Here is a 71,597-nt window from a genome sequence, read left to right as displayed (position 1 = left end):
GGATCTTTTTTTTTTTTTTTTGGCATCATTTTAGCTTTATTGGTTGGCAAGAAATAATAAAATATAATAGCATGAACTATGTCAGTGGCTTTTAAATTTTTTTTTTCTTTTTTTTTTTTATTCTTTTTTACTTAAAATTTCCAACTGCTCCCCGTTTCCCATTTCCCTCCCCCTCCTCTCACATATTGCCCCCTCCCCCCGCTCCCCTCCCCCTATCCCCACCCCCTAGTCCACTCCCCCTCCCTCTCGATACTGAAGAGCAGTCCAAATTCCCTGCTCTACATGAAGACCAAGGTCCTCCCACTTCTATCTAGGTTGCCCTGGATCTTAAAATCCTCTACAGCAGCACCACATTCCTCTCACTTCTGCCCTACACTGCCATCTAGTGGACAATGGCCTGCCAGTTCCTTGGCGAATCTGCTTCAGAGGATGTGATGGTCTGGGCTTAGGAGCTGAGTTCTGTCATTTGAGACACACAGTCTGTGTTGTGAGAGGTCCACTTGTTGGTTCCCAGCTACTTAGCCCTGAAAACCACACAAACTATATTATTAAAATCACTGCTTGGCCCATTAGCTCTAGCCTCTTATTGGCTAACTCTCACATCTTGATTTAACCCATTTGTATTAATCTATGTATCACCACGTGGCAGTTGCTTACCAGGAAAGATTGAGTATGTCTGACTCTGGAGGCTCCATAGCGGCTCTCTCCTCCTCTGCCCTTCCTCTGCCCAGCATTCAGTTCTGTCTTCTACACCTACCTAAGTTCTTTCCTATCAGGCCAAAGCAGTTTCTTTACTCATTAACCAATGAAAGTAACACACAAACAGAATTTCTTAAAGATGCGTTCTTTCTTCCATTGTATGCTTTTAGCTCCCTTGTCGAAAATCAGGTGTTCATAGGTTTATGGATTAATATCCGGGTCTTCAAATCGATTCCATTGGTCAACATCTCTGTTTTTATGCCAATACCAAGCTGTTTTCATTACTGTAGCTCTGTAATAGAGTTTGAAGTCAGGGATGGAAATGCCTCCGGAAGCACTTTTATTGTATAGGATTGTTTGGGATATCCTGGGTTTTTTGTTTTTCCATATAAAGTTGATTATTGTTCTCTCAAGGTCTGTGAAGAATTTTATTGGGATTTTGATGGAGATTGCATTGAATCTATAGATTTCCTTTGGTGGAATTGCCATTTTTACTAAATTGATCCTACCAATCCAAGATCGTGGGAGATCCTTCCATTTTCTGATATCCTCTTCAATTTCTTTCTTCAAAGACTTAAAGTTCTTGTCAAATAGGTCTTTCACTTCCTTGGTTAGTGTTACCCCAAGAAACTTTATGCTATTTGTGGCTATCGTGAAAAGTGATGTTTCTCTCATTTCCTTCTCTGCTTCTTTATTCTTTGTGTACAGGAGGGCTACTGATTTTTTGAGTTGATCTGGTATCCTGCCACATTATCAGCTTTGGAGTTCTTCAATAGAGTTTTTGTGGTTACTTATGTACACTATCATATCATCTGCAAATAACGAAAGTTTGACTTCTTCTTTTCCAATTTGAATCCCCTTGATCTCCTTATGTTGTCTTATTGCTATTTCTAGAACTTCAAGCACTATATTGAAGGGGTATGGAGAGTGGACAGCCTTGTCTTGTTTCTGATTTTAGTGAAATGGCTTTAAGTTTCTCTACATTTAATTTGATGTTAGCAGTCGGCTTGATGTATCTTGCTTTTATTATATTTGGTATTATATTTAGGAACCTTGTATTTCCAATATCTCCAAGACCTTTATTGTAAAGGGGTTTTGAATTTAGTCAAATGCTTTTTCAGCATCTAATGAAATGATCATATGGTCTTTTTTTCAGTTTATTTATAAGATGGATTACATTGATAGATTTTCATATGTTGAACCAGCCCTGCATCTCTGGGATGAAGCCTACTTGATCATAATGGATAATTTTTTGAATGTGTTCTTGGATTCGGTTTGCCAGTATTTTAGTGAGAATTTTTGCATCGATGTTCATGAGCGAGATTGGTCTGTAATTCTCTTTCTTGGTTGAGTCTTTGTGTGGTTTTGATATCAGGGTAACTATAGCTTCATAAAAGGAGTTTGGCAATGACTCTTCTGTTTCTATTATGTGAAACACATTAAGGAGTATAGGTATTAGGTCTTCTTGGAAGTTCTGGTAGAAATCAGCATTAAAATCATCGTGTCCTGGGCTTTTTTTGGTTGAGAGGATTTTGATGACAGCTTTTATTTCCTCACGATTTATAGGTCTATTTAAATTGTTCACCTGGTCTAGATTTAATTTTGGTATATGGAACTTATCTAATCAAATGCCCTTTTCTTTTACATTTTTCAATTTTGTGGCAGACAGAGTTTTATAGTAAGATCTAATGATTTTCTGAATTTGCTGTGTGTCTGTGGTTATGTCCTGCTTTTCATTTCTGATCTTGTTAATTTACATGTTCTCTCTTTGCCATTTGATTAGTTTGGATGGTGGTTTGTCAATCTCATTGATTTTCCCCAAGAACCAGCTCTTTGTTTAATTGATTCTTTGGATTGTTTTCTGTGTTTCTATTTTGTTGATTTCAGCCCTCAGTGTGATTATTTCCAGTCTTTTATTCCTCCTGGGTGAGTCTGTTTCTTTTTTTCTAGAGCTTTCAACTGTGCTGTTAAGTCTCCAATGTGTGCTTTTTCCATTCTCTTTATGTGGGCACTTAGTGCTATGAACTTTCCTCTTAGCACTGCTTTCATATTATCCCATAGGTTTGAGTATGTTGTGTCTTTATTTTCATTGAATTCAAGGAAAACTTTAATTTCTTTCTTTATTTCTTCATTGACCCAGGGGTGTTTCACTAGTTGACTGTTCAGTTTCCATGAGCTTGTAATCTTTCTGGGGCTAGAATTGTTGTTGAATTCTAACTTTAGACCATGGTTATCCAATAGTACACAGGTGGTTACTCCATTTTTTTTGTATCTCTGGATGTTTGCTTTGTTGCCTATTATGTGATCAATTTACAGTACATACAGTTTACATATAGTGTCTTCTAGGTTTTGCAGGAGGGCGCCCCTCCCTGTGTCCAGTGCCAGGCTGAGGGGAAGAAGGAGGGATCAGGCCAGGGTCTCTTTGTAGCAGTGGAAACCCTAAGGCATACCTTTCACAGGCATTTCTAGCTCTAGTGTAAAAGTGAGTCAATTTTTCCAAAGGGCAATTTGAAAACTTCTAGCAAGGTGTGTTAAAAAGGCACCCACCACCGACTCAGCCCTGTTTTTAAACAATGTATCTGTTTGGGAATAATTACAAATGCTCCCAAGATTGGTAGACATTAATGCTGGTTACAGTGAAAAACTGGGAGAAGCCTAACAGAAAGTAAAATAAAGATTATAAACAACATGTAGTACAGATGCAATGTTAGGAACAATTTCCAGTTTACATGTAATAGGGACTGTGACTGGTTTTCTCTTTCCTTCTTTTTCTATTTTTCATGTATATGTCTGTGAATACTTGATTGAGTTATATGCACCGTGTATGTGCAGATCCCATCAAGACCAGAGAACACTGGATTCCCAGAACTGGAGTTATAGTTGGTTGTGAACCACCTGATATGGGTACTAGGAACCAAACCTTCCTTTGCAAGAGCAGCCAGCTCTCTCAACCTGAGTCATCTGTCCAATCCTTTTTTGTTTTAAGTCATATCTCCAATACTTTGTTGTTGTTTTTAAGACAGGTTCTCGTGTAACGCAAACTTGACTCAAACTTACTATGTTTCTAAATATGACTTTTGTTGGGTCCCTTGAGGACAGACCTTTGCACCACCACTTGATTATTTTGCACTCTTGTGGTTGATTGTTCCAAAAACAGGAACAAAAACAGGAACAATCTGTTGTTTTCAGCAATATTTTTAAGGATGTTTACCCCTAAGCCATGTGAGTTATGGTGATGTGCTTCCTGCTTTTGCTGGCTCAGCTTCCCCTGCTGAGGACTGTATATACTGTGTGAGAAAGTGGAATAAAGGCTTGTCTGCAGAACCTGAAGTTATATTGTGTGTTAATCCTGACATCCCTTGCTCAGAGAACTACAGTTGCCATGCTGGCATGGCAAAGTGGAAGTTCCACTGAGATATGATAAAGAAAGAGTAGTAGATGGGGTCATCCAAGGCCAGTAAGGATGGATTGGGGTAAAATGGGATCCACAAGCAGAAAGAGAGACCTGATATATCAGATATCTAAATTGTCAGAGCAGCAAGGAACCGTGGTCAAACAGAGATCTGTAGAGGTTTTTCTTAAGACTATAGTTGCAGCAAGCCCATGGTTTTTGACAGGTGGAGGTTTGAACATTTCCAATTGGAAACAGGTAAAAAGAGACTTGAAGAAATGACTACAAAAGGAGGGTGCTGATAGCTTCCCTATATCTACCTTTTCGCTATGGCAACTGGTACACAACACCCTGCTTACTGATAAAGTGTGAATAACAAAGGAGGTTGCCACAGCCAAAGAAATACTTGAAGAAATACAAAAAGGAGGAGACTCGCTGGTTCATAGGATTGGTGGAGGAGTTGCATAGGGACTGAAAGGAAGAGTCATGGGTACCAGGGGGAACTTTGGAATCTGTCTCAAGACTAAGGCTAGTGCCAAAATCTGTATACTTTCAGGCGCAAAAGCAGATAGCAATAACTTCTGAGTCAGAAAATGGGGAAGACAGCCTCCTAGTGCAGAGGATACTTTATCTGATGAGGAAGAACAGCTAACACAGGAAATTAAGGTACTTCAGAAAAGCCTGAAGTGCTGTAAGGTGAAGGATTCCTTATGTCTGCTATTAACCCCACCTGCTTATAATGAGGATTGGGGAAGGAGGGTGGCACAATGGGGACTGAGAGATGTGTGGGAGACCGAAGAGGGCTCAGGAAAAAGAGAAGGTGTCTGTTTTCAGCCCCAGCACACAACTTCTCCAGTCATAGAGGTACCTGATCTGAACAATCCAGGACAGATGCTGAGACAACATGTGGCCTTGAGCTTTAAGGAGATAAAGTAATTGACAGAGGCCATGGTGGCATACAGCACTCAGGCGTGCTTTACTCTTGCCATAGTAGAATCTTTTGCGGCATTGAATCTTACACCTAGTGATTCACAGCTGCTATGTCATGCAGTACTATCTGGAGGAGATTACTTATTGTGGAGGGGAGAATACCAAAAATATTGTTTACAAACATCTAGGTTAAATGCTCAAGTGGGATATGCACAATGCAACCTAGACATGCAAACTGGAGCAGGAGCTTATGCTGACTTGGCCAATCAAATTGCGCTCGATCCTGCCTTATATCTTCAAATGGCTGCTGCTGCTGCCAAAGCTTGGAAAGCCCTGCCAAACAAAGCAATGGGGGGATCAGCTGTCAAAAGTTTTACAAGGGCTTCAGAACCATTTCAGGACTATGTGGATAGGCTATTGCAGTTGGCAGGGAAATTTTTTGGTGATGTGACCACAGCTATGCCCATACTTAAGCAGCTGGCATTTGAGAAGGAAAATAAATACTGTAAGGAAGCCTTGTGGCCACATAAGGCAAAAAGCTTAGATGAATACATCCAGATCTGCCTGGATATTGATAGGCACTTCATTCAGGGCCAGGTGATTGCTGCTGCCATCAGGCCTGGGCAACTGAGGATAAAACCTGCTTTACCTGTGGTTCCCCTGGACATTTTAAAAAGGAATGTCTTTTTTTATTTTAGTCATTCTGACAGGTGTAAGATGGTATCTTAAAGTTGTCTTGATTTGCATTTCCCTGATCACTAAGGAAGTTGAGCATGACCTTAAATGTCTTTTGGCCATTCGAACTTCTTCTGTTGAGAATTCTCTGTTCAGCTCAGTGCCCCATTTTTTAATTGAGTTGATCAGCCCTTTACGGTCTAGCTTCTTGAGTTCTTTATATATTTTGGAGATCAGACCTTTGTCAGTTGTGGGGTTGGTGAAGATCTTCTCCCAGTCAGTGGGTTGCCTTTTTGTCTTAGTGACAGTGTCCTTTGCTTTACAGAAGCTTCTCAGTCTCAGGAGGTCCCATTTATTCAATGATGCCTTTAATGTCTGTGCTGCTGGGGTTATACGTAGGAAGTGTTCTCCTGTGCCCATGTGTTGTAGAGTACTTCCCACTTTCTCTTCTATCTGGTTCAGTGTGTTCAGACTGATATTGGGGTCTTTAATCCATTTGGACTTGAGTTTTGAGCATGGTGATAGATATGGATCTACTTTCATTCTTCTACAGATTGACATCCAGTTTTGCCAGCACCATTTATTGAAGATGCTCTCTTTTTTCCATTGTATACTTTTAGCTCCTTTATCAAAAATCAGGTGTCATAGGTTTGTGGGTTAAAGCCAGGGTCTTCTATTCGAATCCATTGGTCGACTTCTCTGTTTCTATGCCAATACCAAGCTGTTTTCAATACTGTAGCTCTGTAATAGAGTTTGAAGTCAGGGATGGTAATGCCTCCAGACAATTCTTTTTTGTATAAGATTGTTTTGGCTATCCTGGGTTTTTTGTTTTTCCATATAAAGTTGATTATTGTCTTTTCCAGATCTGTGAAGAATTTTGATGGGATTTTGATGGGGATTGCGTTGAATCTATAGATTGCTTTTGGTAGAATTGCCATTTTTACTATGTTGATCCTCCCAATCCAAGAGCAAGGGAGATCCTTCCATTTTCTGGTGTCCTTGAATATTAACCTACATCAGGCGATGAAAGGAGACAGAGACAGAGACCCACATTGGAGCACGGGACTGAAATCTCAAGGTCCAAATCAGAAGCAGAAGGAGAGAGAGCATGAGCAAGGAACTCAGGACCACGAGGGGTGCACCCACACACTGAGACAGTAGGGATGTTCTATTGGGAACCCACCAAGGCCAGCTGGACTGGTTCTGAAAAAGCATGGGATAAAACCGGACTCGCTGAATATAACGGACAATGAGGACTACTGAGAACTCAAGAACAATGGCAATGGGTTTTTGATCCTACTGCACGTACTGGCTTTGTGGGAGCCTAGGCAGTTTGGATGCTCACCTTACTAGACCTGGATGGAGGTGGGTGGTCCTTGGACTTCCCACAGGGCAGGGAACCCTGATTGCTCTTAGTGATGACGAGGGAGGGGAACTTGATTGGGGGAGGGAAATGGGAGGCGGTGGTGGGGAGAAGGCAGAAATCTTTAATAAATAAATAAAGACCAAGTTAAGTTATTCCAGAATTTACATTTTAATAAATGTCCTAAAATTAAAAAAAAGAGAGAGAGAGAAAAAGGAATGTCCACAGCTCCCTTGGGGAGCTACTGCCAGACCAGGAAAGTGCCCACTATGTAAAAGGGGAGGCCCATTGGGCAAATGAATTCAGATCTAAGACAGATATAGATGGAAGGCCTCTGCCCATCCAAGGCCAACAGCAGGGAAACTGTTAGAGGGCCCTGCTCCAGGGCCCCAGAACCTTAGTTCATGGAGCAATGACACCAGGAATCAGGGGCTCTTACTCCAGCAGTGGCTGTACCAGTTTGTTCCACACGGCAAACCTTTTGCATTGCAGACCTCACCCATGCCACCCCAGGAAGTGCAGGACTGGACCTCAGTACCTCCACCTGAGCAGTCTTAACAGTCCAAATGGGGGTTCAAGCTTTACCCACTGTTTTTGGGCCACTTCCTAGAGGAACCTTGGGGGCTTATCTTAGGAAGAAGCAGTACCATCTTGATGGGAATTCAAATATATCCTGGCGCTGTTGACACAGATTATCAAGAAGAAATAAAAATTATGACATTTGTTACTCAAGGAATTAAAGTAATTCCTCAGGGGGATCATATTGCTCAATTGGTCTTGGTACCCCTAGTTAACACCTCCAACCCCACAGCCAGGTCCAGTCAGGGTAGTAAGGGTTTTGGGTCATAGGCACTGCAGCCTTTTGGGTAGTTCATATGAAATAAAGGCCACAATGTGAATTGATTATTGATGGGAAGTCATTTAATGGGATTTTAGACTCTGGAGCTTGATATGCAGCCCACAGCTTCTACAACAGAGTGGCACCCAATGTGCTAACTAAATGCACTCAAAAATTTGAAAAGGCTTAAAAATAAGGAAGAGAGAGTTTAACACAACTTTTTGCTGTTTGTTAGGGCATGCTGTAGAGAGATTTCCTGATTCAGCAATACCGGCAAAAAAAAAAAAGCCGCGTCAGTCATTTTAAAACGTGGCTTCCTGGGCCCTGCCTTTGGTGCAAACTCCAGCTATGGAGTATTTCTGGGCCCACTCAGGGTCAGGAATAAAGTAGCTGAGACCATGCCTGTGGCTCAGCTCTTCCTGTCTGGGTAGGTCCTAGGATCAGGTCTACTAAAATGTGGCGGTTTTGAAATACCAGTTTCTGGGCTGTGCTGCCATTGTGATCTCTGTCTGGCTCCTGCAGGAGACAGAGTCCTTGAATGGAGCATTTGGAGTAAAGTGATATGATTTGTTTGATGATAGCTAGACTCACTATTTGCCTAAAAGGGGGACATAGCGTGCTGCGGCTCAGAGGCACAAGCAGCTCTGCCATGCTGCTGGTGCAATGAGTGGCTCCGCCATGTCTGACTGGGCCGGAATGTCACAGCTTAGATTCTTAAGTGCTTAATGATTTAAAACTGCAAGACGAAAATGCTCCTGGATAGTAAAAAAATTACAGATTCACAACAGGACAGATTCAGACATAAAAGACCTTTAAATGGATCATAGTGTTGGATGAGTGTACATAGGCTTGGGACAGAGAAGTAAGAAAAATATAGAGAATAAAGTTAATGCCTTAAAAAAAAGGGTAAAGTCTAAATAGACAAAATAAAGTAAAGTGATAGAGTAAAAATAAGCCACATAAAAAATGAAAAATTCACAGAGAATCTGGATTCTTTGTATTATTGTGTTTTCTTTGAATCTTTTGACTGTAAAGGAGATAAGTACAGAGAGACATTTCATTATATGGGCTGCCAAGCTAAGCCAGAATAGATATAAGGGTATTATGACTTCAGAATTTGGGTCTAAGGATTCGATGCTTTGGAGAGGGTATTCTTTTGTTTTCACAGAGGATGAGACCCTGTGGATTGCTTCTAACCCAATACGGTATGATAGACCACGCCCTGCTGAAAGGTTGCTGTGAAAACCCTCAAAAAATTCCTTCACTCAACTGCTGACTGAGATGAATCTAGCACACAGGTTATACCATGAAAGACCTAAATAACAGCACCCCCATACAGCACGAAGCAATTTGGAGAGAAATATCTACGTCCATATTCCCAAATATTGTTTATAAATGTCCTTTTATATTTAAAGGGGGATAATATATAGATATGAATAATTTGCATTGGTATGTATTTTAAGGTCAATTTTATTATATGTATATGTATTTCTGATCTTGATTAAGGTATTGTGATTATGTAGTTCATTTAAAAATGTAATGTATAATTACAAAATATAGGTTGTTAATGAATAATCATCAATAATAGTCAAGCTTGTAGTCACATTAGTTAGATTTTTTTAGATGTGTATAGATATATTTCAGATAGGCATTCTTCATATCTTTCAAAGACTACAGAATATGGCATTTTAAATGTTTTAATAATTTAGGGTTTTTCATGACAATGAGACACATCTGCTCTTGGCAACACCAGCTACTTCAAGAGGAAGATGGGGGTAGAAGAGGCTCCTTATGGAGTTTGCTAGCCATTTGGGCAAGAAACTGCTCTTGCCTGGACTCATGCATGAACTGGACACAAAGAACCCACAGAGAGAGGACTGCTGAACTTGCCTAAAGGTGAGATGATTATTTGGGGTTCCTGACTCATGAAAGAGTCTGTGAGACATTCTGCAGAACACAGAGATAGTGACTGAACTGTCTTTGAAATTTCCTGCTTCATGGAAATGTCCGCTGGGCCTGTAGGCTGAAGATGGATGCCCCAACAGTACAGAGGAACTTTGGGTGGCTGTCGAGGCAATGAAATATCTCTGTCATTTCTAGAGTTTGGAAGTTGCTTATTTCTTGTTTGCTTAGGTAATAGTATATCCTTCTGGAGTCTTTGATGGAGTTGAAGAATGGATAGATAGTTATAGTTTTCCTTAGTTATGATAAAGATAAAATAGATATAAATATTGTAACTGTAATTCTTACTTGATAACTGTTTTGTTATATGTAATTTTGCTATGTTAAAGTTAAAGCTTTCTTTTTTGTTTAAACAGAAAAAGGGGAAATGATATGGGAGATTCTTCTGTTTTGTGTTGATTTCATTGGTTAAATAAAGAAACTGCCTTGGACCTTTAATAGGACAGAAAATTAGGTAGGTGGAGTAAACAGAACAGGATGCTGGGAAGAAGGCAGTGAGGTCAGTCATCATGATTCTCCTCTCTGAGACAGACGCAGGTTAAGATATTTCCTGGTAAGCTACCACCTCATGGTGCTACACAGATTATTAGAAATGGGTTAATCAAGATGTGAGAGTTAGCCTGTAAGAGGCTAGAGCTAATGGGGCAAGCAGTATTTAAAAGAATACAGTTTCCAGGTAATTATTTCGGGTAAAGCTAGCCAGGTGGTGGGAAGTGGCCCGCCACTCCTATTTCTACAGGAGCTGTTGTCTCTGTCCTGTCCTTACAATCCTAGCCTAAGAAGTGGCCATTGGAAAGTATTACTGCCACCCTACAAGGAATAGGTCAAGCAAGTCCCAACAAGAGTGCAAAAAAATTAAAATGGCAGGATAATGAAAGCCATGAGGGTTACTTTCAGCCATATGTCCTCCCAGGACTCCCTGATAATCTCTGGGAAAAAGATGTCTTGAGTCATATGGGAGCTGTCTTGACCACTCAGCCCACACCACCAACACCAGCAGCCTAAATTATGCAGCAACTGGGGTGAGACCAGGGCAGGGGCTGGGAAAAAAATCTGCAGGGCCAGATAAACAAATTACCAGACTTCTGGGAGACTGAAGTGGTCTTTTTTAGTTAGGATCACTGTTCCCAAGCCTGCCCCAGTTCCTATAACTTGGAAATCTGATGATCCATTTTGGGTAGAGCAGTGGACCTTGACTCAAGAGAAATTGCAGGCTGCTCATGCCTTGGTCCAAGATCAACTGCAGGCTGGGTATATTGTCCCCTCCACTTCCTCTTGGAATACATCCATTTTTATCATCAAATGAAATCTAAAAGATGGAGACTAATACAGGACCTCCAGGTGGTCAATGAGGCAATGTAGCCTATGGGTCCTCTTTAGCAGGGATTGCCCTTCCCTTTAGCCATACTCTGGGGCTGGCATATAATTATAGTGGATTAAAAGATTGCTTTTTTATTATTCCACTACCCAAACAGAACTGCCCTCATTTTTGCTTTTAGTCTCCCTTCAGTTAATTTTAAGGAGCCAGCTTTGCGATTCTATTGGATAATACTCCCATAGGGCATGGCAAATAGTCCTACCATATGTCAAGCTTATGTTGCTGCTGCCTTGGAGCCTTGCTGTCAGTTCCTACAGTTACCTATTGTTCACTATATGGATGATTTATTAATAGCAGGGCCTGATCAAGACCAACTGCTCAAGGCTTATACTCAAATGCAACAGGATTTAGAGAAGGCGGGGCTGATCATAGCTCCTGAGAAGGTCCAAATGCAAGCCCCATATTCCTACCTTGAGTACCAATTGGCCATGTATGTAATTAAACCAAAAATATTAACTATTGACACCTCTAATCTTAAAACCTTACATGACTGGCAGCAGTTACTGGGAGACGTACAGTGGATGCGCCCCTCCCTAGCAATCAAAACAGGTAACTTAAGACCATTATATGTTATGCTCTTGGGAGATCCCAACCCAACCTCTCCCCAAATATTGGCACCTGCGGCCAGAGAGGCCTTAAGGCTTCCTCTGAACAATATTGAAATGGTCCATCTCCAGCAGATTGATTATGATCAATCATTAAATTTTGTAGTTCTTCCAAATTTGCCCCTATGGGAGTCTTTTGGCAGGATGGACCTATTTTATGGGTACATATGCCTGCCTCTCCAGCGAGTGTAGTCACCCCATACTATGAAGCTATATTACAATTGCTTTGGAAAGCTAAGAAGGTTGCTGCACAGATGTTTGGGAAGTATGCTGACAAGATTATAACACCTTGGTGTCTGCCTGCTGGGCAGGCCTGAGTGTCCCATAAGGGAGTGCAGGCTCTTTCAGCTTGTGCTGCAGGGTCTGCTGTATTCTACTGGACCCCGTCCTGCCCCCTCGTTCGCCCTTTTGTCCTTAGCGTCCTTGGGATAACAGACATCCCTGTGTCAGTGCTTAGGAGTTCTATCCAGATGGGTGAGTGTGTGCTATCCCAGGGCGGCCCGTCCCTGAAGAGAGCACAGCCCCCCTCCCCCAGCTCCTGTTGCAGGGGTGTCTTTGTTGCACACAACCCTGCCTCCCCCAAGCCTGCCCTATTGCCCTTGGTTCAGGAACAGTTTCCTGCTCCTACACTAAGGCCATCTACCCAGAGGGGTGAGTGTCTGCCTGCCGGGCAGGCCTGAAGGTCCCTGCAAGGGAGTGAAGGCACCGTCAGCTTGTGCTGCATGTTCTGCTTTATTCTACTTGACCCTTCCCTGCCCCACATTCACCCTTTTGTCAGCAGTGCCTTTGGGATACCAGGTATCCTTGTTTCAGTGCTGAGGAGTTCCATCCGGACAGTGCTGAGGAGTTCCATCCAGACAGGCAGGAAGAGATGAGCAGGTGCCAATGCAAGAATTCCTCTAACAGGGGTGGAGAGATGGCTCAGTGGTTAAGAGCATTGTCTGCTCTTCCAAAGGTCCTGAGTTCAATTCCCAGCAACCACATGGTGGCTCATAACCATCTGTAAAGAGGTCTGGCGCCCTCTTCTGGACTTCAGGCATATACACAGGCAGAATATTGTATACATAATAAATAAATAAATATTTGAAAAAAAAAAGAATTCCTCTAACAACCTGAAAGGCAACATGGCATCAGCCAGAATCCAGGGATCCTGAAACAAGAAGAATTGAATACCCTACTCCAGAAGAAATAGAAGAAATCGGCTTTAAATGGAACTATATGAAAATAATTGAGGACCTTAAACAGGAGGTGAAAAATTGCCATAAAGAAAGGGAGATGACAAACAAAAAGGTACAGGGAATGAATAAATCTCTCAAAGATACCCAAGAAAAACAAGAAAAAGCAATCAAACAGGTAAGGGAAACAGTTCAAGACTTGAAAAATGAAATGGAGCTAATTAAGAAAACACAATACAAGGGAAGGGTGGATATGGAAACTATGGGTAAATGAACAGGAACTACAGAGACAAGTATTACCAACAGAATACAAGAGATAGAAGAAAGAATCTCAGACACTGAAGATCCTATAGAGGAAATAAAATCACTGATTAAAGAACAACAACAAAAAAAACCCCAACAAATTATTAACACAAAACATCCAGGAAATCTGGGACACCGTGAAAAGACCAAACCTAAAAAATAAGGGTAGAAGAAAGAGAAGAATTACAGCTCAAAGGCCCGGAAAATATATTCAACAAAATTATAGAAGAAAACTTTCCCAACATAAAGGATATTCCTATGAAGGTACAAGAAACATACAGAACACCAAATAGACTGGATCAAAAGAAAGCATCCCTGTGCCATATAATAATCAAAACACAAAACATACTGAATAAAGAACAGATATCAAGAGCTGAAAAGGAAAAAGGTCAAGTAACATATAAAGGGAAACCAATCAGAATTACACCCGACTGCTCAATGGAAACCATGAAAGCCAGAAGGTCTTGGATGAATGTGCTGCAGACACTAAGAGAACATGGATGCAAGCCCAGACTACTATACCCAGCAAAGCTTGAATTCACCACTGATGGAGAAAAGAAGATATTCTGGGACAAAAACAGATTTAAACAATACATAGCCACAAACCCAGCCTTACAGAAAATACTAGAAGGAAAATCACAAACCAAGGAAGCCAACAACACCCATAATAACACAAGCATCTGACAACCCTCCACCAGCACAACTCAAAGAAGGGAAACACACAAACTCGACCACCAAAAAAAAAAAAAAAAAAAAACTGGAGCTAACAACAACTGCTCACTAATATCACTTATTATCAATGGACTCAATTCACCTATAAAAAGGCACAGGTTAAGAGAATGTATACGAAATCAGGATCCAACATTCTGCTGTGTACAAGAAACACACCTCAAACTCAAAGACAGACACTAACTCAGAGTAAAGGGATGGGAAAGGTTTTCTAATGAAGTGGACCAAAGAAACAAGTGGGTGTGGCTATACTAATATCTAACAAGATTGATTTCAAACTAAAATCAATCATAAAAGATGGAGATAAAAACTTTATAATCATGACAGGCACAATTCATCAGGAGGAAGTCTCTATCCTGAATATCTCTGCCCCTAATATAAAAGCACCTACTTATGTAAAAGAAACATTACTAGAACTCAAAACATACATCAAACCCCACACTATAATAATAGGAGATTTCAACACTCTGCTCTCACCAATGGACAGGTCATCTAGACAGACACTTAACAGAGAAATAAAAGAACTATCAGATGTAATGAACCAAATGGACTTAACAGACATCTATAGAACATTCCACCCAAACAGAAAAGAACATACCTTCTTCTCAGCACCACATGGAACCTTCTCAAAAATTGATCACATATTTGGTAACAAAGCAAACATCCATAGATACAAAGAAATTATAGTAACCACCTGTGTACTATCGGATCACCATGGAATAAAGTTAGAATTTAACAACAATTCTAACCCCAAAAGCCTGCAAACTCATGGAAACTGAACAGTCAACTACTGAACCACCCCTGGGTCAAGGAAGAAAGAAAGAAAGAAATTAAAGTCTTTCTTGAATTCAATGAAAACACAACATACCCAAACCTATGGGACGCTATGAAGGCAGTGCTAAGAGGAAAATTCATAGCAATAAGTGCCCACACAAAGAAAATGGACGAAGCACACATTACAGACTTAACAGCACAGCTGAAAGCTCTAGAAAAAAAAGAAGCAGACTCACCCAGGAAGAGTAGAAGACTGGAAATAATCAAGTTGATGGCTGAAATCAACAAAATAGAAACACAGAAAACAATCCAAAGAATCAATGAAACAAAAAGCTGGTTCTTGGACAAAACCAACAAGATTGACAAACCCCTACCTAAACTAATCAAATGGCAGAGAGAGAACATGCAAATTAACAGGATCAGAAATGAAAATGGGGACATAACCACAGATGCAGAAGAAATTTAGAGAATCATTAGATCTTACTACAAAAGCCTGTATGCCCCAAGCTGGAAAATGTGAAAAAATGGACACATACCAAAATTAAATCAAGACCAGGTGAACAGTTTCAATAAACCTGTAAGTCACAAGGAATTGGAAGCTGTCATCAGAAACTTCCCTACCAAAAAAAGCCCTGGACCAGATGGTTTCAAGAATTCTACCAGAACTTCCAAGAAGAGCTAATACCTATCTATACTCCTTAATGTGTTTCACAAAATAGGAACAGAAGAGTCATTGCCAAACTCCTTTTATGAAGCTACAGTCACCCTGATACCAAAACCACACAAAGACTTAATGAAGAAAAAGAATTACAGACCAAACTCACTCACGAATAGTGATGCAAAAATTCTCAATAAAATACTGGCAAACCGAGTCCAAGAACATATCCAAAAAATTATACATTATGATCAAGTAGGCTTCATCCCAGAGAGGCAGGGCTGGTTCAACATAGGCAAATCTATCATATAAATAAACTGAAAGAAAAAAACACATGAGCAGTTCGTTAGATGCTGAAAAAGCATTTGACAAAATTCAACACCCCTTTATATTAAAGGTATTGGAGAGACTAAAGATACAAGGTTCATTCCTAAATATAATAAAGCCAATATACAGCCAGTCGACAGCTAACATTAAATTAAATGGAGAGAAACGCAAAGCCATCCCATTAAAATCAGGAACAAGACAAGGCTGTCCACTCTCTCCATACCTCTTCAATATAGTGCTTGAAGTTTTAGAAATAGCAATAAGACAGCATAAGGAGATCAAGGGAATTCGAATTGGAAAGGGAGAAGTCAAACTTTCGTTATTTGCAGATGATATGATAGTGTACATAAGCGACCCAAAAAACTCCACCAAATAACTCCTACAGCTGATAAACACCTTTAATAACGTGGCAGGATACAAGATCAACTCCAAAAACATCAGTTGCCCTCATATACACAAAGGATAAAGAAGCAGAGAGGGAAATCAGAGAAGCATCACCTTTCACCATAGCCACAAATAGCATAAAATATCTTGGGGTAACTCTAACCAAGAAAGTGAAAGATTTATTTGACCAGAACTTTAAATCTTTGAAGAATGAAATTGAAGAGGAAATTAGAAAATGGAAGGATCTCCCTTGCTCTTAGATTGGGAAGGTCAACCTAGCAAAAATGGCAATTTTACCAAAAGCAATCTATAGATTCAATGAAATCTCCATCAAAATCTCAACAAATTCTTCACAGACCTTGAGAGAACAATAATCAACTTTATATGGAAAAACAAAAACCCAGTGTTGTAATATGAGCGGCAGGCTATGTTCCTGGTACCTGGCCACCCGCACGGCTAGCTTTATACCTAAAATAATTACACAGTAACTGTATTCTTTTAAATACTGCCTGGCCCATTAGTTCCAGCCTCTTATTGGCTAGCCCCATTTCTAATAATCTGTGTACCACCACAAGGTGGCTTACCAGGAAAGATCTTAACCTGCATCTGTCTGGAGTGAGAAAATCATGGCAACTGCCTGACTCGGCTTTCTTTCTCCCAGAATTCTGTTCTGTCTACTCTGCCTATCTAATTTTCTGTCCTATCAAAGGCCAAGCAGTTTCTTTATTAATTAACCAGTGAAATTAACACAAAACAGAAGACTCTCCCCCATCAACCCAGGATAGCAAAAACAATCATATACAATAAAGGTACTTCCGGAGGCATTACCATCCCTGACTTCAAACACTATTACAAAGTTACAGTAATGAAAACAGCTTGGTATTGACATAAAAACTGAGATGTTGACCAATGGAAACAAGTAGAAGACCTGGATTTCAACCCACAAACCTATGAACACCTAATTTCGACAAAGGAGCTGAAAGTATACAATGCAAAAAAGAGAGCATCTTCAACAAATTGTGCTGGCATAACTGGATGTCAATCTGTAGAAGAATGAAAATAGATCCATATCTTTCACCACGCACAAAACTCAAGTCCAAATGGATTAAAGACCTCAATATCAATCTGAACACACTGAACCTGACAGAAGAGAAAGTGGGAAGTACTCTACAACACATGAGCTCAGGAGACCACTTCCTACATATAATCCCAGTAGCACAGACAATAAGTAAAACATTGAATAAATGGGACCTCCTAAAACTGAGAAGCTTTTGTGAAGCAACGGACACTGTCATTAAGACAAAAGGCATCCTACTGACTGATGGAAGAAGGTCATTGGTTAATTAATAAAGAAACTGCTTGGCCTGATAGGTTAAAACATAGGTGAGTGGAGTAAACAGAACAGAATGCTGGGAAAAAAGGAAGCCAGGGCAGACGCCATGCCTCCCCTCTCCAGGGCAGACGCGATGGAACAAGCCACCAGGTCAGACATGCTGAATCTTTCCCAGTAAGACTGGTGCTACACAGATTACTAAATATGGGTTAGGCAAGATAAGTCACCACCTCGTGGTGCTACACACATTAATAGAAATGGGCAAAGCAGTGTTTATATGAATACAGTGTGTGTGTTGTTATTTCTGGTGTAAAGTTAGCCCTGTGGGAGCCAGGTGGGATGAAAAACAGGCCTGCCCACAGCTCATACTACAACTGACTTGGAGAAGGTCTTCACCAACCCCACAACAGACAAAGGTCTGATCTCCAAAATATATAAAGAACTCAAGAAATTAGATGTTAAAATGCTAATTAACCCAATTTAAAAAAATGGAGCACTGAACTGAACAGAGAATTCTCAACAGAAGAAGTTCAAATGGCCAAAAGACACTTAAGGTCATACTCAACCTCCTTAGTGATCAGGGAAACGCAAATCAAAACAACTTTGAGATACCATCTTACACCTGTCAGAATGGTTAAAATCAAAAACACTAATGATAGCCTTTGCCAGAGAGGATTTGGCATAAGGGGAACACTCATCCATTGCTGGTGGGAATGCAAACTTTGCAACCACTTTGGAAATCAGTGTGGTGATTTCTCAGGAAATTCAGGATCAACCTACCCCCCCCCAGGATCCAGCAATACCACTCTTGGGAATATACCCAAGAGATTCTCTATCATACTACAAGAGTATTTGTTCAACTATGTTCATAGCATCATTATTTATAATAGACAGAACCTGGAAACAACCTTGGTGTTCCTCAATAGAAGAATGGATAAAGAAGGTGTGCCACATATACACTTTAGAGTTCTCCTCAGTGGTAAAAAAACAATGACATCTTGAATTTTGTATACAAATGGATGGAAATAGAAAACAGTATCCTGAGTGAGATAACCCATACCCAAAAAGAGGAGTATGGTATGTACTCACTCATAAGTGGATTCTAGCCATAAACAAAGGATATTGAGCCTATAGTTTATAGTCCTAGAGAAGTTAATAAGAAGATGAACTGAAAGAAAAATATATAGTTATCCTCCTGGATATTGGAAATAGACAGGATCTCCAGGTAAAAGTTGGCAGCAAGGGGGTAGGGGTGGGTTGGGGGGATGGGGAGATGGGGAGAAAGAAGAGAGAAGGGGAGGATTGGAAAGAGCTTTTGGGAATGGGACAATTATGATGGAGGAAGTGTGGATATGGGAGCAGGGAAGTAGATATCTTAACTAAGGGAGCCATTTTAGGGTTGGCAAGAGTCTTGGCTCTAGAGGGATTTCCAGGTGTCCAAGGGGATTTCCCCAGCTAGGTCCTTGGGCAGCAGAGGAGAGGGTGCCTGAACTGGCCTTCTCCCATAGACACACTGATGAATATCTTACATATCACCATAGAACCTTCATCTGGCGATGGATGGAGATAGAGACAGAGACCCACATTGGAGCACTGGACTGAGCTACCAAAGCCCAGATGAAGAGCAGAAGGAGGGAGAACATGACCAAGGAAGTTAGGACCGCGAGGGGTGCATCCACCCACGGAGACAGTGGGACTGATCTAATGGGAGCTCACCAAGGCCAGCTGGACTGGGACTGAATGAGCATGTGATCAAACCAGATACACTAAATGTGGCTGACAATGAGGGGGGGATTAAGAAGCCAATGATAATGATACCGGATTTTGATTCTACTGCATTAACTGGCTTTTTGGGAGCCTAGTCTATTAGGATGCACACCTTCCTAGACCTGGATGGAGGAGGGGCCTTGGACTTCCCACAAGGCAGGGTACCCTGACTTTTCTTAGGACTTGAGAGCGAGGGGGAGTAGGAGTGGGGGGAGTAGGAAGGAGTTGGGAGAAGGTGGAAATTTTAAATAAATAAATAAATAAATAAATAATATAAAATAAATAAATAAAGTATATATACTTGACCACAACCCACATGCCCCACACATGATATTTTTTTACATGCATGGGATTGTATATCTATATCTATATCTATATCTATATCTATATCTATATCTATATCTATATCTATATCTATATCTATATATCTGGGGACATGGTCTTGGTTCTCAGCTCACAGATATAAGTGGTAGCAAAGACAAAAACTGGAAGATTTATATTATTGGGTTTCTTATTATTTTAGATAATAAGTGTATAAGAGCCTTTTCAGAAAGCTTTTTTATTCCACCAGTAAAATGACTTCTGTGTTTACAAAAGCAGTTATTTTCTTACCATCACAAAACTTTTGATTACTTCTAATTTCTTGACAGCTATTTACTGAAGGGACATTACTTACATACAGGGCATGAAAATCTGAAAACCTTTTGAGGCAGTGGATCGCAAGGTTGCAGATCTGTAAGAATTGCCCCATTGATCCTTGCAAAGAAATCAACTTTGTGTTCATCTATCTCATTAAAGCTGGGAAATTTAGAAACAATCTGGAACTGTCCAAAGTATACAATTAAAGAATGGCCCATCTTTCAATGGTAAAAAAAGAAAAAGAAAATCCAAGATTAATTAGGGTATTATGTAATCTATTTCTGGGGGCATTTTCTACCCCTTTTCTGTTTGTTTAACATATCCTTTATAGTTCTATTTGATCTTTGTATAACTGCTTGACCTGTAGGATTGTGTGGTATACCTGTAACATGCTTAATAATAAGCAAAAAACCATTTCATTTTCCTCGAGACATAAGCTGGACCATTATCTGTCTCTATTTGTGCAGGTATACCCATGATGACCATAACTGCAGGTATACCCATGATGACCATAACTTCTAATAAATGTGTGATTACTGAATCGGATTTTTCTGAGCTTAAAGCAGTTGCCCATTGAAAGCCTGAATAAGAGTCAATGGTGTGATGTACATATGTTAATCTTGCAAATTCTGCAAAGTGAAATACATCCATCTGCCAGATTTCATTCTTTTGAGTAGCCTTCAGGTTAGTCCCTACAGGTAGCAGTGTTTGGTTATATAAAGAGCAAGTAGGGCATCTATTTATAATCTCCTTAGCTTGTTGCCATGTAATGATGGAGGAAGGTCATTGGTTAAAAAATAAAGAAACTGCTTGGTCCTCATAGGTTAGAACATAGATGGGTGGAGTAAACAGAACAGATTGCTGGGAGGAAGAGGAAGTGAGCTCAGACGTCATGCTCCCCTCTCCCGGGCAGATGCAGGGCAGCTCCTCTCAGAGGCAGACACGATGAAGCAAGCCGCCAGGTCAGACATGCTGAATCTTTCCCGGTAAGACTGGTGCTACACAGATTATTAGAGATGGGTTGATCGGGATATGAGAATTAGCCAGTAAGGACTAGAGCTAATGGGCCAAGCAGTGTTTAAAAGAATACAGTTTGTGTGTTGTTATTTTGGGACATAAGCTAGCCAGGTGGCCTGGGAGCTGGGGCGGCAGGAATGCAGCCCACAGCTCCCACTACAATGTAATAGAAAACTCTTTCTTTAAACCTTTGCTATTTACATGATGTTTTTTATGAAATTCTGAGGCTTGCAACACGCTTCCAATCAATATTTGATCAATTTCTGCATTACCTTGTGATAGAGGACCTGGCAGACTCATATGGGATCAGATGTGTGTTATGTACACAGGAAAACCCTATTCCTGATTATATCTTGTACCTGGATAAACAATGAAGTCAATTCTGTATCATCTTGTATAAATTCAATGGTTTCAATTTGCAATATAACTCTTTCTGCATATTGTGAATCAGCAAATATATTAAGAGGTTCTTTAAAATCCCTTAGCACCATAAGAATGGAATATAATTCTACCTTCTGGACAGAATTATAAGGGCTTTGTTTCACCTTAATTTGTCTGATTTGTAACCTGTCTTCCCTGATTTATTAGCATCAGTATAAAATGTATGGTGTCCAGTTATTGGAGCATCACATACAATTCGAGGAAGAATCCAAAAAGTTCTCTTAATAAGGTTAAGTCTATCGCTTTTGGGATAGTTGCTATTAATTTCTCCCCCCAAAATTGCACAAGCCCTCTGCCATGGTTCATTGTCTTCCCATAACTCTTTTGTTTCATCAGTAGTGAAAGGAAATTTAATCTCTGCTGTGTTTATAGCTGATAGGTGATGAAGTCACAGTTTACCTTTTATAATTAATTCTAAGACCTTTTCCACATAAGTTTTTAATTTTTTTACTTGGTTTGCATGGTAAAAAGATCCATTCTAAAATAATATTTCCCTTTACATCAAAATTCCCATAGGAGAAATTCTGGGAGGCAATATGACTAGAACACAACTAAGATTTGGATTAACCCTATCCACATGTGCCTGTAGAGAGGACTGCAGGCAGGCCTGCTTTTCATCCCGCCCAGCTCCCGGCCGCCTGTCTAGCTTATGCCCCGAAATAACAACACACAAATTGTATTCTTTTAAACACTGCCTGGCCCATTAGTTTCAGCCTCTTCTTGGCTAATTCTCACATCTTGTTTTAACCCATATTTAGTAATCTTACCGGGAAAGTTTCTAGCCTACGTCCATCTTGGGCCGGAGCTTCATCACATCTGACCTCACTTCCCTTCTTCCCAGCATTCAGTTCTGTTTACTCTGCCTACCTAACTTTCTGTCCTATCAAAGGCCAAGGCAGTCTCTTTATTAACCAATGAAAGTAGAAGGCCCACCTACATCATGTGTCTCCTGTAATTTTTCCTCAACCATTATCATTTCCTTTCCTGCTTCAGCTGTTAATTTTCTGGGACTATTGAAATCTTCATCACCATCTAAGGTTTTGTTTAAATGAATTATTAGATCAGGTGTTAACCCAATGGCTGGTTGGAGACTGAAAATGTCTCCTAACAATCTTTGAAAGTCATTAAGAGTCCATAATCAGTCTTTCCTAATTTGGGCCTTTTGTGTTCTAATTTTCTGCAAACCTATTCTGTAACATAGGTAATTAACAGAATCCCCTCTTTGAATCTTTTCAGTAGCAATTTATAATCCCCATTTAGGGAAAACTATCTTTACTTTCTCATACATTCTAAAGTATCTATGTTTGAATCAAAGAGCAAAATGTCATCCATGTAAGGGAATTGCCTACATATTATTTTTATTGCCTACATATTATTTCCAATGGTTAACTCGCAAAGTATTGACACAGGATTGGGCTATTGAGCATCCCCTGTCGGAACATAGTCTACTGGTATTTACTAAGAGGCTGAGAATTATTATAAGTAGATACTGTGAAGGCAAATTTTTCTCTATTCTTTTCTTGTAAAGGTATAGTGAAGAAGAAATCCTTCAAATCAATAACTATAAGAGGCCATCCTTCTGGTAACAGAGAAGACAAAGGAATTCCAGACTGTAGAGGGCCTATAGATTGAGCTACCTTGTTGACAGCCCTTAGATCTGTCACCATTCTCCATTTCTTTTTTTAATTTTTTTCCATTCAAAAATTTACACATTCTTCCCTACTCCCATTCTCCCCCTGCTCCCCCACTCACCTTCCACCCTCTCCATTCCTCCTTAAGAGAGGACAGGGAACCCTGCCTTGTGGGAAGTGCAAGGCCCTCCCCCCTACATCTAGGATTCTGAAGCTTTGCATCCAAATATACTAGGGTCCCAAAAAGCCAGTTCATGCAGTAGAAACAAGTCTCAGTGCCTTTATCAATGGCTTCTCAGTCCACCCCCATTGAAAGCCACATTCAGAGAGTCCAGTTTGATCACACACTCATTCAGTCCCAGTCCAGCTGGATTCAGTGAGCTCCCATTAGAACAGGCACACTGTCTCATTGGTGGATGAACCCCTCGTGGTCCAGACTTCCTTGCTCATCTTCTCCCTCCTTCTGCTCTTCAACTGGACCTTAGGAGCTCAGTCTATTTTCTGATGAGGGTGTCTGTCTCTATCTCAATCCTTCATCAGATGAAGATTCTTTGGTAATATTCGAGATAATCATCAGTGTGATAGTGGGGCAAGGACAGTTCAGGCACCCTCTGCTCTTCTACTCAAGGACCTACCTGGGGACATCCCCATGGACACCTGGGATCCCCTTTAGAGCCAAGTCTCTTGCCAACCCTAAAATGGATCCCTTAATGTAGATATATTCTTCCCTGTTTCTATATCTGCCCTTCCTCCATCTCCACCCTCCAACTTCCCCAAGCTGTCTTCAGACTTTTCTTTCTCCCTTCTGTCTGCCCCTCGCCCATTCCCCCATCCCCACCCCTACCCCTACCCCCATGCTCCCAACTTTTGTCCAGCAATCTTGTTTGCTTCCAATTTCCAGGAGGAACTATATATGTTTCTGTTTGAATTTGGCTTGCCTAGGCTTGTGAACTATAGGCTTAATATCTTTTTGTTTATGGCTAGAATCCACTGATGAGTGAGTACATACCATATTCATCTTTTTGGGTCTGGGTTATCTCACTCAGGATAGTGTTCTCTATTTCCATCCCTTTGCATGCAAAATTCAAAATGTCATTACTTTTTACCACTGAATAGTATTCTAATGTGTATATATTTCACACTTTCTTTATCCATTTTTCCATTGAGGGGCATCTAGGTTGTTTCCAGGTACTGGCAATTCCAAATAATGCTTCTATGAACATAGTTGAACAAATGTTTTTGTAGTATGATTGGGCATCTCTTGGATATATTCCCAAGAGTGGTATTGCTAGATACTGAGGTAGATTGATTCCCAATTTCCTTAGGAACCAGCACACTAATTTTCAAAGTGGTTGCACAAGTTTGCATTCCCACCAGCAATGGTTAAGAGTTCTGGTTACTCTACATCCTCTCCAGTATAGGCTATCATTGGTGTTTTTGATTTTAGCTGTAACATGAACAGGTCCTGTTTGTTTGTTTGTTTGGGTTTTTGTCACGCCTGGCCCCCCAGCTGTTTAGTCCAGAGAAAAATCACACATAGATCTCTATAAGTTATAAAGTTTTTTTTCTTTTTCTTTTTTTTATTCTTTTTTAATTAAAATTTCCAACTGCTCCCCGTTTCCCATTTCCCTCCCCTCCTCCCACACATTGCCCCCTCCCCCCACTCCCCTCCCCCATCCCCACTCCTATTCTCCTCCCTCCAGTCCATTCCCCCTCCCTCTTGATACTGAAGAGCAGTCCAAATTCCCTGCCCTACAGGAAGACCAAGGTCCTCCCACTTCCATCCAGGCCCAGGAAGGTGAGCATCCAAACAGGCTAAGCTCCCACAAAGCCAGTTCATGTATTAGGATCGAAACCTAGTGCCATTGTCCTTGGCTTCTCATCAGCCTTCATTGTCCGCCATGTTCAGAGAGTCCAGTTTCAACCCATGCTTATTCAGTCCCAGTCCAGCTGGCCTTGAAGAGCTCCCAAGAGATCATTTCCACTGTCACAGTGGGTGGGTGCACGCCTCGTGGTCCTGATTTCCTTGCTCATGTTCTCCCTCCTTCTGCTCCTCATTTGGACCTTAAGAGCTCAGACCGTTGCTCCAATTTGGGTCTCTCTCTCTCTCTCTCTCGATATATCGCCAGTTGAAAGTTCCTGTGCCATTCTCCTTGGCCTCTCGTCAGCTCTCATTGTCCGCCACATTCCGAGAGTCCGGTTTTATCCCATGTTTTTTCAGTAGCAGTCCAGCTGACCTTGGTGAGCTCCCAATAGATCGGCCCCACTGTCTCAGTGGTTGGGTGCACCCCTCATGGTCCTGACTTCCTTGTTCATGTTCTCTCTCCTTCTGCTCCTCATTATAACCTTGGGAGCTCAGTCCGGTGCTCCAGTATGGGTCTCTGTCTCTATCTCCATCCATCGCTAGATGAAGGTTCTATGGCGATATGCAAGATATTCATCAGTATGATTATAGGATAGATTCATTTCAGGTTCCCTATCCTCAGGTGCCCCAATGAACTAACTGGGGACATTGCCCTGGGCATCTGGTAGCCATTCCAAGTTCAAGTCTCTTGCCACCCCTTAGGTGGCTCCCTTACCTAAGGTATGAGTTTCCCTGCTCCCCTATCCAAACTTCCTTTATCCCCAATCACCCCGATTCCCCCAGTTCCCCTCATCCTCTCCTTCACACTTTTCTCTCCCCATCACCCCTCATCCCCATCCCACCCCACCCCCAAGATTCCAATTTTTTGCTCATCAGTCATGTCTATTTCCCATAGCTGGGAGGATATCTATATGTTTTTCCTTGGGTTGACCCTCTTGTTTAGCTTCTTTAGGATCACAAATTATAGACTCAGTGGCCCCTATCCATGGCTAGAAACCAATTATGAGTGAGTACATCCCATGTTCTTCTTTTTGGGTCTGGGTTACCTCGCTAAGGATCGTATTTTCTATTTCCATCCATTTGCATGCAAAATTCGAGAAGTCATTGTTTTTTACAGCAGAGTAGTACTCTAATGTGTATATATTCCACACTTTCTTCATCCATTCTTCCATTGAAGGGCATCTAGGTTGCTTCCAGGTTCTGGCTATTACAAATAATGCTGCTATGAACATAGTTGGACAAATGCTTTTGTCATATGATAGGGCATCTCTTGGGTATATTCCCAAGAGTGGTATTGCTGGGTCCAGGGGTAGGTTGATCCCAATTTTTCTGAGAAACCGCCACACTGATTTCCAAAGTGGTTGCACAAGTTTGCAGTCCCACCAGCAATGGATGAGGGTACCCCTTTCTCCACAACCTCTCCAGCAAAGGCTATCCTTGGTGTTTTTGATTTTAGCCATTCTGACAGGTGTAAGATGATATCTCAAAGTTGTTTTGATTTGCATTTCTCTGATCGCTAAGGAGGTTGAGCATGACCTTAAGTATCTTTTGGCCATTTTAACTTCTTCTGTTGAGAATTCTCTGTTCAGTTCAGTGCCCCATTTTTTAATTGGGTTAATTATCCTTTTAAAGTCTAGTTTCTTGAGTTCTTTATATATTTTGGAGATCAGACCTTTGTCTGTTGCGGGGTTGGTGAAGATCTTCTCCCAGTCAGTAGGCTGCCTTTTTGTCTTAATGACAGTGTCCTTTGCTTTACAGAAGCTTCTCAGTTTCAGGAGGTCCCATTTATTCAATGTTGCCCTTAATGTCTGTGCTGCTGGGGTTATACATAGGAAGCGATCTCCTGTGCCCATATCTTGTAGGGTACTTCCCATTTTCTCTTCTATCAGGTTCAGTGTGTTCAGATTGATATTGAGGTCTTTGATCCATTTGGACTTGAGTTTTGTGCATGGTGATAGATATGGGTCTATTTTCATTCTTCTACAGGTTGACATCCAATTGTGCCAGCACCATTTGTTGAAGATGCTTTCTTTCTTCCATTGTATACTTTTAGCTCCTTCATCGAAAATCAGTTGTTCATAGGTTTGTGGGTTAAAATCTGGGTCTTCTATACGATTCCATTGGTCGACTTCTCTGTTTTTATGCCAGTACCACGCTGTTTTCATTACTGTAGCTCTGTAATAGAGTTTGAAGTCAGGGATGGTCATGCCTCCAGAAGTTCCTTTATTGTATAAGATTGTTTTGGCTATCCTGGGTTTTTTGTTTCTCCATATAAAGTTGATTATTGTCCTTTCAAGATCTGTGAAGAATTTTGATGGGATTTTAATGGGGATTGCATTGAATCTATAAATTGCCCTTGGTAGAATTGCCATTTTTACTATGTTGATTCTCCCAATCCAAGAGCAAGGGAGATCCTTCCATTTTCTGATATCCTCTTCAATTTCTTTCTTCAATGCCTTAAAGTTTTTGTCAAATAGATCTTTCACTTCCTTGGTTAGAGTTACCCCAAGATATTTTATGCTGTTTGTGGCTATCGTGAAAGGTGATGATTCTCTAATTTCTCTCTCTGCTTCCAGATCCTTTGTGTATAAGAGGGCGACTGATTTTTTGGAGTTGATCTTGTATCCTGCCACATTACTAAAGGCGTTTATCAGCTGTAGGAGTTCTTTGGAGGAGTTTTTGGGGTCGCTCATGTACACTATCATATCATCTGCAAATAATGCAAGTTTAACTTCTTCCTTTCCAATTTGAATCCCCTTTATCCCCTTATGTTGTCTTATTGCTATTGGTAAAACTTCGAGAACTATATTGAAGAGGTATGGAGAGAGTGGACAGCCTTGGCGTGTTCCTGATTTTAGTGGGATGGCTTTAAGTTTCTCTCCATTTAATTTGATATTAGCTGTCGGCTTGCTGTATATAGCTTTAATTATATTTAGGTATGACCCTTGTATCCCTAATCTCTCCAAGACTTTTATCATAAAGGGATGTTGAATTTTGTCAAATGCTTTTTCAGCATCTAATGAAACGATCATATGGTTTTTTTCTTTCAGTTTATTTATATGATGGATTACATTGATAGATTTGCGTATGTTAAACCAGCCCTGCATCTCTGGTATGAAGCCTACTTGATCATAATGGATAATTTTTCTAATGTGTTCTTGGATTCGGTTTGCCAGAATTTTGTTGAGGATTTTTGCGTCGATGTTCATGAGTGAGATTGGCCTGTAATTCTCTTTCTTGGTTGGGTCTTTGTGTGGTTTTGGTATCAGAGTTACTGTAGCTTCATAAAAGGAATTTGGCAATGACTCTTCTGTTTCTATATTGTGAAATACATTAAGGAGAATAGGTATTAGGTCTTCTTGGAAGTTCTGGTAGAATTCCGCATTGAAACCATCTGGTCCTGGACTTTTTTTGGAAGGGAGGTTTTTGATAACAGCTTCTAATTCTTCACGACTAACAGGTCTATTTAGGTTGTTCACCTGGTCCTGGTTTAACTTTGGTAAATGGTATTTATCTAAAAAAGCGTCCATTTCTTTTACATTTTCCAGTTTTGTGGCATACAGGCTTTTGTAGTAAGATCTAATGATTCTCTGAATTTCCTCTGTGTCTGTGGTTATGTCTCCCTTTTCATTTCTGATCTTATTAATTTGCAAATTCTCTCTCTGCGGTTGATTAGTTTGGATAGGGGTTTATCAATCTTGTTGATTTTCTCCAGGAACCAGCTTTTTGATTCATCGATTCTTTCAATTGTTTTCTGTGTTTCTATTTTGTTGATTTCAGCCCTCAGTTTGATTATTTCCAGTCTTCTACCCCTTCTAGGGGAGTCTGCTTCTTTTTTTTCTAGAGCTTTCAGGTGGGTTGTTAAGTCTCCAATGTGTGCTTTCTCTGTTTTCTTTAAGTGGGCAGTTAGTGCTATGATCTTTCCTCTCAGAACTGCTTTCATAGTGTCCCATAGGTTTGAGTATGTTGTTTCTTTATTTTCATTGTCTTCAAGGAAGAGTTTAATTTCTTTCTTTATTTCTTCCTTAATCCAGGTATGGTTCAGTAGTTGACTATTCAGTTTCCATGAGATTTTAGGCTTTCTGGGGGTAGCATTGTGGCTGAATTCTAGCTTTAATCCATGGTGATCTGATAAGATACAGGTGGTTATTAATATTTTTTTGTAACTGTGGATGTTTGCTTTGTTACCGAGTATGTGGTCGATTTTTGAGAAGGTTCCATGAGCTGCAGAGAAGAAGGTATATTCTTTCCTATTTGGGTGGAATATTCTATAGATGTCTGTTAAGTCCATTTGATTCATTACCTCCATTAATTCTCTTATTTCTCTGTTAGGTTTCTGTCTACTTGACCTGTCCATTGGTGAGAGAGGAGTATTAAAGTCTCCTACTTAATGTGTGCGGTTTGATGGCTGCCTTGAATTTTAACAATGTTTCTTTTACGTACGTGGGTGCTTTTATATTAGGGGCATAGATATTCAGGATTGAGACTTCATCCTGATGAATTGTTCCTGTTATGAGTAGAAAATGTCCCTCTCCATCTCTCCTGATTGATTTAAGTTTGAAGTCAACTTTGTTAGAAATTAGTATGGCCACCCCTGCTTGTTTCTTAGGTCCATTTACTTGATAAGCCTTATCCCAACCCTTTACTCTGAGTAGGTGCCTGTCTTTGTGGTTGAGGTGTGTTTCTTGTAAACAGCAGAATGTTGGATCCTGTTTTCGTATCCAATCTCTTAGTCTGTGCCTTTTTATAGGAGAGTTGAGTCCATTGACATTAAGTGATATTAATGACCAGTGGTTGTTAACTCCGGTTATTTTTTAAGTTGTAAATTTTGTTTGTTCCCCTTCTTTGTGTTGCGCTGGTGAAGGGTCTCTAGTTGTCTGAGATATTGTGGTCATTGTTGGACTCCTTGGTTAGGGATTTTCTTTCTATTACTTTCTGTAAGGCTGGATTTGTGGCTACGTATTGTTTAAATTTGTTTTTATCCTGGAAAATTTTGTTTTCTCCATTTATAGTGAACGAAAGCTTGGCTGGGTATAGTAGTCTGGGCTTGCATCCATGGTCTCTTAGTTTCTGCAGTACATCTATCCAGGACCTTCTGGCTTTCATGGTTTCCATAGAGAAGTCAGGTGTAAGTCTGATAGGTTTACCTTTATAAGTAACTTGGCCTTTTTCCTTTGCTGCTCTTAGTATTCTTTCTTTATTCTGTATGCTTGTGTTTTGATTATTATATGGCGAGAGGATGTTTTTTTTTGATCCAGCCTATTCGGTGTTCTGTATGCTTCTTGAACCTTCATAGGTATATCTTTCTTTAGGTTGGGAAACTTTTCTTCTATAATTTTATTAAATATATTTTCTGGACCGTTGAGCTGCGCTTCTTCTCCTTCTTCTATTCCTATTATTCTTAGGTTTGGTCTTTTTATTGTGTCCCATATTTCCTGAATGTTTTGTGATGAGAATTTGTTGGCCTTGCTGTTTTCTTTGATCAGCGTGTTTATTTTCTCTATGGTATCTTCAGAATCTGAGATTCTTTCTTCTATCTCTTGTATTCTGTTGGTTATGCTTGCTTCTGTAGTCTCTATTCGTTTACCTAGATTTTCCCTGTCCAGCTGGCCTTCTGTTTGTGTTTTCTTCTTTGCCTCCATTTCAGTTTTTAAGTCTTGAACTGTTTCCATTATCTGTTTGATTGTTTTTCCTTGGTTTCCTAGGGTATCATTCACTGATTTACTCAATTCTTCAAACTTTCTGTTATACTTCTCATCCATTTCTATAAGGGCATTTTTTACATGTTGTTTAAGGGTGTCAATCACTTTCATAAAGTCAGTTTTATCTACTTCTTCATGATTAAGGTGTTCATGTCCACCTGTTGGGAGGTCGCTGGGTTCTGGTGGTTTCATATAGTTTCTCAGATTGTTAGGTGAATTCTTGCATTGGCGCCTGCCCATCTCTTTCTCCGAATGCTCCCCTCTGGATCTTCTTTTACCGGATCAGGTCTCCTTGCCTACTGATGTACCTTCCCAGTGATGGCTCTCTGCAGTGCTAGCTCTCCTGGTGTTCTAGTGATGTCTCTCCTTGCTTGTTGCAGGCAGGCCAGTGAAACAAAGGAAGTCTCGCCTGCCTACTTGCCCTGAGGATTTGCCCCCAGCGCCAGACAGACTGAGCTGGATGGTGTTATGTGCCCAAAGAGGAAAGGGGACAGAAGGAAGAAGGGTTCTGGATGCAAGCTGGGTGGGACAAGAAGAGAGAGGCAGTATGCGGGGTATAGAGCCCCTGCAGGGAGCCCAGGGAGTATAGGGAGGGGGATGAGGAACTTCAGAGTTCCCTGTCCAGGGCTGCTTCCGCTGCCGCTGGTCACAAACTCACCGCACTGCTGTCTCTCCTGGTGCCGAGATCAGATCTCCGTGCAGGTTGGGTAGTTCGTAAACAAAGCGCCTACCTTGGTTGGTGCAGGCGGGCCAGTGAGACAAAGGAGGTCTCGCCTACCTACTTGCCCTGAGGATTTGCCCCCAGCGCCAGACAGACTGAGCTGGATGGTGTTATGTGCCCAAAGAGGAAAGGGGACAGAAGGAAGAAGGGTTCTGGATGCAAGCTGGGTGGGACAAGAAGAGAGAGGCAGTATGGGGGGGGGGTTAGAGCCCCTGCAGGGAGCCCGGGGAGTATAGGGAGGGGGATGAGGAACTTCAGAGTTCCCTGTCCAGGGCTGCTTCCGCCACCGCTGGTCACAAACTCACCGCACTGCTGTCTCTCCTGGTGCCGAGATCAGATCTCCGTGCAGGTTGGGTAGTTCCTAAACAAAGCGCCTACCTTGGTTGGTGCCGGTGGGCCAGTGAAGCAAAGGAGGTCTCGCCTGCCTGCTTGCCCTGAGGATTTGCCCCCAGTGCCAGACAGACTGAGCTGGATGGTGTTATGTGCCCAAAGAGGAAAGGGGACAGAAGGAAGAAGGGTTCTGGATGCAAGCTGGGTGGGACAAGAAGAGAGAGGCAGTATGGGGGGGTAGAACCCCTGCAGGGAGCCCGGGGAGTATAGGGAGGGGGATGAGGAACTTCAGAGTTCCCTGTCCAGTCACAAACTCACCGCACTGCTGTCTCTCCTGGTGCCGAGATCAGATCTCCGTGCAGGTTGGGTAGTTCGTAAACAAAGCGCCTACCTTGGTTGGTGCAGGCGGGCCAGTGAGACAAAGGAGGTCTCGCCTGCCTACTTGCCCTGAGGATTTGCCCCCAGCGCCAGACAGACTGAGCTGGATGGTGTTATGTGCCCAAAGAGGAAAGGGGACAGAAGGAAGAAGGGTTCTGGATGCAAGCTGGGTGGGACCAGTTATAAAGTTTATTGGCCCATTAGCTCTAGCCTCTCACTGGCTAACTCTCACATCTTGAATAACCCATTTTTCTGATCTATGTTAGCCATGTGGCTCAGAACCTTTTTCAGTGAGGCAGATCACATCCTGCTGCTTCAGTGGTCTGGGCAGGAGTGGGAAGAATCAACTTCCCCTTCCCAGAATTCTCCTGTTTTCATTACATCATTTCTGCTTCCTGTCCTGTTTTCCCACCTGTACTTTCTGCCTGGCCAATCACTGTTTATTTATAACATGATTGATGGAATACATACAATTCTCCCACACCATTTAACCATTCTTACAAGTGTAAGATTGTATCTCAAAGTTGTTTTGATTTGCATTTCCCTGATTGCTAAGGAGGTTGAACATGACCTTTAGTGTCTTTTGGACATTTGAACTTCTGTTGAGAATTCTCTCTTCAGTTCAATCACCCATTTTTTAATTGGGTTAATTAGAATTTTCATGTCCCGTTTCTTGTGTTTTTTTATATATTTTGGTGTAGTAGGAGCTGAGGGCTGTGTTCCTGCCACCCAGCTCCTGGCCGCCTGGCTAGCTTATGCCCCGAAATAACAACACACAAATTGTATTCTTTTAAACACTGCCTGGCCCATTTCTAGTAATTTGTTTAGCACCTTGAGGTGCGCTTACCAGGAAGATTCTAGCCTATGACTATCCTGGATCGGAGCTTCATCGCATCTGCCCTGGAGAGCAGCGGCCTGGCATCTATCTGAGGCGTCTTACCTCACTTCCTCTTCCTCCCAGCATTCTGTTTTGTTTACTCCACCCACCTAAGGGATGGCCTATCAAATGGGCCAAGGCAGTTTGTTTATTGACCAATGACCTTCATCCATCATTTCCCCCTTTTCTGTTTAAACAAAAAAAGGAAGGCGTTAACTTTAACATAGCAAAATTACATATAACAAAACAGTTATCAAGTAAAAATTACGGTTACAATATTTACATCTATTTTATCTTTTATCATAAAAATGGAAAATTATAACTATCTATCTATTCTTCAACTCCACCAAAGACTCCAGAAGGATATAATATTACCTAAGTAAATGAGAAGTAAGCAACTTACAAAACTCTAGAAATCACAGAGACTTCTCGCTGCCTGGACAGTCACCCAAAGTTCCTCTGTACCATTGGGGCATCCATCTTTGGTCTACAGGTCCATAGCATCCAGAGACATTTCCATGAAGCAGGAAATTTCAAAGGCAGTTCAGTCACTATCTGCTGTGTCCTGCAGAATGTCTCACAGACTCTTTCATGAATCAGGAACCCCAAAAGATCATCTCACTTTTAGGCAAGTTCAGCAGTCCTCTCTGTGCAGGTTCTTTGTGTCCAGTTTATGCAACAGTCCAGGCAAGAGCAGTTTCTTGCCCAAATGGCTAACCAACTCCATAAGGAGCCTCTTCGATGCCCATCTTCCTCTTGAAGTAGATTGGTGCTGCCAGGAGCAGACGTGTCTCATTGTCATGAAAAACCTTAAGTTATTAAAACATTAAATGTCATATTCTGTAGTCTTCGAAAGATATGAAGAATGCCTATCTAAAATATCTCTATGTACATCTAGAAAATCTAACTGACTATAAACTTGACTATTATTAATGATTATCCATTAACAACCTATATACATTACATTTTTAAATGAACTACACAATCACAATACCTTAATTGAGATCAGAAACACATATACATATAACAAAATTTACCTTAAATTTAAATCACTAAAGCAAAATCCATATCAATACAAATTATTCATACCTATATCATATCTCCCTTTAAATGTAAAAGAATATTTATAAACAATATTTGGGAATATGGACGTAGTTATTTTTCTCCAAACTGCTTCCTGCTGTGTAGGGGCGCTGTTAATTAGGTCTTTTATGGTGTAACCTGTCTGTTAGGTTCATCTCAGTCGGCAGTTGAGTGAAGTAATTTTTTGAAGGTGTTCACAGCAACCTTTCAGGAGGGCGTGGTCCATCATACCATTGGGATAGAAGCAATACACAGGGTCTCATCCTCTGTGAAAACAAAAGAAGAAAGTCTTTTCCAAAGTATCATATCCTTAGATCCAAATTTTAAAGTCAAGGTATTTTCAAAATATCTATCTTGGATAAGTTTAGCAGCATTTATAAACAAATATCTTTTAGCACCTGTTGCTCCTTCCTCAGCATTCAAACAATTCAAACAGAGCATAATAGCATGTAGTATCAAGATTCTCATTGTATTTTCCATCGTTGTGCGGCTTTATTTTAACCTCTATTTCGTTTATTTTTACTTTTATTTTTTGCTTTTTGAGACAGGTTCTCTGTATATCTTTGATCTGGAATAACTCTGTCGACCAGGCTGTCCTTGAAATCTCAGAGATCCTGCTGTCTCTGCCTCCCAGGCATTGGGATTAAAGGTGTGTACTGCCACACCTTGAAGTCACAGAGGTCAATCTCCCTCTGCCTCCCAAGTGTTGGGATTAAAGGTGTGTACTACCACACCCAACTACACTACTCTCTTTCTTCCTTTTTTTTTACTTTTAAGAACTTTATGTGTATAAGAGGGCAACTGATTTTTTGGAGTTGATCTTGTATCCTGCCACATTACTAAAGGTATTTATCAGCTGTAGAAGTTCTTTGGTGGAGTTTTTGGGGTCGCTTAAGTACACTATCATATCATCTGCAAATAACGCAAGTTTAATTTCTTCCTTTCCAATTCGAATCCCCTTGATCCCCCTATGCTGTCTTATTGCTATTGCTAAGACTTCAAGAACTATATTGAAGAGGTATGGGGAGAGTGGACAGCCTTAGCATGTTCCTGATTTTAGTGGGATGGCTTTAAGTTTCTCTCCGTTTAATTTGATGTTAGCTGTCAGCTTGCTGTAAATAGCTTTAATTATATTTAGGTATGACCCTTGTATCCTTAATCTCTCCAAGACTTTTATCATAAAGGGATGTTGAATATTGTCAAATGCTTTTTCAGCATCTAATGAAACTATCATATGGTTTTTTTCTTTCAGTTTATTTATATGATGGATTACATTGATAGATTTGTGTATGTTAAACCAGCCCTGCATCTCTGCGATGAAGCCTACTTGATCATAATGGATAATTTTCCTAATGTGTTCTTGGATTCGGTTTGCCAGTATTTTGTTGAGGATTTTTGCGTCGATGTTCATGAGTGAGATTGGCCTGTAATTCTCTTTCTTGGTTGAGTTTTTGTGTGGTTTTGGTATCAGAGTTACTGTAGCTTCATAAAAGGAATTTGGCAATGACTCTTCTGTTTCTATATTGTGAAATACATTTAGGAGTATAGGTATTAGGTCTTCTTGGAAGTTCTGGTAGAATTCCGCATTAAAACCATCTGGTCCTCGACTTTTTTTGGAAGGGAGGTTTTTGATAACAGCTTCTAATTCTTCACGACTCATGGGTCTATTTAGGTTGTTTACCTGGTCCTGGTTTAACTTTGGTATATGGTATTCATCTAAAAAAGTGTCCATTTCTTTAACATTTTCCAGTTTTGTGGCATACAGGCTTTTGTAGTAAGATCTAATGATTCTCTGAATTTCCTCTGTGTCTGTGGTTATGTCCCCCTTTTCATTTCTGATCTTATTAATTTGCAAATTCTCTCTCTGCCGTTTGATTAGTTTGGATAGGAGTTTATCAATCTTGTTGATTTTCTCCAGGAACCAGCTTTTTGTTTCATCGATTCTTTCAATTGTTTTCTGTGTTTCTATTTTGTTGATTTCAGCCCTCAGTTTGATTATTTCCAGTCTTCTACCCCTTCTAGGTGAGTCTGCTTCTTTTTTTTCTAGAGCTTTCAGGTGGGCTGTTAAGTCTCCAATGTGTGCTTTCTCTGTTTTCTTTAAGTGGGCACTTAGTGCTATGAACTTTCCTCTCAGGACTGCTTTCATAGTGTCCGATACTTTTAAATATGTTGTTTCTTTATTTTCATTGAATTCAAGGAAGACTTTAATTTCTTTCTTTATTTCTTCCTTAATCCAGGTATGGTTCAGTAGTTGACTGTTCAGCTTCCATGAGTTTGTAGGCTTTCTGGGGGTAGCATTGTTGTTGAATTCTAGCTTTAATCCATGGTGATCTGGTAAGATACAGGTGGTTATTAATATTTTTTTGTAACTGTGGATGTTTGCTTTGTTACCGAGTATGTGGTCAATTTTCGAGAAGGTTCCATGAGCTGCAGAGAAGAAGGTATATTCTTTCCTATTTGGGTGGAATATTCTATAGATGTCTGTTAAGTCCATTTGATTCATTACCTCCATTAATTCTCTTATTTCTCTGTTAGGTTTCTGTCTAATTGACCTGTCCATTGGTGAGAGAGGAGTGTTAAAGTCTTCTACAATTAATGTGTGCGGTTTGATGGCTGCCTTGAGTTTTAGCAATGTTTCTTTTACGTACGTGGGTGCTTTTATATTAGGGGCATAGATATTCAGGGTTGAGACTTCATCCTGATAAATTGTTCCTGTTATGAGTAGAAAATGTCCCTCTCCATCTCTTCTCATTGATTTAAGTTTGAAGTCAACTTTGTTAGAAATTAGTATGGCCACACCTGCTTGTTTCTTAGGTCCATTTACTTGATAAGCCTTATCCCAACCCTTTACTCTGAGTAGGTGTCTGTCTTTGTGGTTGAGGTGTGTTTCTTGTAAACAGCAGAATGTTGGATCCTGTTTTTGTATCCAATCTCTTAGTCTGTGCCTTTTTATAGGTGAGTTGAGTCCATTGACATTAAGTGATATTAATGACCAGTGGTTGTTAACTCCAGTCATTTTTCAGTAGTAGATTTTGTGTGTTTCCCTTCTTTGAGTTGCGCTGGTGAAGGGTCTCTAGTTGTCTGAGATATTGTGGTCATTGTTGGACTCCTTGGTTAGTGATTTTCCTTCTATTATTTTCTGTAAGGCTGGATTTGTGGCTACGTATTGTTTAAATTTGTTTTTATCCTGGAAAATTTTGTTTTCTCCATTTATAGTGAACGAACGTTTGGCTGGGTATAGTAGTTTGGGCTTGCATCCACAGTCTCTTAGTTTCTGCAGTACATCTATCCAGGACCTTCTGGCTTTCATGGTTTCCATAGAGAAGTCAAGTGTAAGTCTGATTGGTTTACCTTTATAAGTAACTTGGCCTTTTTTCTTTTTTAGCTCTTAATATTCTTTCTTTGTTCTGTATGCTTTGTGTTTTGATTATTATATGGCGAGGGGATGTTTTTTTTTTGATCCAGCCTATTCAGTGTTCTGTATGCTTCTTGAACCTTCGTAGGTATATCTTTCTTTAGGTTGGGAAAGTTTTCTTCTATAATTTTATTAAATATATTTTCTGGACCATTGAGCTGTGTTTCTTCCCCTTCTTCTACTCCTATTATTCTTAGGTTTGGTCTTTTTATTGTGTCCCAGATTTCCTGAATGTTTTGTGATGAGAGTTTGTTGGCCTTGCTGTTTTCTTTGATCAGCGTGTTTATTTTCTCTATGGTATCTTCAGAATTTGAGATTCTTTTTTCTATCTCTTGTATTCTGTTCGTTATGCTTGTTTCTGTAGACTCTATTTGTTTACTTAGATTTTCCACTTCCAGCCAGCCTTCTGTTTGTGTTTTCTTCTTTGTCTCCATTTCAGTTTTCAAGACTTGAACTGTTTCCATTATCTGTTTGATTGTTTTCCCTTGGTTTCCTAGGGTATCATTCACTTATTTGTCTTTGAATCTCTCTTTACTGTATATCTCTCTTTTTCTGACCATATGAGTCTTTAATTTACCAAGCAATATCAGTAGGACTAAAGCTGTGACTTTGACGGTTGGATCCAGCCCATTCTTTAGCTTTCAGCATCATGGTGGAGGTACCGGCTGTAGCCATGTTTATTGCCACAAGTCTATGGCATTTCAAGGTCCCTGCCAGCAAGTAAGCTGCAGCATTCTGCTCATAGACCACACTCAGTTGGACTGGACCATCTGCCTGAAAGAGTTATAGTTTGCCCTGGCAGGAGGGCCCAGAAAGCCAGCATTTTAAAACAGCACAACATTTTTCCTGCTACTGCTGAAAACAAACAAGCATTCAGTCGGCTTTTATCAACACCATTTAAGTGTTTCATGACTGGACCTCTTAAGAGCTGCAGGGTTTTACAGCTAAAGCTGAGTCAGGAAGCCTCTCTTAGATGCGAGCGCTTGCTTGCCTCTAGCAAGCAGAGCAGACCTGAGAAATTGCTGCAACCAAGAAAACATGTTTTACTCTATACTTTTCCAAGCTTTTTCAGGCTTTCTGTGGATATAGTTGTCCACATGTTGGGGGCCATTCTGTAGTAGGAGCTGCGGGCTGTGTTCCTGCCACCCAGCTCCCGGCCGCCTGGCTAGCTTATGCCCTGCAATAACAACACACAAATTGTATTCATTTAAACACTGCCTGGCCCATTTCTATTAATGTGTGTAGTACCTTGAGGTGCGCTTACCAGGAAGATTCTAGCCTACGTCCATCCTGGGTCGGAGCTTCTTGCATCTGCCCTGGAGAGCAGTGTCCTGGCATCTGTCTGAGGCGTCTTACCTCACTTCCTCTTCTTCCCAGCATTCTGTTTTGTTTACTCCACCCACCTAAGGGATTACCTATCAAATGGGCCAAGGCAGTTTGTTTATTGACCAATGACCTTCCTCCATCATTTTGGAGATCAGACCTTTGTCTGATACAGGGTTGGTAAAGATCTTCTTCCATTTAGTAGGATGCCTTTTTGTCTTAATGACAGTGTCCTTTGCTTTATAGAAGCTTCTCAGTTTCAGGAGGTTCCATTTATTCACTGTTGTTCTTGTTGTCTGTACTACTGGGGTTATACATAGGAGGTGAACTCATGTGCTCATGTGTTGTAGTCTTCTTCCCACTCTCTCTTCTATCATGTTTAGTGTGGTCGTATTTACATTGAGGTCTTTAATCCATTTGGAGTTGAGTTTTGTGCATGGTGATAGATATGGATCTATTTTCATTCTTCTACAGGTTGACATCCAGTTATGACAGCACCATTTGTTGAAGATGCTTTCTTTCTTCCATCGTATACCTTTAGCTCCCTTGTCGAAAATCAGGTATTCATAGGTTTGTGGGTTAATATCTGTGTCTTCAATTCGATTCCATTTGTCAACATCTCTGTTTTTATGCCAATACCAAGCTGTTTTCATTACTTAGCTCTGTAATAGAGTTAGGAGTCAGGGATGGTAATGTGTCTGAAAGTTCATTTATTGTATAGGATTGTTTTGGCCATCCTGGGTTTTTGTTTCCATATAAAGCTGATTATTGTTCTCTCAAGACCTGTGAAGAATTTTGTTGGGATTTTGATAAAGATTGCATTGAATTTATAGATTGCCTTTGGTAGAACTGCCATTTTTACTAATTTGATTTCACCCATCCAAGAGCATGGGAGATCCTTCCATTTTCTGGTATCTTCTTCAATTTCTTTCTTCAAAGACCTAAAGTTCTTGTCAAATAGAGCTTTCACTTCATTGGTTAGTGTAACCCCAAAATACTTTATGCTATTTGTGGCTATTGTAAAAGGTGACCTTCTCTAATTTCCTTCTCTGCTTCTCTATTCTTTGTGTATAGGAGGAGGGCTACTGATTTTTTTGAGTTGATCTTGTATCCTGCCACATCACTGAAGGTATTTATCAGCTATAGGAATTCTTTGGAAGAGTTTTTGGGGTCACTGATGTACACAATCATATCTGCAAATAATGAAAGTTTGACTAATTCATTTCCAATTTGAATCTGCTTGATGTCCTTATGTTGTCTCATTGCTATTGCTAGAACTTCAAGCACTATGTTGAAGGGATATGGTGAGAGTGGAAAGCCTTGTCTTGTTCTTGATTTTAGTGGAATGGCTTTGAGTTTCTCTCCATTTAATTTGATATTAGCTTTCAGCTTACTCTATATTGCTTTTATTATATTTAGATATGATCCTTGTATCTCTAACCTCTCCAAGACCTTTATCATAAAGGGGTGTTGAATTTTGTCAAATGTTTTTCAGCATCTAATGAAACAATCATATGTTTTTTTCTTTCAGTTTATTTATATGATGGATTACATTGGTAGATTTTCGTATGTTGAACCAGCCCTGCATCTCTGGGATGAAACCTACTTGATTATAATGGATAATTTTTCATGTGTTCTTGGATTAGGTTTGCCAGTATATTATTGAGAATTTTTGCATCTATGTTCATGAGAGAGATTGGTCTGTAATTCTCTATCTTGGTTGATTCTTTGTGTGGTTTTGTTATCAGGGTAACAGTAGATTCATAAAAAAAAGAGTTGTGTTGATCTTTGTGGTGTAGCACATGATCTTACCTTTTCTACTCATCTTTTCCTCTAAAAGGTGTGGTTGGGGCTACCTGAGATTCTGTTGAATAATCTTCTAGGTGTCAGTGAATCCAAAGCTCAGATAGTTGTTCGTTGTGGTACAGTGAGTGTCACAGTTCTGGTAACCCCATTGGCTACTCCATATTCCTGGAGATAGCTTAGCACTCCTATGCTTTGCTCTGCTACCTTGAATTTGCTTTCTCAAGCCTACTTTGGCCTAGGTTGCTGACTTTGATCTGTTTCTGTAAATCCTGGTTGGGTCCCCTCTTGTAGACATCCCTGGCTTGGAGTTGGAACTGTTTTGGCGGAGATTGCTGACTCTGGATCTAGTCACTGGCTCAATCCTGATCCTTCAGTGTTCCAGGACCAGGTTGGCTCCTTGGACTGGATTTTCTCCTGGTTTCTGCTCCTGGTGCAGCTTGTTTCCTCAGGCCCTCTCTGTCCTGGGTGGCTTGTTTAGTCCCTGTCCTGTGGAATTTGTTACTCAAGGTAGAGTTCCTTGCCATAGGGCAACTTTGGCCTAGGTTACTGGCTTTGACCTGTACCTGTAAATCCTGGTCAGGATTCCCTCCTGCAGAAGTCCCTGGGTTGCAGTTTGACCTGGAAACATTTCTGGTACCGGTCTACTGCCTTGGAGGTCCCTGTTTAATTCCTCAGTGGTCCCAGAATCGCACTCGAACTTGCAGAGGTTCCAGGTTCCTGTTCTTCTCTTTGATGTGCCAGACCAATTCCCAGTCCTGGACTCACACCTGGCCCCACCGAGATCTCTGGTTCCTTCCTAAAACCTGGGAGGTCCCAGGTTCACTCATGCCCAGACTGGCAGGGGTCCTGGCTCAGGCCTAGTTCCTGGGAGGTTCTAGACTCAAGCTCAGACCCACCAGGGTGTTGGCTTAGGTCTACTCCCTTTAAGGTCCCAGGGTCACATCTGGACCCTCAGTGGTCTCTGGCTCTGGCTCACTTGTTCATTGGTTACTCCCCTGTACCTGTACCTGTGGAGATCATTGACTCTGGATCTGGTTGCTGGCTCAGTCCTTATCTGCCAATGTCCTGGGTCTGGATTTGCTCCTGGCTTCTGCTCCCTGTGGATGTTGTACCCTCCCTGTCCTAAGTAGCTGGATCAATCCCATTCGAATTCCAGTAGAGATCCCAGACTCTGAGTCAGGTCGCTGGCTTAATCATGATCTGCCAGTGTCCTAGGACTGGGTTGGCTCCAGGGACCTCATTTGCTCCTGGCTTCTGCTCCCAGTGGAGCTTGTTTCCTCAGGCACTCTCTGTCCTAGGTATTCTTTCACTTCTTATCTCTTTTTTTTCTTCTCACATATTTACTCTTTCATCTTCTATCCTCTTTGCTCCTTTTCTCTCTTTCCATCTTGCTCTCTCTCATTCTTCCAATGTTTCACTTCTCTCTCTTTTGAACTCTTCTCCTCCCTCCTGCTTTACCTTTCATCTTCTTTCTTACTCCCTCTTATTCCATTCTCTTTTCTCTTCTGCTACCTCTTCTGGCTTCCTCTTTCTTCCTCTTCCTTCTTTTCTCCTTCACCATCTTCTTTCCCTCCACTTTCCTTTTTCCCCTCTGCTCTCCCTTAACTCTTCCCATCTTATTCTTCCTTTTTTCTTCTTCCTTCTTTCCTCCTCTCGATTTTCTTCTCTCACCCCTTTTTTGTTCTTTTTCTTTCCTCAACTTTTTTCATCCTATATCCAGCCTCCTCTCCTTTTCTCTACTCTTATCCCATCTTTCTTCTCTTCTTCCTTTCTTTTTCTCTTCTTTTTCTTCTTGTTCTTGTTCTTATTGTTCTTCTTGTCCTCCTCCTCTTCCTCCTTCCTATGCCTCCCTTATGTTGTGATTAAACACATGGACCACCAAACCTGACTACAACCCCTTCTTCCTCACTCTTGCCTCCTCTTTTCCAAGAGCTCTTTCTTCCTCTCTTCTATTCACTCCTTTATCCTCATCCTGCTGGTATCCTTTACATTCCTCTTCCATCTTCTCTTCTTCCTCCTCTTCCATCCCTATTCCTTCCTCTTTCCTATTCTTTCATCCTTTTTCTTCAAAAATCCCATTCCCTGCTTCCATTCCCTTTTGTCCTTGTCCCTCTTGCCTTCTCTACCCTTTTCTGTCCTTTTCAGGCTGATTCCACTTTCTTTTCTCCTCTTTCTTCATCTCCATTTTCCCCTTTCACTCCTCTTTTCTTCTCCCTCCTCTTCCCTCCTACTCCCTCTTCCCTCATCTTCTTTTGTCATTTCTCTACTCTTTTCTCGACCCCATACTCTTTCCTCCCCTTCCCTGCCTTTCCACTTCCCTCCTAGTCTCTTCTTTCCTCTTCCCTTCTCTTCCCTCTTCTCTCCCCTTTAATGTCCCATGCTTGTTCCTCCTTCCTCTCTACTCTCCTTTTCACTCCTCCCCATCTCTCCCTGTATTTCTTCCTTCTCTTCCAACCCCTCCATTTTCTACTATTCTTCCCTCTTCTGTCCTCCCTCCTCTCACTTTTCTTATCTCTTCTTTCCTCTTCCCCCCTTTTCTTCCCACTTCGCCACTCTTTCCACAACCTCCTCTTCCATCATCCACTTTTCCTCCTCTAGTTTCTTTTTTATTTTCACACCCACTCTTCTTCCCTTCTCTTCCTTCTTCACTTGTTTTGACTCCTTCCCTCTCATACAATCTTCCTCCTCTTTCTTTCACCCACAGGTACTCTATTTCATCCTTCTTCTTCTCTCTCCTGTTTTCTCTTCCCTCCTTCTTCCTAATCAATCTTCTTCCTTTCTCTCTATTTGTTTATTGATCCTTATTGTCCTGCTTCCCTCTGTTTTTCTTCTCTTTTTTCCACGTTCTACCTCTTTGCTCTTCTCTCTTTCCTCCTGAATATTTCCCTCTATTTCTATATTTCTCTGCTTGCTACCTCTTTTTGACTACTTCCTCCTCTATCCTTCTAACTCCTCTCTCTTCTTCCTTCCTTTCCTGCCTTCTTTCACTTTTATCTTCTGTCCTCTTCCATCTTTCCTAGTGTTTCTCCCTCCTCTGTTCTCCTTTCTCTTCTTTCCATTCATTTCCCCTCAATCTTATTCCATATTCTCCCATCTACTTGCATCCTACCCCCTAAACACCCTTCCCCTTCATTCCTTACTCTGTCCTTTTCCCTTTTCTTCTCTCCTCTTGTCACCTTCCTCTTCTATCTCTGTCCACTTCATTCTGCCTTCTTTCTCTCATTCTTCACTTCCCTATTGTATTTCCCTTATCTTTTCTATTCTCTGTCTTCCTGCACGAACATCTCTTTGACTTCATTATATTCCCTACTCTTTTCTCTTCTCTCCTCCATCCTCTACCTCTTTTCTTTCTTTTCATTCTCTTGTTTTCTACTATTCCTTCTTCCTTTATCTGTCTTACTCCCTCCTCTTCCTTTCACCCTCCTCTGTCTCCAGTCCCAATAACTTTCTTCTCCTTCTTCCTCTTCCAACTTCATTCTTCTTTCTACTTAGGTTTTCCTCCACTTACCTCCACATACTTTCTTCTTTCCTCCTGTTCATTCCTACATCCTTCTCACATCTATTCCATATTCTTTCTTCTTCCCTCTATTATTTCCTCCCCTATTGCCATTTCCCTTCTTTTTCCTTATTTATTCGTTTTCTTCTCCCTATTACTTCATCTTTCCTCTTCTTTCCTTTCTACTCCCTCCTCTACTTACTACATCATTTCTCAATACTCCTCTTTCCTGTTTTTTCATTCTCTCTTCTCTTACCCCATTTCTTTGCTCCTTTTTCATCCTGCCTCCTCTTTCCTCTTGAATCCTTCCACTTCTTCCCCTCCCTACTATTTCTTTCCCCCTCCATTTTCTCTTCTTTCCTCTTCTCTCTTTCTCCCCACTAACCTCTTCCTCACCTCTTTTCAGACCTCCTTCTTCCTATTTATTCAACCTTTCTAGTCATTCTCCCTCTTCTTTCCTCTTTCTTTCCATCTGCTCTTTACTGATCTTCCTTCCTCCTCTGTCATATTCCTCCCTCATAGTCCTTCTTCCATCCTGCTAGGTCATCTTTCTTCTTTCCTACTCTTCCTTTGTCCCTCATCTTCACTTTTTCTTTGTATCACCCATGCCATCTTCTTTCATTCACCTCTTCCTCTTCTTTTTCTTCTTCCATCCTTTTTCCTCCTCCCTAGTCCCTCCTCTTCCCTCATATCTCCTTTTAACTCCCTTCTCTTTTCTTTCCTCCCCTTCATCCAATTACCTCTTTCATTTGCTTCTACCCTCCTCTTCCCTTCATCTGCCTCTTCTTTCCTTCTGTATTTTCTGCAATCTTCTTCATTCCTGATCATTCCTTCCTCTTCAACACTCCTCTCCTCCCTCCTTTTCCCCTCACTCCACTTGCCCAAACCCGTACCTTAACTACTCCCATTTCTCTCCCCTTCACTCCTCCCTACTTACATTTCCCTCTATTCTCCCTTTTCTATTTTACTCTCATTACACTTTTCCCCTCTTCCTTCCTTTACAGTCCTCTTTCCTCTTCCCTCCCCTTCCTTGCTCATCTTCCTCTTTCCTTCTCATCTGTCCTCACTCCTCTCTTACCTTCTTTCCTGCCTCCTCTCCCAACCTCTTTCTTATTAAACCAATATTTTTTCTCTTCCTTCCCTTTGTTCTCCATCCTTGAACCTCTTCCTTTCTCCCTCTACTTCCCCCCTTATCACCCCTGCTTTCCCTTGACCATCTCTAGTCCTTTCTCCTCTAACCTCCTTTTTCCTTTCTCAACTTCCCTCCATACTCTTTCCTCTTCTAACATTCCTCCTCCCTTTTTCCCCTCCTGCCTTCTCTTCCATATTGCCTCCTCTACCTGATTCTTTCTTACAATTTTCTCTTCTTCCCCCTCCTCTTCCTTGTTCTCTCTTCTTCTCCCCTCTTCCACATTATTCCCTCTTCCCTGCTCTCCTGTCCTCTGCCATCTTCCTTCCCCCCACATTCACTCTTTTCTCCAATATTGTCCTCCTTTCTTCTCCCTCCTCCCTATAATTTCCTCCTTCCTATTCCTTCTTATTTCTACCTTCCTGCTTTCTACTACATTCTCTTCCCTCTCTCATTTCTACTCCATCTAGACTGCCCCACTACCATCCTTAGTTCTCTTCCCTCCTCCCTTTCTTTTCCCAATCCTCTTTTTTCCTTCCTATATCTAATTCTTACTTCTATCATCAGAACTCCAACCTGTTTTCTCCTCCCACTTCGGAATCCTCTTTCTACTTCTATAATCCCTTGTATCTCTTCTCTTGTCTTCCCACCTTTTTATTCTTCCCTCATTCACCATCCTCCATTTCCATGCTCTCCTTGTTGCCTCTTCTCTCCTCCATTCTTTACTTTTCATTTTTCCTTCCCCTTCAGACATTCCTTATCTTCCTTCTACCACCTCTTTGCTCTTTGCACCTCTTTCTTCTTCCTTCTTCCATCCTTCCTTTTCTTTATCTCTATATCCCTCCTCCCTCCTATCACTTCTGGTTGTCCCCTCTTCTCTTTTGTCTTCTCACTCAGTTTCTCTCCTTATTCCTCTTTTCTCTTCCCTCCTCAGGTTTTGTGTTGTCACCTCCACCCTCCTTTTTCCACATTGCCCTTCTTCCCTCTTTCCATTTCTTTTCTCTTCCTTTCTCATCTTTCCTACCACCTCTTCATACCTTTAGTTTCTCTGTCTTTCCACCTCTACTCCAAGCCCCTCACTCCTTCTCCTATCTGTATTCCATTCTCTTCTTTCTTTTCTTTCCTCCATCTTCTTTCCTCCCTCATCTCTTCTCTTCCCTCTTAATTTCTATACCTACTTCCCTTTCACTCCATTTACTTCTGCAATCCTTTTTCCTTCTATTGCCTCATTGTTCCTCTTCTCTTCTTTCTCCTACTGCTCTTCCATCCTGTTTTCTTTCCTGTTATCTTCTTCCTTCCACAATCTGGTTCCATTCTTGCCTCTTCTTATTGCCTCTTCCTCCTCTTCCCTATTTCTTCTTCCCTCCTCTTCCCCCCCCCCGCTCTTACCTCATCCTTTCTCTTACCTTCCCTTCTCTGTTTTCCTTTCTGCTACCCACTTCCCTACTCTTCCCATTTCTCTCCTATTATCATGTCTTCACTACTCCTTCCACATAATTGCTCCCTCCTCTTCTTTCTTAAATATTCTCACCTTTTCCTTTCCCCTCCATGATCTTTTCTCCTTTTTGTTCTTCTCTAATCTGCACTCTACCCTCATTCCTGATTCTCTCCTCTTCCCACTTCCATCCTCATCCATACTCCATATTATTTCCTACTCCCTTTTCCTTCCTCTTATTTCCTCATCTTGGCTCTTTCCTTATTACTAAATTTTCCATTTCCCTTCTCTCCTCTCTTCCACATTCCCTCATATTTCTGCTTCTCTTTCCTCCATTCTCCTTCTTTTTCCATTTTCCCTCTACTTGTTTCTCATAGATCTTTCCTTCCATTTCCTATTTTCTCACCTTACACCTTTTATCTTCTTTCTGCCTTTCTCTCCTCTCCCCTCCTCTCAACTCCCCAATTCCTTTCTCTTCCATATTCCTTCCTCTTCATTCCCTTCCCTTTTCTTTCCTCTTGATTCATCCACCCCTTCCTTCCTATCTCTTCTCCCCTTATCTTCCCTCTTCTCTGATCTTGCCTCTTCTCTTCCTGTTCTACAACCCTCTTCTTTCTACCTTCCTAATTTACCTATCCCCTCCGTGTTTTTTTCTCTCCCACTTGCTCCTCTACCAACTCCTTTCCTCTTCTGTTCTCTAACTTCTTCCCTTTACTTCTCTTCTTCATTTTCTTTATTCTCCTCTTAAATGCTTCCCCTTTTTTGCTCTTCCATTGTCCCTGTTCCATCTTCATTGTCATCTCCACTCCCTGCTTCTCTTCCCAAGTCTTCTCCACTCCTGCCTTTAAACACCTCCATTTTTCCTTGCTCCTCCATTTTCTTTTACTCCTCCTTTAAATTCCTTTTCTCCCTTCTCTTTTCGTTTGTCTCTCATCTTCCCTTCTTGTTCCTATTTCCTACTCCCCATTTCCTCTCCTTTCCAATGTACTCTTTCATTCTGTCCCTCATCTCTCCTCTTCCCCCATCCTTCCCCTTACCATTTGCTCTTCTTCTCTTCCTCCTATTTTCAATTAATTTATCTTCCCCTTCCTCTCTTTCCTCACATCTTTCTTTTTCTCATATTCCCTCCTCAATCCTCTTCCCACCTATACCCTTGTTCCTCTTTCCTCATTTTTTTTCTCTCATCTTCTCTCTGTCCTCTTTCCTCTGCTTGCCTCCTGCTTCTTCTCTAATCCTTCCTCTTCCCCTTACTTCTTCCAGCCTCATCCTTTTTGATTCTTCTTCTCTCCAATTCCCTTCACTCTCCCCTCTTCTTTCCTCTTCCCTCTTTTTCCCAATTCTATCCTATATCTTCTTTAATCCTATTCTCTATTCCCTCCTCTTGTCTTCCTTCTACACTCCTGATTCCTTTCAAACACCTTTTGTCTCCACACTCCACTCCACTCTTCCCTTCTATTCACAACTCTGGTGTGGGACAATTGTCTGTATTCTGTTAATTATATTTTAAATAAATGCTGATTGGTCAGTAGCCAGGCAGGATATATAGACAGAACAACCAGAAAGGAAGTAGAGGTGGGTCAATGAGAACAGGATATGTCTGGGAAGAGGAAAGCTTGGTCCACAGTCCTGACCTGATCACAGAAGATGCAAGATGTGACTGCCCACTGAATAAGGTACTAAGCCATATGGCTAACACAAAAAAGAATAATGGCTAATAATTGGCTATGTAAGTTACAAGAGTTAATAAGAAGCCTGAGCTAATGGGCCAATTAGCTTAAAACTAATGTAGACCTCTCTGTGATTTCTTTGGGACTTAATGATTGCAGGAACTGGGAAGGAAAGAAACCCAGACAACACAACTCCTCCTTTCTACTTCCTTCTTTCTCTTTCATCCTCTAGCCACTTATATATGCCCTCCTCTTCCTTCTGCCTCCTTCCAGTTCCCTGCTATTTTCTCCTTTTCACTCATCTTTGTCTTCTCTCTTCTCTTCATTTTCTTTCTTGCTTCTTACCTTCTCCTATTCCCTCATCTTCCCTTCATCTTCCTCTTGCCTCCCCATCCTATTCCCTCATCTTGCTTATCACTTTCTTTTCCATCTCCTCTCTGCTCTCTTTAAATCTCTTGTCTTTTCTGCCATCTTCCATCCTTCTTCCCATTCCTTTTACTCTCCCCCTTTGTATTTTTCCTTCCAGCTGCCCTTTTCTTTCCTCCTCTTTCTTATTTCTACTTCTCTCCCTTCCTACTTCTGTCTTCTTCTCTTTTCCTTCTATCTTCCTCTTCTTTTTTCTGCCTTCTAAATCCCCTTTTCCTCCTTACTACTCTTCAACCCTGCATTTTCTTATTTTCTCCTCTTAGCTCTTTTTTCTTCTACACCCTTCCCTCTTCCTTCTCTCTTCTTCTCTACACTTCTCACCTCCCACTTCTCCCTTCATCACTCATGTTCCTGCACCCTCCTCCTCAATACACCCTCCTCCTCTCTCCTCTCTTCTCTTCATCCCTTTCTCTCTCCTCTTGTGCTTTCCCTTTACTCTCTTTTAGATCTTATTTCCTCATTCCCACTCCCTTTCTTCTATTCTCCATCCTTTCCCCATTCTTTCTCTTTGAGCCTCCCTCCTATTTCATCAGCCCTCTTCTTGCCCCCTTCATCTGCATTCTTCTTTCTCCCCCCTCTCTTCTCCATCATCTTCACTTCACCCTCCTCTTCCCTCATCTCTTTTCTAATCGCCTTCTTTCACTTACCACTTCTTCCTGTTTCTCTTCCCTCCCTCGCATTCCTGTCCCCTTCTCTTCCCTCCATCTCTCTTTCCTTTCATTCCTTCATCCTCACTCTATACTGTACTCCTCTTCCCTCCTTCTTTCTCCTCCTCTTATATCAGCTTCCTTCTTGATTCTTTTTTTTTCTTTTGGTCTTTTACCCTCTTTCTAATTTTTTCATTTTATTTTCTTTCTGTCTACTATCCTCTATTTTCCCCTTTCCAATCCTTCATTCTTACATCCTCTTCCCTGCTTCTCTTCCCTCTTGCTGGTCTTCTCCTTTTCCTACTTTCCCCTACTCCTTCCTCTTAAATACTTTTCCATTTTCTTCCTTCTTCTCTTCTCCCCTTTGTATTCTTTTCTCCTCTTCCTGCTTTTCTACTTCTCTTTCCCCACTTTTATCCCTCCTCTTTTCTCTTCTACAATTTTTGTAGGTCCTATTACCTATTCTTTTGTCTTGCCTCCACTTCAATATCCCTCCTCATCCCTCCTTTCTCCTCTCCCATTTCCTCTTCTTTTTTCCATGACTTTCCTATTTCCTTCTCTTACCTCTTCTACACTCTTTTCCACTGCTCTTCCTCCTCATCTCATTTACCATCCCATCTCATTCCTCTTTTTGTTATTCTCACCTCTTCTTCCCCTTCTCAGTAATATCAGCTTCTCTTCCCTCTCTCTCCTGCTAACATCCCTTTTCCGTGCTTCCTCTTACTGTCTTTCTCTTCTATCTTCCTTTCTTTTACCTTCACCCAACCATTCCTCTTCCCTTCTCCATCTGCTTTCCTCCTCCATCCACTTCCTCTTCCCTCTACATTCTCTTTGTTTTTTTCCTATTCCTTCTTTTTCCACGTTCCCTCATCTTCACTCCTTCCATCTCATACATTCTCCTCCTTACCTCCATCCTTCGCATTTCTTCCTGTTCTTCCCTCCTCTCTCCTCTACCTTATTCTGTCCTCTTCCCTACACTCTTGACTGCCTTCTTTCCTTTTCCATTTTCTAACCTCTTTCTGATTCCCCCTCAATCTTCCTCTAACCCTACTCTTCTGACCTTTTTCCTCCTGTCTTCTTTCTTCTTCCTCTCCAACCCTCTGTTCTTATTTTTCCTACATCCTCTTTGATTCTTCTTTCCTTTTATATACTTCCTCTCTTCTCTTCAGTCTTCTTATCTTTTTTGATCTTCCATATTCCCTCCTCCATCCTCTTCCCTTCTATCTCTACTTATTTTTCATTTGTCTACTCTTCCATATTCCTTCCATTCTATTTCCTCCTCCTTCTTTCTCCCTCCTCTTCACTGCTCTGTCCACTTCCCTACCTGGCTCTCTTCCCTTCTCTCTTATGTTCCTTCACCCCACCACTTCCCTCCATCCACATCAATTTTTACTTTTCATCCCTCCTCTCTAGTCTTTTCTCCCTACTCTTTTCTCCTGCCCTTTCCACTTCTGCCACCTCTTCTGTCCTCTATTCTCCCTTGTACTGCCTCTTACTCCCTTATATTCTCCTTTCCCTCTTAAATCCTCTTCCTTTCTCTCCTTCATTATCTTCTCTTCCCTCATCTGTCACTTTCCCTCCTCCTTCTCATTCCCTTTTACCCTTTCTTTTCTCTCCCCCTCCTCTTTTCTACTCTTCTAGACTCTCTCCCTTATCTTGTTCCCACCTATTCCCTCTTCCCTTCTGTGCTTTCTCCCTCTTCCTCCACTTTCTTTCTCCATCCTCTTTTCTTCTTCCTCCACATTCATCCTCCATCATCACTGCTATTCTCTCTTTCCTCTTCCCTCCATTCAGCCTCTCTCCACTTCTCTCCTCCTTACTCTTCCCTACTTTCTCCATTCCCTCCAATTCCTGCTCTCTTTTCTCTCCCCCACTTTCCTGCTTCCTGTTACCTCCTCTTCCCTCTTCTCTCTTCACTTCTCATAGCTCTTACATCATTTTCCCTCCTTCCCTCTCTTTTCTCACCCCTTCTGTCTTCACTCCCATGTCTTTCCCCTGTTGTCCTCCCTCATACTTCCCTTCCAAACTTTCTTCCACTTCCTTCATCTCCCTTCATTCACATTTCTCTTGTTTTCTTTTGCCTCCTTGTTCTACACCACTCCTGTAGCCTCCTCCCACTACTTCCACCTTCTATTTTCCTATCTTTCTCCTTCTTCTCCTTTCCTTCTCCCTTTTCCCCATTTCCCTCCTCCTCTCACTATCTCCTTTCCTGATTTTCCTTCATGTTTCTTCTTCAATCACTCTCATCTTATCCATCAGCTCTGCCCTCCTCTGTCCTCATCACTTCTCCCTCCACTTGCCTTTTTTGCTCCTCTTTTCTCTCCCTACTATTTCCTCTTGCTCTTCCCTCCTTTTCCTCTTCTCATGACTTCCATGCTTCATCCTTCCTTTTCTTGCTTATTTCCTCCCTCTTGTTCTTTCTTCCTTTCTCTTGCATATTTCCTCCCCTCCCCTCAGTCTCCACTTGCATATTTTTCATCATTCATCTTCTTATTTCATCTTTCCTCTTCCCTCATATTCCCTCCACTTATCTCTTCTCCTTCCCCTTCCCTTTTTCCTCCTCTTCCCTATACTATCAGGTTCTCTCCTCTTCCCTCTCAACTTTTCTTTCCCTATCAATTGACTTAACTCCTTTACACTTCTCTTCCATATTTCAACCTCTTCTCCATCCTTTCTCTTCTCTCTTCTTTTCTTCTCAAATATCCTGCTCTATTCACCTCTCTCCTGTTCCCTTCTCCATCCCCTTCTCTCTTATCTTTTTATTTATTTTATTTTATTTTAATTTTTTTATTGAAAAAAAATTTTCTGCTTCCTCCCCGCCTCCCATTTCCCTCCCACTCCTCCCGCCCCTGTCCCCCTTCCCCCACTCCTCTTCTCCTCCCTCTCCAGTAACAAGAGCAGTCAGGGTTCCCTAACCTGTGGAAAGTCCAAGGTCCCCCTCCCTCCATCCAGGTCTAGGAAGGTGAACATCCAAAATGTCTAGTCTCCCACAAAGCCAGAACATGAAGTAGGATCAAAACCCCATGCCATTGTCCTTGGCCTCTCGTCAGCTCTCATTGTCCGCCATGTTCAGAGAGTCCGGTTTTATCCCATGCATTTCAGTCACAGTCCAGCTGGCCTTGGTGATCTTCCAATCGATCAGCCCCACTGTCTCAGTGGGTGGGTGCACCCCTCGTGGTCCTGACTTCCTTGTTCATGTTCTCCCTCCTTCTGCTCATCATTAGGACCTTGGGAGCTCAGTCCGGTGCTCCAGTGTCGGTCTCTGTCTCAATCTGCATCCATCACTAGATGAAGGTTCTATGGTGATATGCAAGATATTCATCAGTATGGTTATAGGATAGGTTCATTTCAGGTTCCCTATCCTCAGGTTTCCAAGGAACTAACTGGGGACATTGCCCTGGGCACCTGGTAGCCACTCCAAGTTCAAGTCTTTTGCCAACCCTTAGGTGGCTCCCTTAACTAAGATATGAGTTTCCCTGCTCCCCTATCCAACCTTCCTTTATCCCCAATCATCCCGTTTCCCCCAGTTTCCCTCATCCTCTCCTTCACACTTTTCTCTCCCCATCTCCCCTCACCCCCATCCCACCCCACCCCCAAGATTCCAATTTTTTGCCCAGCAATCTTATCTATTTCCCATAGCCAGGAGGATAACTATATGTTTTTCCTTGGGTTTACCCTCTTGTTTAGCTTCATTAGGATCACAAATTATAGACTCAGTGGCCCCTATCCATGGCTAGAAACCAATTATGAGTGAGTACATCCCATGATCTTCTTTTTGGGTCTGGGTTACCTCACTCAGGATAGTATTTTCTATTTCCATCCATTTGCATGCAAAATTAGAGAAGTCATTTTTTTTAGCACAGAATAGTACTCTAATGTGTATATATTCCACACTTTCTTCATCCATTCTTCCATTGAAGGACATCTAGGTTGCTTCCAGGTTCCGGCTATTACAAATAATGCTGCTATGAACATAGTTGGACAAATGCTTTTGTCATATGATAGGGCATCTTTTGGGTATATTCCCAAGAGTGCTATTGCTGGGTCCAGGGGTAGGTTGATCCCAATTTTTCTGAGAAACCGCCACACTGACTTCCAAAGTGGTTTCACAAGTTTGCATTCCCACCAGCATTGGATGAGGGTATTCCCTTTCTCCACAACCTCTCCAGCAAAGGCTATCCTTGGTGTTTTTGATTTTAGCCATTCTGACAGGTGTAAGATGATATCTCAAAGTTGTTTTGATTTGCATTTCTCTGATCGCTAAGGAGGTTGAGCATGACCTTAAGTATCTTTTGGCCATTTTAACTTCTTCTGTTGAGAATTCTCTGTTCAGTTCAGTGCCCCATTTTTTAATTGGGTTAATTATCATTTTAACGTCTACTTTCTTGATTTCTTTATATATTTTGGAGATCAGACCTTTGTCTGTTGCGGGGTTGGTGAAGATCTTCTCCCAGTCAGTAGGCTGCCGTTTTGTCTTAATGACAGCGTCCTTTGCTTTTCAGAAGCTTCTCAGTTTCAGGAGGTCCCATTTATTCAATGTTGCCCTTAATGTCTGTGCTGCTGAGGTTGTACATAGGAAGTGATCTCCTGTGCCCATATGTTGTAGGGTACTTCCCATTTTCTCTTCTATCAGGTTCAGTGTGTTCAGATTGATATTGAGGTCTTTGATCCATTTGGGCTTGAGTTTTGTGCATGGTGATAGATACGGGTCTATTTATATTCTTCTACAGGTTGACATTGAGTTGTGCCAGCACCATTTGTTGAAGATGCTTTCTTTCTTCCATTGTATACTTTTAGATCCTTTATCGAAAATGAGGTGTTCATAGGTTTGTGGGTTAAAATCCTGGTCTTCTATACGATTCCATTGGTCGACTTCTCTGTTTTTATGCCAGTACCAAGCTGTTTTTATTAATGTAGCTCTGTAATGGAGTTTGAAGTCAGGAATGGTAATGCCTCCAGATGATCATTTATTGTATAAGATTGTTTTGGCTATCCTGGCTTTTTTGTTTTCCCATATAAAGTTGATTATTGTCCTCTCAAGGTCTGTGACAAATTTTGATTGGACCTTGATGCGGATTGCATTGAATCTATTAATTGCCTTTGGTAGAATTGCCATTTTTACTATGTTGATCCTCCCAATCCAAGAGCAAGGGAGATCCTTCCATTTTCTGGTATCCTCTTCAATTTCTTTCTTCAATGCCTTAAAGTTCTTGTCAAATAGATCTTTCACTTCCTTGGTTAGAGGTACCCCAAGATATTTTATGCTGTTTGTGGCTATCGTGAAAGGTGATGATTCTCTTATTTCTCTCTCTGTTTCCATATCCTTTGTGTATAAGAGGGCGACTGAGTTTTTGGAGTTTATCTTGTATCCTGCCACATTACTAAAGGTGTTTATCAGCTGTAGGAGTTCTTTGGTGGAGTTTTTGGGGTCGCTTAAGTACACTATCATATCATCTGCAAATAATGCAAGTTTAATTCTTCCTTTCCAATTCGAATCCTCTTTATCCCCTTATGTTGTCTTATTGCTATTTCTAAAACTTCAAGAACTATATTGAAGTGGTATGGAGAGAGTGGACAGCCTTGGCGTGTTCCTGATTTTAGTGGGATGGCTTTAAGTTTCTCTCCATTTAATTTGATGTTAACTGTCGGCTTGCTGTAAATAGCTTTAATTATATTTAGGTATGACCCTTGTATCCTTAATCTCTCCAAGACTTTTATCATAAAGGGATGTTGAATTTTGTCAAATGCTTTTTCAGCATCTAATGAAACGATCATATGGTTTTTTTCTTTCAGTTTATTTATATGATGGATTACATTGATAGATTTGTGTACGTTAAACCAGCCCTGCATCTCTGGGATGAAGCCTACTTGATCATAATGGATAAATTTTCTAATGTGTTCTTGGATTCAGTTTGCCAGTATTTTGTTGAGGATTTTTGCGTTGATGTTCATAAGTGAGATTGGCCTGTAATTCTCTTTCTTGGTTGAGTCTTTGTGTGGTTTTGGTATCAGAGTTACTGTAGCTTCATAAAAGGAATTTGGCAATGACTCTTCTGTTTCTATATTGTGAAATACATTTAGGAGTATAGGTATTAGGTCTTCTTGGAAGTTCTGGTAGAATTCCGCATTGAAACCATCTGGTCCTCGACTTTTTTTGGAAGGGAGGTTTTTGATAACAGCTTCTAATTCTTCACGACTCATGTGTCTATTTAGGTTGTTCACCTGATCCTGGTTTAACTTTAGTATATGGTATTTATCTAAAAACGTGTACATTTCTTTAACATTTTCCAGTTTTGTGGCATACAGGCTTTTGTAGTAAGATCTAATGATTCTCTGAATTTCCTCTGTGTCTGTGGTTATGTCCCCCTTTTCATTTCTGATCTTATTAATTTGCAAATTCTCTCTCTGCCGTTTGATTAGTTTGGATAAGGGTTTATCAATCTTGTTGATTTTCTCCAGGAACCAGCTTTTTGTTTCATCGATTCTTTCAATTGTTTTCTGTGTTTCTATTTTGTTGATTTCAGCCCTCAGTTTGATTATTTCCATTCTTCTACTCCTCCTAGGTGAGTCTGCTTCTTTTTTTCCAGAGCTTTCAAGTGGGCTGTTAAGTCTCCAATGTGTGCTTTCTCTGTTTTCTTTAAGTGGGCACTTAGTGCTATGAACTTTCCTCTCAGGACTGCTTTCATAGTGTCCCATACTTTTGAGTATGTTGTTTCTTTATTTTCATTGAATTCAAGGAAGACTTTAATTTCTTTCTTTATTTCTTCCTTAATCCAGGTATGGTTCAGTAGCTCATTGTTCAGTTTCCATGAGATTGTAGGCTTTCTGGGGGTAGCATTGTGGCTGAATTCTAGCTTTAATCCATGGTTATCTGATAAGATACAGGTGGTTACTAATATTTTTTTGTAACTGTGGATGTTTGCTTTGTTACCGAGTATGTGGTCAATTTTCGAGAAGGTTCCATGAGCTACAGAGAAGAAGGTTTATTCTTTCCTATTTGGGTGGAATATTCTATAGATGTCTGTTAAGTCCATTTGATTCATTACCTCCATTAATTCTCTTGTTTCTCTGTTAGTTTTCTGTCTAATTGACCTGTCCATTGGTGAGAGAAGAGTGTTAAAGTCTCCTACTATTAATGTGTGCGGTTTGATGGCTGTCTTGAGTTTTAGCAATGCTTCTTTTACATATGTGGGAATTTTTATATTAGGGGCGTAGATATTCAGGATTGAGACTTCATATTGGTGAATTGTTCCTGTTATGAGTAGAAAATGTCCCTCTCCATCTCTTCTCACTGATTTAAGTTTGAAGTCAACTTTGTTAGAAATTAGTATGGCCACACCTGCTTGTTTCCTAGGTCCATTTGTTTGATAAGCCTTATCCCAACCCTTTACTTTGAGTAGGTTCCTGTCTTTGTGGTTGAGGTGTGTTTCTTGTAAAAAGCAGAATGTTGGATCCTTTTTTCGTATCCAATCTCTTAGTCTGTGCCTCTTTATAGGTGAGTTGATTCCATTGACATTAAGTGATATTAATGACCAGTGGTTGTTAACTCCGGTCACTTTTTTAGTAGTAGATTTTGTGTGTTTCCCTTCTTTGAGTTGCGCTGGTGAAGGGTCTCTAGATGTCTGAGTTATTGTGGTCATTGTTGGACTCCTTGGTTAGTGATTTTCCTTCTATTACTTTCTGTAAGGCTGGATTTGTGGCTACGTATTGTTTAAATTTGTTTTTATCCTGGAAAATTTTGTTTTCTCCATTCATAGTGAACGAAAGCTTGGCTGGGTATAGCAGTCTGGGCTCTCATCCACGGTCTCTTAGTTTCTGCAGTACATCTATCCAGGACCTTCTGCCTTTCATGGTTTCCATAGAGAAGTCAGGTGTAAGTCTGATTGGTTTACCTTTATAAGTAACTTGGCCTTTTTCTTTTCAGCTCTTAATATTCTTTCTTTGTTCTGTATGCTTTGTGTTTTGATTATTATATGGTGAGGGGATGTTTTTTTTTTTTGATCCAGCCTATTTGGTGTTCTGTATGCTTTTTGAGCCTTCATAGGTATATCTTTCTTTAGGTTGGGAAAGTTTCCTCTATAATTTTATTAAATATATTTTCTGGACCGTTGAGCTGTGCTTCTTCTTCTTCTACTCCTATTATTCTTAGGTTTGGTATTTTTATGGTGTCCCATATTTCTTGAATGTTTTGTGATGAGAGTTTGTTGGCCTTGCTGTTTTCTTTGATCAGCGTGTTTATTTTCTCTATGGTATCTTCAGAATCTGAGATTCTTTCTTCTATCTCTTGTATTCTGTTGGTTATGCTTGTTTCTGTAGTCTCTATTCGTTTTCCTAGATTTTCCCTGTCCAGCCGGCCTTCTGTTTGTGTTTTCTTCTTTGCCTCCATTTCAGTTTTCAAGTCTTGAACTGTTTCCATTATCTGTTTGATTGTTTTCCCTTGGTTTCCTAGGGTATCATTTAATGATTTACTCAATTCTTCAAACTTTCTGTTATACTTCCCATCCATTTCCATAAGGGCATTTTTTACATGCTGTTTAAGGGCGTCAATCACTTTCATAAAGTCAATTTTTTCTACTTCTTCATGATTAAGGTGTTCATGTCATCCTGTTGTGAGGTCACTGGTTTCTGGTGGTTTCATATTGTTTTTCAGATTGTTGGGTGAATTCTTGCATTGGCGCCTTCCCATCTCTTCCTCTGAATGCTCTCCTATGGGTCTTCTTTTACAGGATCAGGTCTTCTTGCCTACTGATGTACCTTCCCAGTGATTGCACTCCCCAGTGATGGCTCTCCTGGTGCTCCAGTGATGTCTCTCCTGGTGCCAATATCAGATCTCCGTGCCTAATGATGGCTCTCCTGGTGCCGAGATTAGCTCTCCGTGTTGGTTGTGTAGTTCATAAACAAAGTGCCTACCTTGCTTGGTGCAGACAGGCCAGAGTAACAAAGGGACTCCTACCCATCTGCTTGCCCTGAGGATTCACCCCCAGTGCCCAGACAGGCTGAGCAGGGTGGTGTTATGTGCCCAAAGAGGGAAGGAAGCAGAAGGAAGAAGGGTTCTGGATGCAAGCTGGGTGGGATAGGAAGAGAGAGGCAGTATGCGGGGGGTAGAGTCCCTGCAGGAAGCCCCGGAAGTATGGGGGGGATGAGGAACTTCTGAGTTCCCTGTCCCGGGCTGCTGCCGCGGGTCACAAACTCACCCCAATGATGGCTCTCCTGGTGCCGAGATCAGATCTCCGTGCTGGTTGGGTAGTTCATAAACAAAGCGCCTACCTTGCTTGGTGCAGGCAGGCCAGTGAAACAAAGGAACTCCCGCCTGCCTGTTTGCCCTGAGGATTCGCCCCCAGCGCCCAGACAGGCTGAGCAGGGTGGTGTTATGTGCCCAAAGAGGGAAGGGGGCAGAAGGGAGGAGGGTTCTGGATGCAAGCTGGGTGTGATAGGAAGAGAGAGGCAGTATGTGGGGAGTAGATTCCCTGCAGGGAGCCCAGGAAGTATGGGTGGGAAGAGGAAATTCTGAGTTCCCTGTCCTGGGCTGCTGCTGCGGGTCACCTCTCTTATCTTCTTTTCCTTTTTCCTTCTCGCTTTTCCTTTCTTCCTCCATCCTCTTTACTCTTCCTCTTCCCACTCCTTCACTGTTCTCTCTGTTTCTTTGATCCTACTCTTATCTCATGCCTCTTTTCCCTCCTCTTTCTTCCTCCCTCTTCTTCGTTCTTGCTTCCTTTTACTTCTGACCTTTTTTTCCTGTTTATTCTTCTACTATACTCTTCCATCTTCCCTCCATTTTTCACTTGTGTGCTATTCACTCTTCCTTACTCTTCCCTCCCCCTCTTTCTTTCTCTTTTTTTCCTATTCCCTCTTCCTTGCTCCTTGCTCCACCAACACTTTCCTTATCATTCTTCTTCCTTCATTTTTCTCTTTTCTATGGCCTCTTCCCTCCCTTTCCCTTTGCCACTTCTTCCCGCTTTTCCCCTCCCTCCCCTTTCCTCTTCCGTCCTCTTTACCCATTGTTACTCTTCTTTCTTCTTTCCTCTTCACTTGTAGACACTTTTATATTAACTTCTTCTTCCCTCCACATCCATCATCCTTCCTCTTTTCTCTTCCCTTGCTTTTCCTCCTCCCTCACTGTTCAACTCCCCTCTTTCTTTTCTTTCTTTCATCCTCTACCATGCTCTTCTCCTCTCCCTCACCATTCTACCTTCCTCTTCCATCCTCTTTCCTTTTTTTCTTCCTCATTCTTATCCTCTCTTTCTTCTTTTCCTCTATTCATTCCTTACCTCCTCTTCCCCCTTTCCCTCCTTACTCTACCCCTTACTTCACTAGCTTATCCTCTCTTCTACACTCTTCCCTTGACTCTCTTCTCTTTCTCCTCATCTTCTACCCTCATTTTCCCTTTCCCCACTCTTCCCTCATGTTCCACTTCCTGTTTCAGTCCTCTTCCATCCTCTTTCACATTTTCCATTCTCCCATCTATTCACCATTTCCTCCCATTTCCTTCCTTATCCCTAAACTTTCCTTCTCATTTCTCTTTAATCTTCACTGCTTTTTCTGGATCTCTCCCTTTCCTCTTCTTCCTGTATTTCTTTTTCTTCCTTATTTTCCATTATCATCTCTATTCCCCCATTTTCCTATTCTTCAGTCATCTTCCCATTCCTTCCTCTATTCTCCTCTCTCCTTTGCTACCCTTCTTTAACTATTTTCCATTTCCCTTCTTTTTCATGCTCCCTCACCTTTCCTCCTCCATTCTCTTACCTCCCCCTTTCTCTTTACACTATTCTCCACTCCCTACTTTCATCCTCTAATCTCTTCTCTTCTTCCTCTCAATAGCTTTCCTTTTTCCTTCTCTTCCTTCTTTCCTCTTCACACCTTCTCACTCCTCTTCCCTCATCCTTCTTCTTTCCTTCTCATCCCTACTAAAGCCCTCTTCCTTTTCCTTCCTCTTCTATTCCTGCCCTGTCCTCTTTTCTTTTCCCTCTGCCCTCTTTAGTCCCATCTTCCCTATTCCTTTTTCTACAATATTCTCCTCCATTCCCTCAAATGCTCCTTTCCCTAGTTCTTTCTTCCCTGTTCTTTGCTTCACATTCCTCTATCATCCTCTTCTCTCCTCCCTTTCCTTCCCTCCTTCATTCTCTTCCCTCATTTTTATCCTTTCCCTGTACTTCCTTTTTCCACTTTCCTCTTTTTCTCAACTCTTCTATCATATATTGTCTTTTCTTCATTTCTTTATTTCTTCTCTCCCCTTCTTCCTAACCATTATCCCTCTCAACCCTTCTCTTCTCTCTCCTCTTTCTTCCTCTCTCCTCTTCCCTCCTTTCTTTTCATCTATCTTCCCTACTTTTTCCTACTTCCTCCTCTTCCATTTTCTCTTCTACTTTTCTTCCCTCTTCATTCCTCATCCCTGATCCCTGTTCATCGCCTCTTTCCTTTTGCTTCTTGCCTCCTCTTTCATCCTTTTCCTTTACCACATTTCCTCTTCCCCCTATTCCCTTCACCCTCCTCTTCCCTCTTTTTTCATCTCTCTCCTCTTCCACCCACACTTCTTTTCACAATTTCTCTTTCTTCTTTCCTCTTTACCCCTCTTCCCCGTTCTTCCCTCCTACCTCTTATTTATTTCTTCCTTCTCTTCCTTTTGTTCTCCTTTTCCTTCTGTCTGAATCAAACCTCCCTGACCTTTTCTCTTGACTCTTCTTTTCAATTACCTCATCTTCCTTCCACTTCACTCATCCCTACCCTTTTCTCTTCTCTTACCTCCTCTGCCCTCTTTCCTTTTCATGATTTCACCTTCCTTTCTCCTTGTCGTCTCTCTTCTTTGCTCCCTCTTATTCCTTATTTTCTTTCCCCTACTGCTCCTCTTCACTCTTCATCCCTCTTAACTATTCTTCCCTCTTCTCTCTTCCCCTCTTCCTCTTCTATCTTCTCCTCTTCCCCCTTCCTGTACCCATCCATATACTTAGTCTTCCTTCTTGTCATTCACTCTTTTGTCATTTATCTTCTTTTACCTTTTCCTTTATATTCTTTTTCCTCATCTTCTTTATTCCCTCCTCTTGTCCACCCTTCCTCTTATCTGTTACCTCATCTTTTCCTTCTTCATTACTCTCTCATCTTTCCTAATCCACAGGCTTCCTTCTTCTTTCCTCTTTCCCTCTTATTTACTTATCTTCCTCCATCCTATTCCCCTTCTTTATTCCCCATTGCTCTTCTTCCACCCTCATCATCTTTAACATTCTTCCCACTTTACATTTTTTCTCTTTTCTTCTCCATTTATTACCCTCTCCCCTACCCCTTTCTCATCAATCTTCTTCCCTTTTTTGTTGAGCTCTACATTTTTCTCTGCTCCCCTCCCTGTGACTCCCCTCCCACCTTCAACCCTCCATCAAGGTCTCTATGTCCCCAATTTACTCAGGAGATATTGTTGTTTTCTACTTTCTGGTTCTCATGTAGATTAGATCTCTATGCAAGTCTCTCTTGGTGTCCTCATTGTTGTCTAAGATCTCTGGGATTGTGATTTGTGGGCTGGGTTTCTTTGCTTTATGTTTAAAAACCACCTTTGAGTGAGTACATATAATTGTCTTTCTCTGTCTGGGTTACCTCACTCAAGATAACGTTGTCTAGCTCCATCCATTTCGCCGCAATATTCAAGAAGTTGTTATTTTTTCTGCTGTGTAGTACTCCATTGTATAAATGTATCACATTTTCCTTATCCATTCTTCAAATCGAGGGGCATTTAGGTTGTTTCCAGATTCTGGCTATGGCATAAAATGGTGCTATGAACATAGGTGAGCACATATCCTTGTGGCATGAATAAGCATCCTTTGGATATATATCCAAAAGTGGTATTACTGGGACTTGAGGAAGTTTGTTTTCTAATTCTCAGGGTTATTGTAGCCTCATAAAAAGAGTTTGGCAATGTTCCCTTTCTTTCTATTGTATGGAATAATTTGGGGAATGTTTCTATTAGTTATTGTTTGAGAATCTTGCAGAATTCTGAGCTGAATCCATGTGGTCCTCAGTGTTTTTTTTTGTGTGTGTGTGTGTGTGGGGGGGGAGACTTTTGATCACTGTTTCTATTACTTATGCAGTTATAGGTGTTTTTACTTTGTCTATCTTGTTTTGATTTAATTTTAGTAAGTGATATTTATCCAGAAAGTTGTCCATTTCCTTTAAGTTTTCCAATTTTGTGGAGTGCAGGTTTTCGAAATATGACCCAATGATCCTCTGGATTTCCTCCATGTCTGTTGTTATGTTCCCCTTTTCATTTCTGATTTTGGTAATTTGGATATTCTCTCTGCCTTTTGGTTAGTTTGGATAAAGCTTTGTTTATTTTGTTGTGTTACTCCAAGAACCAACTCTTTTTCTCATTGATTCTTTGTATTGTTTTCTTTGTTTCTTTTTTGTTGATTTCAGCTTTCAATTTGATTATTTCTTGCCCTCTGATTTCTTAGGTGAGTTTGCATCTTCTTCTAAAGTTTTCAAATGTTCTGTTAATTCACTTGCTGCATTCTTCCAGCTTCTTTATGTAGGCATTTAATGCTATGAACTTTTCTATTAACACTGCTTTCATGTGTCATATAAATTTGGGTATGTTGTGTGGTCATTTCCATTGAATATTAGGAAGTCTTTAATTTCTCCCATTATTTATTCCTTCACCCATTGATGATTCAGATGAGCATTGTTTCATTTCCATGTGTTTGTGGGTTTTCTGGAATTAGTGTTGCTGTTGACTTTTTGTTTTAAACCATTATGATCTGATAAGGTACATTGGGTTATTCAATTTTTTTTATTTGTTGAGGTTTGTTTAGTTACGGTGTATGTGGTCAGTTTTTGAGAAGGTTCCATAAGGTGCTGAGAAGAAGGTATATTCCTTTTTATTTTTATTTTTCCATTCAAAAATTTTCACTTCCTCTCCTCCTCCCATTCTCCTGCTGATCCCTCCCTCCTTCTCCTCCCTTCTCCTCCAGTCTTAAGAGAGGGCAGGGTACCCTGCCCTGTGGGAAGTCCAAGGCCCTACCCCCTCCATCCAGGCTTAGGAAGGTGTGCATCCAAATAGACTAGGGTCCCAAAAAAGCCAGAACATGCAGTAGAAATGAGTCCTAGTGTCCTTATCAATGGCTTCTCAGTATATTCTTTTCTGTTTATATGGCATATTCTATAGATTTTGGTTAAGTCCATTTGAATCATAGCATCTGTTAGTTCTCTTATTTCTCTGTTCATTTTTTGTCTGACTGACCTGTCCAGTGGTGAGAGAGGAGGGTTTAAGTCTCCCACTATAAGGGTATGGGGTTTAATGTATGATTTAAGCTTTAGAAATGTTCCTTTTACATATGAGGGTGCCCTTGTATTTGGGGGAATACTTGTTCAGTATTGAGATTTCATCTTGATGAATTTTTTCTTTGGCTAGAATGAAAAGACCTTCTTGTCTCTTTTGACTGATTTTAGCTTGAGGTCTGTTTTGTTAGATATTAGGATAGCTACAGTTGTTTGTTTCTTAGGTCCATTTGATTGGAATATTTTTCCTAACTCTTTACTCTGAGAATATGTCTGTCTTTGAGGTTGAGGTGTGTTTCTTATATGCAGAAGATGGATGGATTCTGTTTTCATATCCAATCTGCTAGCCTGTGCCTTTTTATAGGTGAGTTGAGTCCATTTATATTAAGGGATATTAATGGTCAGTGATTACTGTCTCTTGTTATTTTAGTATTTATTGTTTGTGATGTTAATTTGTGTATTTTACCTTCTCTAGAATTTGCTGCTTTGAGACTATCAATTGTCTGTGTTTTTGTTGATGTAGCCAACTTCCTTGGTTTGGAGTTTTCCTTCTAGTATGTTGTGTAGGGCTGTTTGTCTAAGAATTGGCTAAATCCAGTTTTGTCATGGAATATCTTGTTTTGCTCTTCCATGGGGATTGAAAGTTTTGCTGGGTATAGTAGTCTGGGCTGGCAGCCATGGTCTCTTAATGCCTGCATAATGCTTGACCATGACCTTCTGGTTTTCATTGTCTCCAATGAAAAGTCAGGTGTAATTCTGATAGGTCTACCTTTATATGTTACTTGGCCTTTTTTTTACTCTGTATGTTTAGTGCTTTGATTATTATTTTGTGAGGGTAACTTTTTTGGATCCAATGTATTTGGTTTCCTGTAAGTTTCTTGTATCTTTATAGGCATGTCTTTCTTTAGGTTAGGAATGTTTTCTTCTATGATTTTGTTAAATATATTTTCTGTGCCTTTGAGCTTTACTTCTTCTAATTCTTGTATACCTATTATTCTTGGGTTTGGCATTTTAATGGTGTCCCATATTTCTTGGATACTTTAAGTTAAGCTTTTGTTACATTCAATGTTTTCTTTGACTGACTAGACTATTTTGTCTATTGTATTGTCATTGTTTGAGGTTCTGTCTTCCATCTCTTGTATTCTATGTTCATGCTTTTGTTTCTAGTTCCTGATTGTTTTCTCATGATTTCTGTTTTTATAATTCCCTCTGCTTGTGTTTTCTTTATTGTCTCTGTTTCAGTTTTCAAGTCTTGAATAGTTTCTTTCATATGTTGGATCTCTTTTTCTTTGTTTTCTTTAACGTATTTTTTGATGTCTTCTAACATTATTTTTTGTCTTTTCCTCCATTGCTTTGAGTAGATTTCTCATTTCTTGTTTAAGAGTTTCAAACATCTCCAGAGGTTATTTTTTAGGTCATTTTCTTCTGCTTCAGGTATATTTGGTTGTTCAATTCTTGCTGTTTTAGGGTCTTTAGTGTTTTACTGGTGTCATGTTCCTCTTAGTGGTGCTACATGTGTTCTTAGCATTTCTTTTTTCTTTTCTTTTATAACTGATTTTTACTGAGCTCTACATTTTTCTTTGCTCCCCTCCCTGCCACTTTCTTTCCACCTTCAATCCTCCACCAAGGTCTCTATGTTCCCAATTTACTCAGGAGATATTGTTGTTTTCTACTTTCTGGTTCTCATGTAGATTAGATCTCTATGCAAGTCTCTCTTGGTGTCCTCATTGTTGTCTAAGATCTCTGGGATTGTGATTTGTGGGCTGGGTTTCTTTGCTTTATGTTTAAAAACCACCTTTGAGTGAGTACATATAATTGTCTTTCTCTTTCTGGGTTACCTCACTCAAGATAACGTTGTCTAGCTCCATCCATTTCCCCACAAAATTCAAGATGTTGTTATTTTTTCTGCTGTGTAGTACTCCATTGTATAAATGTACCCCATTTTCCTTATCCATTCTTCAAATCGAGGGGCATTTAGGTTGTTTCCAGATTCTGGCTATGGCATAAAATGGTGCTATGAACATAGGTGAGCACATGTCCTTGTGGCATGAATGAGCATCCTTTGGGTATATATCCAAAAGTGGTATTACTGGGTCTTGAGAAAGGTTGTTTCCTAATTTTCTGAGAAATTGACACACTGACATCGAAAAATTTTGTACCCCCTTGCATTCCTACCAACAATGCAGAAGTGTTCCCTTTTCCCCACAACCTCTCCAGCATAAGTTGTCATCAGTGTTTTTGATCTTGGTCATTCTTACAGGAGTAAGATGGAATCTCAGAGGTGTTTTGATTTGCATCTCTCTGATTACTAAAGATGTTGAACATTTCCTTAAGTGCCTTTCATCCATTTTAGATTCCTCTGTTGAGAGTTCTCTGTTTAGGTCTGTACTCCATTTTTTATTGGGTTATTTGTTCTTTTGATGACAAATTCCTGGAGTTCTTTGTGTAATTTGGAGATCAGACCTCTGTCTGATGTGGGGTTAATGAAGATCTTTCCTCATTCTGTAGCCTGTCATCTTGTCTTGTTGACTGTGTCCTTTGCTTTACAAAAGCTTTTCAGTTTCAGGAGGTCCCATTTATTAATTGTTTCTCTCAGTGTCTATGCTGCTGGGGTTATATTTAGGAAGTGGTCTTCTGTGCCAATGTGTTCAAGCACACTTCCCACTTTCTCTTCTATAAGGTTCAATGTATTTGGCTTTATGTTGAGGTCTTTGATCCATTTTGACTTGACTTGAGTTTTGTGCATGGTGATAGATATGGGTCTATTTTCATTCTTCTACATGTTGATATCCAGTTATGCCAATACTACTTGCTAAATGTGCTTTCGTTTTTACATTTAATAGTTTTTGCTTCTGTTAAAAATCAGGTGTTTGAAGATGTGTAGATTGATATCCAGGTCTTCTATTCAGTTCCAAAGGTCCTCCTGTCTGTTCTAATCATCTTTTATTCTAATAGGTGTGGTTGTGGCTTTCAGTGATTTTTTTGATTAATCTTCTTGGTGCCATTAAATCCAAGACTCAGTTGTTCCTCATGGTACAGTTAGTGCCACAGTTCTTGTTATCCCTCTGGTCACTCCGTGTTCCTGGATGTCAGCAAGCACTCCCAGGATTTACTCCACTCCCTTGAAGTTTGCTGTCTCAGGCCTGCTCTAGCCTAGGTTGTCAGCTTTGACCTGTTTCTGCAAATCCTGGTCTGTATCCACTCAAGCAGAGGTCCCTAGCTGGGAGTTGGTTCTGCAAAGGTCTCTGGCTCCATCTACTCCCTTGGAGTTCCAGGCTTGGGTGCCCACAGACCCACAGATGATCTGGCTCAGGCTTGCTCCCTCAGAGGTCCTAGACTCATGCTTAGACCAATAGAAGTTTCTGGTTCCTGTCTATTCCCTTTGACTCACCAGTCCAAAGCCCAGTCCCAAAGAGTTCCTGGCTCAAGCCTATTCCCTCTGAGGTCTTAGACTCATGCCTTGCACCTCAGAGATCTCTGGTTCCTGCCTACACTCTTGGAGGTCCCAGATTCATGCCAAGACCCACAGGGGACCTGGTTCAGGCCTAGTTCCTCAGAAGTCCTAGGCTGACTCCCAGACTCACAGGGTTCCTGGCTTAGGTCTACTCCCGTGAGGTCCCAGATTCATGACTGGACCCTCAGTGGTCTCTATCTCTGTCTCACTCAGTCAGCAGTTGCTCACGTGTACCTGTTTCTGCAGAATTCCTTGTCTCAGATCTACTCTGGCCCAGGTTGTTGGCTCAACACTGATATGCCAATGTCCCTGAAGTGGATTTTCTCCCCCTCCTGGGGAGCTTGCTTCCTCAGTCCCACTCTGGTTTAGGTCCCCTCCTTCCTCTCTTTATATAAACCCTCATTTCCCTTTCAACCTCTTATTTCCTCCTCCATTCAGCCTCCATCCTACGTCTACTTCTCTCCTTCCTTCCCATCCTCTCTTCTCTTATCTTTCCTCTTCTGCCCTCCCTCCTTCATCTTTTCTCTTCCATGTTGTTCTCTTCTCTTTCTTTCAATTCTTTCCTATTGCCTCTACTTCCATTGTCACTGTATTACTTCATCTTTTCTCTTCTCTCCTTCCTTTCACCCTCACCTTCTGACCTCCTCTTTTCTTCCTCCCTTTCCCTCTTCCTTCTCTTACCTACTTTCTTCTCCCTCTATTCCTTGCCCTTCCTGATCCTTCCTATTCCTGCTTCCTCTCCTTCTCCTCTCCTTTCCAATTCTCTCCTCTCTTTTATTCCCATATTCCTTTTTCTTATTCTTCATTTCTTATCATTTTTCTTACTCATCCCTCCTCCTCACTATGTCCTCATCTCTTCCTATGACTCTTCCCTCCTCCCCCTCTTTCCTATTTTTTCTCATTCTGCAAGAGTCCTGTACTTTCCTCTTCCCTCATCTTTTCTTCCTCTTTCGTCCCTATTCCTTCCTTTTTCTTGCCCCTTCCCTTCTCTTCCCTATTCCCTCACTTTTCCTTTCCTTCCTCTTTTCTTTTTACAACATCCTCTCCATAATTCTATCCTCTTACCTCCTTTATCCTTATTTTTTTTATTTTTATAGAGCTCTACACTTTCCTCTGCTCCCTTCCCTGCCTCTCTGCTCCCCTTGAACCCTCTGCCAAAGTCACCATCCTCCCAGTTTACTCAGAAGATCTTATCTTTTTCTACTTCCCAAGTAGATTAGATCTATGTATGTCTGTCTGTCTTAGGGTCCTCATTAACTCCTCTTCCCTTTTCTGTCCTCCTCAGTCTTCTTCAATTTGCTGCCTTATCTTCCATTTCCCTCCTCTTTTGTCTTGTCTCTTTCCCTCTTCCTTTTTCATTCCTCTTTCCTTTGCCCTCCCTTTTCCTCTCACTCACTCTTCCCTGATCTTCCTTTGTCCTTTCTCTTCTCTCCTCCTTTATTCATCCCATCCTCTTTCATCCACTTCCCTCTGCCTCCCTCTTCCTTCTAACTTTCTTCCCCCTGTTGCTTCTTCCCTTCTCTTCCCTCTTCTCTCCTCTTTAATGTCTCCTGCTTGTTCTTCCTTTTCATTCACTCTCCTTTTAATTCTCTTCTTCTAGTATTTTCCTTTACTTCACTTTCATATTCCCTTATTTTCTATTATTCTTCCCTGTTCAACTCTCTCTCCTTTTCATTTTATTCTCCTTTCCCTCCTCATCTGTCCCCATTTTGTCCAACTTCCCCACTGTTTCCCCATTGTACCCTTTAATCCTCTCCTTTCTCCTCATCTACTGTCTTTTCTATGTTCCCTCTCTTACTTACTCCTTTTCCTTTTCCCCTCTTGTAGCCTCATTACCCATCATACACCTCCCCTCCTCTTTTCTCTACCCTCAACTATCTTATTCCATTCTTTTACCCCTCTTGACTTTCTTCTCTTCCCTTCTCTTTCTGAATCCCTCCTTTTTCTTTCTGTCTTTTCTTTCATCACATCTCCTTGTCCTGTGTCCCTATTCCTTCCTTCACTTTCCTTTTGTTCTATCACTTGGCTCTTGCCTGTTGTTTTTTCCTTCTCATTACTTCGTCTCCATTTTTTTTTAATATTTCTGTCTTTGTTCCCACTCCTTCAATCCTTCCTGTTTACTTCTACCTACTCATTCCTCTTTCTTGTTTCTGCCTTTTCTTGCCTCCCTTCTCTTTCCACTTTTCTCCTCTTGCAACTTCCCTAGTGTTCCTCCTTCTCTCCCTCCTCTGTGGCCCTCCTTCTTCTTTCCATTCATTTCCCTTCCCTCTTAATCCATGTTCTCTCAACTTCTTCCCTCCTACCCCCTCCACACTTGTTCCTTTTTCCTACTCCTTCCTCTTCCCTTTTCTTCTCTCCTCTCTTCATTTTCCTCTTCTTTCCTCTGTCTGCTTCTTTCCTCCTTTCTTTTATCTCTCCTTTATGCTTTGGCTCAAATATCCTTTATGTTCCTCCCCCTTTTCCTTCACCCTCCACTTTTCTACCGCTTTTCCTTCTCTATTCTCTCTTCTTCCTTTCTCAATCCACTTCCATCCTCTTTTCTCTTTTTACTTCCTTGCTTTCTCCTCCCCCTCCTCCTTTCTCTTCCTCATTGCCTCCTCTTCTTTTCACTCTCTTCTATTTCCAGTCCTAACAATTTTCTCCTCCTCCTTCTTCTTCCCTCTTTATTTCTCTTTCTAATGCATTTTTCCTCCACTTACCTCTTCATACTTCCCTCTCTCCTCCTGTTCATTCCTCCATCCAATTCCTTCACCCTTCTTTCACCTCCTGTCTTCTTCTCTGTTCTTCCTTCCTTGTCTGGCTTACCTCCTCCATAATCTTTTTTCATCTCTCCTCCATCTTCTTCACTCTGTTCTTCCTCATTCTTCATCGTTTCTCCCTACCCCCTTCTGTCTTCCTCTGCCTATTTATTTCTCATCCCTCTTCTTCCCTCCACTCTTCTTTCTCTTCCCTTCTTTGTCCCTTCCTTGTTTCTCCTCTTTCCTCATCAATGTTCCATCTTCTTTCATTTCTGTTTTTCCCTCCTTGCTTCTCTTTTTTCTTTTCACTCATATTTTTCCTATTCATTTTCTTTCATCCTTCCACTTCCATCTTTTTCTACCCTATTCCCTCCTTGTCTATCTTCCCTTCTTCCTTCTCTTTCCTCCAGCTTCTTCCCTCTATCACCATATGTGTTCCTTCCTCTTCTCTTCTCCCTCTACTTTCTTCCTTTTACTTCTTTGCTTTTTTCCTTTTCTTTATTCATTTCTCATTTTTCATATTTTATCCTTTTTGTTCCCTTTCTCTTTTTTCTTCTTCCTCTGCCTCATTATTCCCATACTTCACCCCTCCCCCTTCCCCTTTACTTCTTTCTCCTGCTTCACTTTCCATTCTTTCTTACTTTCTCTTCTTGTATCCTACCCCCTCCACATTTGTCCCTTTTTGCCTACTCCCTCCTCTTCCCTTTTCTTCTCTCCTCTCTTCACCTTCCTCTTCTGTCCTCTGTCCACTTCTTTCATCCTTTCTTTTATCTCTCCTTTATGGCTTGGCTCCAACATCCTTTATGCTCTTCCCCCCTTTTCTTTGAACCTCCTCTTTTCTACTGATTTTTCTTCTCTATTCTCTCTTCTTCCTTTCTCAATCCACTTCCATTCTCTTTTCTTTTTTCACTTCCTTGCGTTCTCCTCTCCCTTCCCCTTTCTCTTCCTTATTCCCTCCTCTTCTTTTCATTCTCTTCTATCTCCAGTCCTAACAATTTACTCCTCATTCTTCCTCTTCCCTCTTTGTTTCTCTTTCTAATTCATTTTTCCTCCACTTACCTCCTCATACTTCTTCTACTCTCTCTTTTCTCCTCTGCTTCTTTATTCTTCATCCTTCTTCTTTTCTTCACTGTTCTTTCTCTTCCCTTCTTTGTCCCTTCCTTGTTTCCCCTCTTTCCTCATCATTCTTCCATCTTCTTTCCTCCCTGCTTTTCCCTGTTTGCTCCTCTTTTTCTTTTCACTCACATTATTTCCTAATCATTTTCCTTCATCCTTCTACTTCCCTCTTTTTCTACCCTCCATGTCTATCTTCTCTTCTTTCTCCTCTTTCCTCCAACTTCTTCCCTCTATCATCATACTTATTCCTTCCTCTTCTCTTCTTCCTCTATTTTTATTCCTTTTATTTCTATGCTTTTTTGTTTTCTTTCCTCATTTCTCATTTTTCATCTTTTATCCTTTTTGCTCATTTTCTCTCTTTTCTTCTCCCTCTGCCTCATTATTCCCATACTTCACCCCTCCCCTTTCCCTCTTCTTCTTCCTCCTGTTTCACCTTTCATTGTTTCTTACTTTCTCTTCTTTCATCTTTTTTCACTTCCCATACCTCTTCTGTTTTCTTCTTTCCCCTCTTCCTTTTTTCTTCTCCAACATGTTCTTTCCCTCTCTCTCTTTTTCTCTCTGCTCTCCCTTCCCCTCCCCTTCTTTTACTTCCTCCTCCCTCTTTCTTCACACTTTTCTTGTCCCTCCTCTTTTCTTGTCCTTCCTATTTCCCTCTTTTATCCAGGCTCATCCCCTTTTTATCCTCTCTTCTCTCATCTTTCTTTGTTTCCTCTTCCTT

At 41.0% G+C, this 71,597-nt stretch overlaps 1 protein-coding gene across 1 annotated transcript; it reads right to left on the bottom strand.

Annotated features, from left to right (window-relative positions):
- Nucleotides 1-42,220: 42,220 nt before the first annotated feature.
- LOC130867523 (uncharacterized) lies at nt 42,221-69,894 on the bottom strand. The gene is made up of 9 exons (XM_057759562.1): nt 69,831-69,894; nt 50,376-50,420; nt 50,223-50,260; nt 49,630-49,703; nt 49,041-49,103; nt 47,972-48,039; nt 45,913-46,025; nt 43,445-43,531; nt 42,221-42,313 (listed from the first exon to the last, which is right to left on the bottom strand). Exons 1-9 carry the CDS (start codon nt 69,892-69,894, stop codon nt 42,221-42,223), a joined length of 645 nt encoding a protein of 214 aa, XP_057615545.1.
- Between the last annotated feature and the right edge of the window lie 1,703 nt (nt 69,895-71,597).

This window comes from Chionomys nivalis, chromosome X, assembly GCF_950005125.1.
Source record: "Chionomys nivalis chromosome X, mChiNiv1.1, whole genome shotgun sequence".
NCBI lineage: Eukaryota > Metazoa > Chordata > Mammalia > Rodentia > Cricetidae > Chionomys > Chionomys nivalis.
The sequence above is the reverse complement of the archived record's forward strand: the minus strand, read 5'-3'. Positions and strand labels throughout refer to the sequence as shown.

Coding starts and splice junctions, on each gene's coding strand:
- LOC130867523 (XM_057759562.1), bottom strand. CDS start 69,894: ATGAAGAATGAGGAAGAACAGAGTGAAGAAGATGGAGGAGAGATGAAA. Junction 46,026..47,971: donor GTTTGAAAGGAATCAGGAGT/GTAGAAGGAAGA, acceptor CTGAGTGAGAAG/ACAAAAGAGAAGAGGGGACA. Junction 42,314..43,444: donor TTAGAAGGATAGAGGAGGAA/GTAGTCAAAAAG, acceptor CAATAAGAACAA/GAACAAGAAGAAAAAGAAGA.